We start from the raw sequence: 50,626 nt of genomic DNA, 5'->3' as shown, positions 1-50,626 counted from the left end.
CTGCTATGCCGTTCGTACGAAGACGAATAAGTTATTTGTCCGTTTGGTGGCTTTTCTAAGATCTTCGTTACAAACAAAACTTACGGATATTTTGTTCGTGCAAAATCGCTTTGTACGAAGACTTTTTTGTAGTAGCCTACGTCATAATTTTTAAATAATTTCGCAGAAAGGGTAGGCTACTTTTTGTGGATTTTATTAATATAGAGTCTCTGTTTTTAATATAAGAGTCTCAAGACGATTCGTAATTTTCACAAGGAAATGTAGCCTAAGTTCAGCTACAGGGGTCACCAACCTTTTTTGCATGCGCGCCAGTTTGGCACTAAGGAGAGCTTTGTCGGGCCGCACTATTAAAATTTTAGGTAGGTTGACTCTTATGCTATAAAAGAACGCATTTCGTACCCAGTATCCAGCGTTACATGTTGTTCATATTTATGTTAGAATACCGCAGCAACAAAATTAATCGAACAACGCTACTGCCAGGCCAAGCTCCTTTTACAACACTTTTGACTTTTTTAACAATACTTAATAAACGAGGCCACTTGTTTTGCGCACTTATAGCGAGGCGAGCGGTTTCATCAGAATATTCATCGCCAAGCAAGAGTGGTATTGTCACTTCGCTTCACAAAAGATATCTTGCAATTAACAATTTCAGTAAACAAGGAAATGTTTGACACATCGCAATACAGGCAACAATAGTGACCTGCAAACATATCAGCGAAAAATAGGCTCCAATAACAGGGTAAAAGAAACCAGGCACCATGAAACAAACGCTTGCGGAAATCATCGAAAAATCGTAATTCATGAACAGTGTTCCCTCTAAAAATATAATTTTATTTATTTATTTGCAATCAGACTCAAAGTCCATAGAAGTTGGTTTTTCATCCTTTTTGTGAGAGTCTATAAAGCCGTCTTTCTTTTATTATAGACAACTGTCACTTGCGGTGCTTATCAACGTGGCAAGAATTTGTTGATTAACAACATTTTGCAATACTTGCTTCAGCAGTACATATGCTAAAATTGGAGCGATACAGAGAAGATTAGTACGGCCCCTGCGCAAGGATGACACGCAAAGTCGTGAAGCGTTCCATATTTCTTTAAAAACAAAATTTGCAGTACTAAGCTGAATATTTTCATTATACAATCAGAAAAAGTCTTTAAATTTATATATAATATTTTGCCAATTTATTATAAATTCAGTTGGCACACCGACCTATTTTGCCAACAAAAACTTGCATAAAGAGAACACTGCTCGAGAAACACAATAGGCTAACGGTGAAACACACACTAGTGTTCACATGACATTTGCAAACTTAAAATAAGCAACCCTATGCTCACAGACAATTTCGAAAACAGACGTTTTAATCAACCACTGGGACGGTGTGGCTGGACATCGCATTGGAATAACTTTAAGCAACCCCCACCTAGAACTATAATCTGATTGGTCGGTCGGTGGAATCGCATGCAAAGCAAAAATATGCTTCCCAGAAAGTATTTTTTGCCTTCGTGCTTTTTAACTCCTCAAGAAAAGTATTTTTGGTTATACTTGTACGCTGATACCTTTCGCGGGCCGCAGCGATACAGCGTGGCGGGCCGCATGCGGCCCGCCAGTTGGTGACCCCTGAGCTAGACCTAAGCAGGAAAAATGTGAGCATATTTGTAATGGCTTTTCATTACTTTTTTTCTTGGTGAAATATGTGTGTGTGTAGGCCAGGGCTACTCAACTGGCGGACCGCGGTCCGAATCCGGACCTTCTGGGTGTTGAAAGTGGACCCCGGGCTTCTGGAAGAATAACCTCACTGCCACACTTTAGGGTCTCTTTAAACAGATTTCCATTGGGGAAAAGCATTTTTTGTGATTATCCAAGGAGCTGGAGGCTTCGCCCTCAGACGCTTTACCGTCTTCTCTGATGTGCAATCCACACAGCTACACTACAAAGAAACACAAAACATTTTTTCTTTTTTTATTTCTTTGTTTGTGTCAGACAAAAATCCAAGTCGTGTTACATACTACCTGAAAAGTGTTTCGGTGCTCGTAGGCTACTGGTTGTTTAATTTTCGTGGTTGCATATGATGATATGAAATATTCACCGGACCGCAAAAATATTCAACTTCTCAAAATGGACCTTTGCTAACATTAGTTGAGTAGCCCTAGTGTAGGCTATTAGTTTGTTTTTGTGATGATTGTTGGGTTCAGTCCAGTGGTGCCACTCCTAGTGTTTTTCCACTAGATCAAGTGTTCTAGTGTTTTTTTTTTGCTATCTAGTGTGTTTTTAGCGATTTACCGCTATGTTAGTGTGCATAAGTTTGGACAGTGTTCAAAGTAGCCCCACCTATTTTTGTTTGGCTGCATCAAAGTGTTTGTAGTGCTATTCAAAGTGGACTCGATTTTTTTGTCTAGTTACACCCAGTGATGACCAAATTTGAGATATTTAGCATAAATACTTTAAAAAATACACACAAATGACTGTGAAAAGTGTTCAAAGCAGACTAAAGTAGGCTAGGTAGCGTAGTCTACCATAGGGCTTGCATTTCGTCGGCTTACATTTGATGAGTGTGGAGTTCTTAGACTACACTACCTCAGAGATGATTGTGAGTAATATTGCGTTTTTGACAATATATTTGCAAAGGCCAAATTTGGGGAAAATTTGGGAAAATTTTGTTCGCCCCCCCTCCCCCCCAAAATGTTTTACTCTCCTACGGCTATGACTTCAGGGCTCTCACTTTCAAGGAAATTCAGTTCTACTTTGAAATTTTAAGGACTTTTAACACTCACTATAACGCCATTGGCTGTCATTTTTACACATTATGCATGTAAATGATCGTGTATTTATGAATAGGCTACTTGTGTTTTTTTTGTGAATCTAGTGTTTTTTTTTCAGTCAAATCTAGTAAGTTACTTTTCCATGACAAGAGGGTGGCAACAGTGGTTCAGCCGTGTTCTCATTGCTTTAAGAATTGGCGCTCCAGTTGTTTCAGGAACGAGGAGGCGACTGATTCTTAACTACCGTAATTCATCTAAGGCACCTGCAGCTAATAAGGCCCGCTAATTTTCAAACCTCAATATTTTTCTAAATACTGCATAATTTTGAACGAAACTTGGAATGAGGATACTTTGGGTCTATCCAGGGCTGCGATTTTTGCCTTTTTCGGTGACGAGGTCACTCGACACGCGCCATCACTATTCGACAAACGCCGTGCCTTACGAAAAAAAAAAAAAACGAAAAAACAAAATAAAAAGGAAAAAAAAAACTGAGAGAGGACTAAACGTCGTCAGGTCGAGGAACAATCGGGGGGGGGGGCATCACGTGATGCAATCATAAGAGTGCTGATTTATGTAAACTTTCTTGCGCCAGGTACTTCAAAGCAAGGTCTAAAAGCGACGCTTCACACGAGAAACTCCCAAGGCGTCAGCGCCGCCATTTTGAACACTGCGAGAGAATGCTTTGATCGAAGTTCCAACGCCTGGCATCAAACATGTCGCCACACACGTTTTGTGCTATTCGACACAACGGTTTTTTTTTATAGATAAAATAACCGAAATAGGCTACTTTAATTGTCAACGTATTTGCAAGTTTGGATTTATGTCTGACTTATGCACTTGTTGAACTCCAAGATTGCAGAAATGTTTTGCAATGTGAATAAAGAATAGTAGACAGATAAACACGGTTGCAACTTGACTTCCATCCACTAAAAGGGTTTCTGTGATTACGTAATGGGCGATTTTGCATTCACAAAAGCACACAACCCAGCTCGCAAAACCCGTCGTTTTTACATTGAAAAAACGAGAACCGAAAAATATACTAGAGTAGTCTATCTGATGTTTGATTTGTAGTGATGTAATAATACCAAAAGTAGCGATACGCACGCTATTACGTTAAATAACTCAGGGGGAAAGTAAGTTAATTTTGGGTTGATTCAACGCTTGAGTCAGCACAAATCTATTTAATTTTCCTGGCGGGTTACATTGCGTACCCAGACAGCAAAAATCATCATTTTTACATTGATTCAACGTCTACAGACGTGAAGTCAATGCAAAAATAACGAATTTTGCTGCCTGCGTAACAATTCCCAAGAAGAAATTTACGTTTGTTTTACATTCATTTGACATCTAGCGACTTTGAATTATCATAAAATAACGTTATATTATTGTTCAACCAGGTACTGGTAACAAATTAATATCTCACTGCGAGATGATTGCCTCGATTTACGTTTACACTAACATAATTTCGGCACAATTGAGATACTGCGAGCAAACACGAGTCTGTTTGATAAAGAACTAGCTGTCAGAATCGGAATCATGAGACGCTGTATGGGAGGATGAAGCTGTCGCATCGTCACTGGAATACTTGAAGACGCAAAACTGCCCGTTCATGAACGCGCAATGCCATATGATCAGAAGCATTATTTTTCTTTTCTGCCGAAGAACCGTTTATCCAATTTTGTACTACTTTTTTAACTTGACCCCGTAGCTTTTCTAATTCCGATTTGTTTCCGTCATAAAATTCTTTACAAATATTGCAAAATACCACACTAACTTTTCCTTCTGTTTGATAATCTATAGCAGGTAAATTCCACTTTTTAACTGTATCTTCTTTCACGATGATTTATATTCGCAACGACACCGGTAAACAATAAGCATTCGATGAAACAATAACTTTTGCGTAACAATAAGCCGGTATTTATAAGGTTGCAAACTTTTTACAGTTCACAAGAGCATTGTCAGCGCATAAAATAGCTTGCGTGATGCTCTGAGCTACCGCCGTGTGACACGCGATGAAGAAGCGCATAAAATTTCGTTTGATTAAACACTAAAGCATACGGCAATTGCCGCAGCAATCCAAGGTGTGTTGATTTGGCGACGGCAATGTTTTTGCCGTCGTAGATGGAATCACTCAACCAGCGTGTGATTAAAAACTTAAAGTAAGTAACTCTGACACCACACAACTTGTGCGGTAACTCGCGGCCAAACGCTTATAATCTGATTCTTGTGACGTCATATTACTATTCGACAAACAAGCGTAGAATTTTTGGTCGTTCGACAAGAAAGAAAAAATCGCAGCCCTGGGTCTATCTAAACAACATATCTATGAAACAAGTTTCTAAGTAAAAGGGGTTGTAAAATATTAAAAAAATAAAAAAAATCTCAAGCGGGCCTTATTAGATGTACGTGTTGTGAATAAGGCCCAGTTTGAATTAGCACCAAAAGTGATGGAAAAGGTGTATTTTTACTATAACCACACCACAAAACAAATTCTAATCGACAACACAGGCACATAACTAATAATTAAATACACAGAGACAACTATTCCCTCCCCCGCCCCATGCTCTATTTTTTAAAAGGCGACATGGTGTTTTTAGATATGGTAGGGACGATAAAGTATTTTGATTCTGAAATTATGATTGGTAGGGACGATAAAGTATTTTGATTCTGAAATTATGATATTTCCATTGCAATAACAAATTGGATTAATGGTGTAACAAGAATTGTTTAGGTCACTCAAGTCTTTAACCCCCACTTTCTTAACCAGGGGTGCACAATAGGGTGGAGTGAAAAAACTTTTATAAAATTTTTATTAGCTTGGGGTTGGAAAACTTGCCAATTACTACTAAAACTAGTTGAGCAAAATTAGAATGTAATCTGACAAGAGCTTGATCTGCCACCAGCCACTTGAAAATTTACCATTGGGCCATTCGGTGTGAATTCACACAGTCAAGAAATTCAACCTCTTCAATTTTACACACCTTTTCATTATCTTATATGAAGAACACCCGCAAAATTTGAGTGAAATTTATTGAGAAACACGAGAGTTATAAAGCATTTAGTTTGGGGGGGTCTGCCGAGGGGGCAGAATTTTTTTTAATTTTTGGCCTTGTTTGAGGTCCTATTACTGCTTAAGTAAATTAGGTAAGAACCTAATTTTTTTACAGGTGATAGTACTGCTGACAAGTATTGAAAACACAACACCGTTCACATTGTCACTCTAAAAGGTCAGACGTCAAAGACATCCAAATGTGGCCCTTTCCAGCTCTCGGCTAAAATTTTCCAAAATGTTAAAACCGTGCCAAGACCCTATTTTTGATTAGTTTTGGCTGACATTTAGTAGAAATGTTGTTTACAGGATTCTCTATGAACTGAGAAAATTTCAGTACAAACTATTAAAGGGGTTGGGAGGTATTTAATGTGAAACATTGGTCAAAATTACAAAAAGCAAAAAAGAGGTCCTTTTAATATCCCGATTACCCATGACCCCAGTAAAAATTTACTCTGAAATTTCATAGAGAATCTTGTAAACAACATTTCTACTAAATTTCAGCCAAAACCAATCAAAAATAGGGTCTTAGCAAGGTTTTGAAATTTTGGAAAATTTTAACCGAGAGCTGGAAACGGCCACATTTGGATGTCTATGACCTTTGACCTTTTAAAGTGGGAATGTGAACGGTGTTGTTTTTTCAATATTTGGCAGAATTATTATCACCTGTAAAAAAATTAGGTTCTTGCCTAATTTACTTAAGCAGTAATAGGACCTCAAACATGGCCAAAAATAAAAAAATTGTGCCCCCTCGGCAGACCCCCCAAACTAAATGCTTTATAACTCTCGTGTTTCTCAATAAATTTCACTCAAATTTTGCAGGTGTTCATCATATAAGATAGTGAAAAGGTGTGTAAAATTTAAGAAAAATTGAAGAGGTTGAATTTCTTGACTGTGTGAATTGACACGGAATGGCCCAATAGTAAATTTTCAAGTGGCTGGTGGCAGATCAAACTCTCGTCAGATTACATTTTAATTTTGCACAATTAGTTTTAGTAGTAATTTGCAAGTTTTCCAACCCCGAGCTAATAAAAATTTTATAAAAAGTTTTTTTTCACTCCACCCTAGTGCACAACGTTACCCCAGGGGCCCATGGGCCTCATTACCAAAATTAGCCTAGTCTGATCATCATTATCAGTCTTGCTTTAATTAGAAAAAAAGTTCAAATTTATTGGTTTTACTGCATCAGCATGCACATATCTTTCACATAAAATGCAAAAAAACGGAAGTCAAAGCGGTTTGTTAACTGCAGAGCAGTCTAAAATATGTGAAAATTAATAAAACCACTCATTTTCAGTCCCCCCAAACTTCAACTTTCCATAACTCAAAAAGTTCTCAACTTTAGGCTGTGAAACTTTACCAGTTAGTCTCAATTCACCATAGCAGCAATCAGAGCTTCCAATTTTGTTTAAAAGATTTGTAACAACGGAGATCCAGGAGGTGGGCCTTATTACTGGCCGGGCCTTATTAGCTGCATATGCCTTACTTGTTTTAAAGTGGATGGAATAATTCCCCGACAACAAGCCTTCAACAATCGGAAGCTTCACTCTGTCAATCTCGGTGACCGGGCCTGCGTCAGTGATTCAAAGCCTCTACAAGTATGCGAAACTGCCAGGATTAATCTCTCCAAGAAGCTTTCCCAGTCCGAGGATAAAGATTCAATCAATCAATCAAGTATCAGGTTTGGTGGCCGTGCTTAACTATATTTATTGATGCATATAGGCTACCGCAATATTAGATCCTTTCATGCACGTCCTAAACCATTATGGTTTTGCCGCCTTTTCCTTTTGTTGGTTTTGTTACTGTATTTCTATTTCACAATATCATTTCTTTTGCATTCTGACAAAAAAAAATAAATTGAATTGAATTGCTACCATGCTGAAGATAGAAACTCAAAATTGTGACCGACAAGATAAATTCGTAGACTACAATAGCCTATATTTAATTTTTCGGAAAGACATTTTTGCTGTTTTCTGCAACTTATTTAATTAGAAGCTGACTGAAAACAACTGCAAAATTGTAGGCTACAATGCGTTTTAGCATGCTTGTTCTTGAGTTGGCTATTTATTACGAATAGTGGTCATTAATTTAAATGTATTGTTATAACTTTTTGTTACTAAACTCATCAACATCCGTTCAGTTGGTTCGGACCAGGGTTGCATTTCTGAAGGGAGCTCGATCAGCCCCCCAAAATAAGAAAAAGGAAGGATGAAGGGAAGGGGAGTGGGAGAGTTCTGAATTGATGAAGGGGAGTTCTGAAAGGCTCATTTAAGCTTTTATTTTTCAGCTCTTCTGACTGAAAACAACTTTTCGATTGAGCAGAGAACAAAACAGTAAAAATTTCACAACAATATAGTTATAGCTACTTTTAATTAACTTGGATATTTGTGAACTTAACTTGATGGCCAAGATTAGGTTTTTGCTTAGTAAGCAATTATGAAATGATTGAGAGAAAATGGTTTCACTGAAGCTTAGCCTGTTTGAAACAAGATTTGATTTCTTTCACGTCTGACGTTGCGTCTTTAACAGTAGCGGATACAGCAAGGGGCGGAAAAAAGATTTATATTATTTTTGATAATTTTTTTACGCCATTTATAAAATAATCTTTAAATAAAATAAGTTTTCGCCTTCTCACGTTGGGGTTTTCAGAGTGGAGCCATTTTCCAAAATTAACAATGAATTTTTTATCTGGCAACACTGAGTCTACACTATTTTTAGGGTAGCCACCATAGACATCTTATTATAACTAGACCGCGCATCGTCACTTCTCTCGTTTACGATTTTTGAAGAAAGCAGGTTCAGACGTCAGCCATTATTAGTGTACCTATTCCGCGCGTTTGCCAATGCTTTTGTAGGGACCCGTAATGAATTTTCATTGTTTTGAATTCAATTCAATTTATTTTTCCTTGTCAGAATGCAAAACAAATGATATTGTGAAAAAGAAATACAGGAACAAAACCAACAAAAGGAAAAGGTGGCAAAACTATTATGGTTTAAGACGTGCATGAACGGATTTAATATTGCGGTATATGAATCGATAAATATACAGTAGTTAAGCACGGCCACCAAACCTGATACTTTAAAACAAGTAGAAGTAGATGAATTAATTAGTTAAGAATCAGTCGCCTCCTCGTTCCTGAAACAACTGGAGCGCCAATTCTTAAAGCAATGAGAACACGACTGAACACAACTTAACTTTCTACAAAATGTAATTCTCCTATAATATTTGCGTTTCTTAAAAAACTCAGTTGTTGTGAACAAATAATTGACAAAACAAATAGTTTTCTATGCAACAACACAACCGCAGCTTTTACCAGGATTCTGTTCAATAGAGATTGATGGCTTTCGATTTTCTCCGTTGTAGCAAAACGTTGCATTATGACGTAAATTCGTGTGATTTCATCAACAATAACTTTTAAAGAAATAGCTTCAGTTTCAAGTTGCTGTGAAATAACAACTAATAAATATCTCCGCAATTCACCTAGTATGACGAAATCTTTATATGATTTCACCTTTGCTGTTCTACAATCGCAAACATATTGTTAGAATTTGTTAATTTATGCTGCCAAAATGTGCGCAAAGATAACGTTATGTGCAAGGTGCCGCTTTGAACTGAGTTCACACACTTTACCTGTTCAACCCAGCTTCTTATCATTTAAAGATAGAAGTGGACTTTTTAAACCTTCTTTCAGTGTTGTATATATTTGTGAAGAAACTGAATTATGCATTAAACGGTTACTAACTACCACAGCTGGGAGATTACCTCTTCATCCAGGCATTGTGGAAGCTATTGCGGTAGCTGTGCTTGGAAATATAAACCATTCCAAGATATTTACTAATCTCACGGATCTTGTGTTTGAATGCACCGTTACCGATAATCACATTTTTACGCTAGTCAAAACTGTGTCCAAATGTTATTTAAAAATTAGGTTTTACCACATTGGTAAGGAAACCTGCAAGCAAATACAAGGCAAATTGGTTCGTAAAACGCTTAACAAAACAGTACTTTTCAAACACCAATAAACTACTTCCTTTCGACATCACATCAGTATTGGTGAATATTTAATTTGTTTTGATTTTGTTGAGCTATAGGCCTACGTTATAGCCGCTATAATATAGCGTATCATTTGCTTAGGTTTGATGTAATACACTGTTTGTTGCTGTTTTTACAATAGGCTAATCATCAGCTCAGCTGTAACGCCAAATTGAATACGGTAAGAGTTCTGCTGAACTGCTGGAAATGATGCATTCAGTGTATCGTATACGTGCTCTCGCATCGCAGTGTTTTTGCTTTATATTATAGACTGTATGTATAATTCTGTACAATTTAACACATGCTTTTATTCATTTCATAGATGAATAAAACCTCTATTACACCAAAGTTCTAAATTATAGTTAACAAGTTAGTTTTCTGCAGAAGCGCAACCAGCTCAGAAATGTTATCGTTAACAGCGCAGCTTTCACGCGAGTTTGAGACACTAACAATGGCCGCCGCCTTTTTTCAATTTCTTCAATCGAAATACGAGAAGCGCAGTCTAGTTATAATAAGATGTCTGTGGTAGCCACTTTAACAAGTCGAAATTCTGCCACTGAAATTGACTAGAATGAAACCGCCAACCAATCATAAGCTACGGTTTAACTGACGTAAAAAATGGCGAAAAGAAGATGATAGAAAGCAAATTAAGTGATGGATTTTTTGTCAGCTGGTTGGCTTAGGGGTTAGGGTTAGGGCTAGAAAGTAGTAATTTCATTGACCCGGGTTCGATTCCCAGTACTGCTATTGCTCTTTTTCTTCTGTAATTACCAAATAAAGTTCAAAACAAGCGTTAACTCTCTGGATGAGTGCTAGAAGGATCACAATTGGACGGTAGCCGCTTATAACATGTTCTGATTGGTTGGCGGTTGCATTGTAGTCATTCGCAGTGGCAGAATTTCGACTTGTTAAAGTGGCTACCTATTTTTAGCATCATCGACACAATTTTTCTGTTTCATGGTTTTCTAGCAATATTGGGCTACGGTAGCCTATATCTGTTTATAATGGGAAAATTTGCAGTGTCATGGTTTGGATTTTTGGTCTTATTTCGATTTTTCACAGTTCCATTTATTAACAGTTCTGTAGTCAAAGTTATCAATAATTAATCAAAACAGAGCAACAGGTAGAGTAGCAGCCGGATTTTGGTAATATTTACCAGCTGGCAAATAAATTGAACTTACAGGGGTAATTATAACTTAATATAACAAGTATCTGCACTTTGGTGAGTTGATAAACATTTTTTTTTGCCTTGTGCAATTTTGTAAAAGTTGGCAAGTTGTCTGTTGCAATTGTAATAATTTGTCATTGTTTTCAATGTCGTCAAGTTATAGCCTATCTATTTTGTGAGTCGTGCAAGGCCTATGGTGCGTTGCGCTTGAAATGGCTTTGCCCGTGGTAGGATTTCTTTGAGGGGTTTTCTTTGCCTGCCTTGCTCTTTTTTGCTATGAGCTAAACGCATCAAGACGTGTTCCCCTTACGACCATCAGCACTCTTGATAACGCACCATGGCCGATCTTCATAGCAACTGTCCATACAAATCTTAAAATATATCAGCTAAAGCTATGTGGGCCAATAAAGCTATAGCCTAAATTTTAATTGTTTTTGTTTTGTAACATTTTCTTTTTTTTTTTCCCTTTATATCTTAAATTTTTTTGAAGGTGTTGCGACCGTGCCAAATTTTTTTTCAACTCAATAACTTACTTCGGTGACAAGCACGTTTTAACGTTCGCGTTTTGTCGCTTCTACCCTTTTCTCGACCTTTGCTATGTTGACGTGTATTGTTTTGATATGATGGTCAGAAATAAAAACAACTGAACTGAACTGTAATAAAAGTTTAAAAATTATTTGGCAGCACTGAATTACTCATTCTTGAAATTTCCAAAAAACGACTTTGTTGGCTAGGCTAAGTGGTTAGTGGTGTAAAGACTAGTGATTTAAATCAGAATGACTTGTATAATTTGCGGTTGAACCTAAAAAACGATATTAAATGAGGTGTTGAGCTTTCTGTAGCAAACAATTTCATGGAATTGAATTGCATGGTCACAATAAATTTTCGAAATACTAAATCAATACAGTAGGTACCGTAATACAGTAGAAGGTTTATTTGAAAGTCAAGATATGGAGTTTCATAGTGTTATAAAAGTAAATAAATTTGGCTGGATTTTGTCCAAGTCATGACTGAAATTGGTAGGTTATTTAGGGCTTGTAGGTTTTACGCCACCCTCGAGTTTATCAGAGAGAAATACAGGAGAGATGTTGCCGACCATGGATGCAACCAAATTCGTACCCTGAAAAAATAAAGAAAAAAATTTTAAAAAGTCAAAATAGCACACGGATCAGAGTTTCCGCTTGACCCTAACTTTAAAATGTTTGCGGAAACTCCAATTAGCGAGTTCGGCTTTGTTGCAATCAGCGACTTCGGCTTTGTGCTATTTTTTCTCTATCTTTTCAGGGTACGAATTAGGTTGCACCCGCCGACCATCAGGCACAAGTGGCCTAAAACCTACAAACGCTGCTTATTTATTGAAGTTTTAGTTTACGTTTTTGCGTAGGGTACAATATTGTCATCACCAGTTATGCTATAGGCCTACGTACTGTTGTTAATTTTTGCTTTTGTGTAGTCTCTGCTTTTTTTAATTTCCTAAAGTTACAGGCCTCGAAACTGAAGGCAGCCATCGCGGCCATGGCCGCGATTAACCTACAAAAACCGACATTTTGTCCGCCGGGTCTCGCCCTTCCGTCGGCCGCATTTGTCCGCCATGAAGTACCTAGAAAATTTTAAGCAAGCGACCTTGTGAATAAAGTACTTTGCCACTTATAATCACAAAGGATTAGAAAGCTCAGTCAAAGTATGTATCCGATAAATCACAATACACCCTGTCTATGCTTGGATTGTTAACATTATTGATTGACCAAGCAGCTGATGTCTGACATCCGCAGGATGCAAGTGACATCACAATACATTTTATTGATGCGATATATTCAGTCTTCGAAATTAGCGTCGGCAAATGGCGCATTAGCGTCGGCAATAAAAATGCCGAAGCCACACGAGCGCTTGTAAGGTTAGGGTTAGACATTCCTCCCAGTCTTTATGGCACAGCCATAGATTTGTTCCTTAGTCAACACCCTAATGGATCTCTAAGAAAAAGAAAGAGGCGTGTGGATTGGTATCAAAGCCTGAAAGCCGCAAAATGTGGACGCTTTATTGCGAACGGCAAAGACGGTGTAGATTAACAGCCAAGCGATGAGTTCTGCCGAAATTATGTTAGTGTATACGACATACGTAAATCGAGGCAATCTTCTCGTAGGGAGCTATTAATTTGTTACCGGTACCTGGTTGAGCAATTGACGTTATTTTATGATAATTCAACGTTGCTAGATGTCGAATTAATGTAAACCAACGTAACTTTCTTATTGGGCATTGTTGTTATGCAATATAACCCGGCGGGAAAATTAAATCGCTTTGTTCTGACTCGAACGTTGAATCAACCCAAAATTAACTTACTTTCCCCCGTGGGTTATTTAACGTGAATTACTGTAACAGCGTACGACGTGAGTATCTTGTAGCTCGCTTTATCGCTACTTTTGGCATTATTACATCACAACAAATCAAACAGTGCGGTCGTGATAGACTACTCTAGTATATTTTTCGCTTCTGCCGAAGTAAAAATGTGCTAATTTCGAAGACTGTATGTTGATGCGTGTCGAAGTTCCGATGGTCGCCATGTGCTTGTGATTGGCCGCCGAACAGCTTGCTTCAGTCGGACACGTTTGGCCGCCGAAAAAAAAAAGTTGTTTCAAGGCCTGAGTTATATAGTAGACCTCCCCCAATCCCCGGACTTTCTTTTGTTTTCTTCTATATTGTGACTTTTCTGCATGGGATTTCAATGCTGATTTCAAAAATATGCATAAAAATTTTTTGCGATCAACGTCTTGGAAGTTATTCGCCGTTGCTTAGCAACAACTTTTCATAAAAATTACAAAAATCCCCTTTAAAACCCCTTTTCTTTTAATCTAGTATGCTGATATCTAGATTATCTGAAAGCACTTCTTCAGCTGAAGAATTAAAAAAAAATTATTAAAATTATACAATCGGTACTAGAGTTATGACCGTTTAAGTACCCAGATTACGCAGTCACGCATGACTGATTTTTGTTAATTTATTGCCAAATGATACTAGAAAAATGGTGAAAGTTGCTGTCAAGGGGTTTTTGGGGGTAAGGAGTTCAAAAAATATATTGAAAAGTGTCTCAGACTCACAGAAAAAAAATTATTAAAAAATTGATACGAACAGTCATGCATGAATGATTTTGTCGCAGTGGCTTCATTCCTGCAACGAGATGTATTCCTTAGACACCACAAACATTAAATGCCTGGAGTCATATACAGTATAACGTGGAACCAAACATCTCAATGTAGCTAACATCTGGGTACCCATTGCACTTGATGTTAGAATATGCATTTCAGGTTTCACTATTGATCAATTAGCATTTTCTACTTGTATCTTGTATGATTATAAACGTATTGTATACACTTCCGTCTAATATTCCGTGTGTATTCATCTATCCATCATGGAGCTGAGGAAGAGTAAAATGAACAATGGTGGTTTGCTTGGTAACTGCAGCCTTTAAAACATTTTAAGGAAGGACAATTTGGACCAACTACTGGAGATGTTCTTCAGAAATACATATATCATCTTCAATTAAATCCTCGTAACCACCAGAGTGGGAAGCTCGCAGCTTGGGATACAGCAGTATGTCTAGCAAAAGTATGGCAGCCTGCTGGCATTCCACTGATGACAAAACAAAAATATCCAAAACAAAATTATTCGTTTGGTTGATGAATACAAGAAATACAAACATGCCAAAAAGGAATCTGCTGCCTTAATTAAATTTCGAGAAACACTGACAACATGATTTCTGATATCTGCTAAGAATGCCGAAAATCTTATTAACAAAAACAAAACATTGCTACTAGAAGATAAAGCAGAAGATAGTCAGTTTCTTAAATTACTTGAAACAAACCAACCAGCATCTCTTGGACCCCTTGATAGAAAGAGGTTGAAACGCTTCACGAATTATGCATTGAAGAATCGAATAAAGTTATGATGTATGTTTGTTCCCAGTATGCTTAACAGCCTAATGATTTTTAAAGTAACATACCTATTATTTTTGATACAGATGCATAAACAAGACACTTTTTATAGATAAATGCAGATTCTCAGCCATCTACCTCAGGACTTAATTTACTCTCCTCGTCATCAGAAGAAACAGAATCTAATACTGATGAAGAATTCATACATACTGCTGCTACCACTACTCATAACAAAACTATAAGTACTAATTTTGTTTTAAATCTTAATAGAGATGGCTGGATAAAAAAACTGATACCACATGCTGACAGAGGGATCCGTATCAAAAATTAATAGGTATGTTACTTTAAAAATCATTAGGCTGTTAAGCATACTGGGAACAAACATACATCATAACTTTATTCGATTCTTCAATGCATAATTCGTGAAGCGTTTCAACCTCTTTCTATCAAGGGGTCCAAAAGATGCTGGTTGGTTTGTTTCAAGTAATTTAAGAAACTGAATATCTTCTGCTTTATCTTCTAGTACCAATGTTTTGTTTTTGTTAATAAGATTTTCGGCATTCTTAGCAGATATCAGAAATCGTGTTGTCAGTGTTTCTCGAAATTTAATTAAGGCAGCAGATTCCTTTTTGGCATGTTTGTATTTCTTGTATTCATCAACCAAACGAATAATTTTGTTTTGGATATTTTTGTTTTGTCATCAGTGGAATGCAAGCAGGCTGCCATACTTTTGCTAGACATACTGCTGTATCCCAAGCTGCGAGCTTCCCACTCTGGTGGTTACGAGGATTTAATTGAAGATGATATATGTATTTCTGAAGAACATCTCCAGTAGTTGGTCCAAATTGTCCTTCCTTAAATTGTTTTAAAGGCTGCAAATTACCAAGCAAACCACCATTGTTCATTTTACTCTTCCTCAGCTCCATGATGGATAAATGAATACACACGGAATATTAGACGGAAGTGTATACAATACGTTTATAATCATACAAGATACAAGTAGAAAATGCTAATTGATCAATAGTGAAACCTGAAATGCATTACAGAAGGTTATCGTAAAGTTCAGCTGACTTAATCCATTTTTTGCCACATGATTTAGATACATAGACTACATTATGCTGGGTGAGATATGCTATTGAAATTGTGGCGGACCGTGACCATCTTGCACTTGATCAGAGCTCTTTCCGAGCAATGAAGCGTGTATTCTAACATCAAGTGCAATGGGTACCCAGATGTTAGCCACATTGAGATGATCGGTTCCACGTTATACTGTACATGACTCTTGGCATTTAACGTTTGTGGTGCCTAAGGAATACATCTTGTTGTAACAATGAAGTGACTGCAACAAAATCATTCATGCATGACTGTTCGTATCAATTTTTTAGTAACTTTTTTTCTGTTGCTCTGAGACACTTTTCAATATATTTTTTGAACTCCTTACCCCCAAAAACCCCTTGACAGCAACTTTCACCATTTTTCTAGTATCATTTGGCAATAAATTAACAAAAATCAGTCATGCGTGACTGCGTAATCTGGGTACTTAAACGGTCATAACTCTGGTACCGATTGTCCAATTTTAATAAATTTTATTTTAAATTCTTCAGCTGAAGAAGTGCTTTCAGATAATCTAGATGTCAGCATACTAGATTAAAAGGAAAGGGGTTTTAAAGGGGATTTTTGTAATTTTTATGAAAAGTTGTTGCTAAGCAACGGCGAATAACTTCCAAGACGTTGATCGAAAAAATTTTTATGCATATTTTTGAAATCAGCATTGAAAACCCATGCAGAAAAGTCACAATATAGATGAAAACAAAAGAAAGTCCGGGGATTGGGGAGGTCTATTATATAGGCTACCTTAATTGGTGGGCTGTAACCTGAGAGGCTATGGAATGGATGCTATATATCCACATCAAAAATTTATTATTATTATTATTATATATGATAACTATAGCGTCGGTCTGTTTTTATCATTGAATTATTATTTGTAATATTGTATACATTAAAATTTGGTAGGCAAAGTTTTAAGTACTGTAAATAGATAAAATTATTTTAAAATAGGGAATGAGATGTAGCCTACAGTAATTCTGCATTGGCTTTTTCAAGAATGGCTGTCTTTTTTGGTTTTAACAAGTCTGGCATTTTAAAGGCAATGGCTGTAAAAGATGTGCCAATCTGAATGCACAACAGTTTCCCATTTGTGAAACCATTGTGGAAGTTGCACCTTTGTAATAGCCACTTCCTAGTTTAAATAAGATTGTCTGAATAATACAGCATTGTAATTTTAATTTGTTGTAAAGTAGAACACTAGTTCAACCACTGTGTAATTGAATTTATTCAAAGAAAACAACAGACTCTATTTCAAGTTTAGTGGCTCGATGGCTTAGTTGTTAGTGTGTCCACCCTCTCATCTGGATCGGTTGGCTTGTGTTCGATGCCCTGACGTTCATACCAAAGATATTTTCAAACTTTTTAATATTTACCAAGGCTTAATTGAGGGTTTTAACCTAGAGTTATGAAAACAGCTGTTTTGAAAAACCGGGTTTGGTGGCTTTACTTAATTATATTCATTAATGTATATATATTACTTTAGAATTAGATTATCGCATGTATAATTACATATCCTCAACTCAACTATCCTCAACTCAACTATCCTCAACTGTTAATCCATTATGGTTTTGCTCTCTTTTTCTTTTGTTGGTTTTGTTGTGTTTTATATTCACAATATCATTTGTTTTGCATTCCAACAAAAAAATATAAAAAATTGAATGTTTACCAACATACGGTAACAATCAACTAGTAAAAAAATAAAAATGTTGTTTGTATCTTTCAGGGTGGAATCCCTGATTCCCATCAAAGCTTAGGGTGATTTTAAATCAGTTATGATATACAGTGTTATATACACTATACAATATTGAGCATTAGAATTGCTTTGGACGGCAAGCCTATATTTGGACGGCAAGCCTATATTTCTTTTTGTACGGTATCATTAAATTTTCGAAGTTGCTATTTTTACCCACATTTTGCTATGGTCACAACAGGGATATGGGTCACAATCAGGTGTTGCCAGAGTTAGGAATAAAGTTAGGAAGGGTTAAGGTAAGGGTTAGAGTTAGGAATAAGGTTAAGGTTTTGATCTTTGCCCAGGACTAAAAAAATTTCCAAAAACAAGTTTTTATTTTCAACAGCGTTAAACTTTTCTCAAGGTAAGGCAAAATTCCTTATCTGGCAACGCTATTAAATATAGTTACCGCCTTAAATTTTTGGGAGCTGGTGCAAGTCTCATCCCTAATCATAAATGCAATGACTTGAATGTACGTGAAAGATTGGAGTCGATCTCACCATGTATTTTTGGTCTATTCCAACGTATGACATTTAGGTGTTTTGACCATGGCGGAGCCTTGTGTACCAGCTCCAAATTTTGTAACAACTATTTTTTTTCTTAGTCTGTAATGATTTTACAACAAAGTCTAACCAAAATCTTTTTCAACAATGTCTTAATAATAATAATGGTGTTGCAAGCACAGCAGTGCTTTTTCACCTTCATAACTTACGTAGCAATATTAAATAAATAAAAAAACGAAATAGAATACCAACAAGGAAGTCATAAACAAGAGACAAAACACCAAGAAAAACGAGTCAATACTACCTAGAGCAGGGTTTCCCAAACTTTTTTGGGCCACGGACCACTATTTGTGAATCTGTTTATTAGCGGACCCCAATTCCAATACAAAGGTAAAAATGAATAAAACCAAGTTTTGTTTATTTAAAAAGTGATAAAATCAGTGGGATGGATGGGATTGTTTCTTATTGCATAAGTCAGAGGTGTGCAAGCTGCGGCCAAATGCGGCCCGCGAAGATGTGCCAATTTTGAATTGTGTCTTTGGAAAGCTCACATACAGACAGGAAATCTTTTTCACTTTCCAACTTTGAGAGACTATGGAATGCATCCTGAGAAGAAAACTGAATTTGCAGACCAACTTGAAAAATTGTATGAATTTTTGTCTCGTTTCAAGAACTTCAAATCTCATGAACATTTGTTTGGTATTCTCTTCGCTATTCAACACAGACGTTGACAAAGCACAAGATGATATCCAACTTGAACTGATTGATCTTCATGAGAAAACGGATTTGAAAGCAAAGTATTTAGCAATGAATCTTGGCGATTTTTACCGAAAACATCTAAACCAAGATGACTTTTCACATTTGAAAAAATTCATGGCTTCAAAAATGGCTCTTTTTGGCTCAACGTATTTGCGCGAACAATTTTTTTTCTAAAATGGGCGGGCGTCATGAAATCTCCCTATCGAGCGGTTCTGACAGACAAACACTTGGAAAATGGACTTCGAATTGAGAGCACTTCCATTAAAGTAAATTTGGAAAAAATCGTCGGGGAAAAGAAGCCAGCTGCAAATTTCTCACTGAATTCGTTTAAAGTCGGCGTGACAATAAATTTGAATAGCAGTTTTCTTCAGAAATTTATGCGTCTTTAACTTATTATTTCTGCAAGGAGATCTCCCCTAATAATGCCAAAAGAATAACATGAATAACAAAAAAACTACTTTTTTGTGCCTGCTGGAAAGCATATGTATATTAAATAAACGTGCGACCCGCGGTTTCACCCAGTTATTTATATCTGGCCGTCCTGTAATAAAGGTTGCACACCCCTGGCATAAGTCATCAATTCTGAGAGTTAATTGTGAAAGGCAAAACTCGTAAGTCAGGGTCCACGGAAAGTCTGGACCTGTATTTTGTCTTCATGTTGGTAAGAGCTGAAAATGCTGTCTCACACATGTAGGTCGTGGCAAAAGGCAATAAAATTTTAGTTGCTTTTTGCGATAGTAATGGGTATTCCTCCACAAAACTCAACCAGAAAGATGCAATAGCTGTTTGATTGAAACTAAGCATTAAAGTTCGATCAGATGATAATTCGGCTAATTCTTCTTTATCGCGTCCTGACAGGTCAGTTTTTGTAACAACAAAAGGGTTTAAAATCCAGTCAAAATTCTCATATGTCTCTTAAAAAGTAGGCCTACTTCTTGAAATGTGCAGAAAGCAATTCCAAATGTTGTGTAACGTCAGAGAAAATCAACTCTGTATTAATTAAGAACTGCGGCAATTATCTGTAACAGGGTATGTACTGTACAACGTATAAGTGTGACTTTTTAATTTCTTGTTGTATCGCCACGGACCACCAGTGGTCCGCGGACCACAGTTTGGGAAACCCTGACCTAGAGCATACATATCTTATTAAAGGCACAGCATAACACTAAAATCAAACAAAAAACACCTGGGGCTGGAGACACCATATAAGATAGAATATAACTGTCAGTAGAGATAGGTGTACAAAAATTACCAAAATCTTTTTTTACAAAAATTACAAAAACCAAAATCCTACCAAAATCTTTTACAACAACGTCTTACCAAAATCTTTTACAACAATGTCTTACCACAATCTTTTACAACATTTTTTTCTCAAAAAAATTGGCAGAAGCTTTATTGCAACTAATTTGCTTGAAAGGTATACGGAATTATTTATAATTGAATAAAATAGTGCAACGTGTGGACTGTGGGATAATACGTGAGTATGGTGAGGATCACTATCTGGCGGAATAATTCTAGGCTTGCCCTCTAGAAGTCAGCATGGAGAATTCTGAAGTGGGAATTAAAATTCCTGTCAGCTGTCAGGATTAGTTGGCATTAAGCAGTACCTTTTAGATATTTATATTTTTTACTTTTCTACTACATTTTACTTGAAATTGTTTTGCTTGGCTAGACTTATAGGCTAGACTATATATATATATAGTTAATTTGACTGATTAATAGTAATTAAGTATGAGATTTTATTCAACCTTTTGAATTAAAAGAAAAGCATTTGTTGCACAACACCAGCAAAAAGAAGTCAATTACTTTATTATGTCTGGATTTACTGGATCTGTAGTAGTTCAAGTTATAGAAGCAAAAGACTTAAAGCCAACTGCTTTTACTAAACGTTTGCCTGGCATTAACGTATCCACCTTGAATACGTATGTTGAAGTCAGCATAAACAATCACATACTTGGAAAAACATCAATAAAAGCAAGAAGTTTATCTCCTGTCTGGAAAGAAGACTTTGGTGATGAAGTGAGTTATTAAACCTGAATCATAAACATTAGATTTCTATGAACATTTTACTCCAATCGATCAACTAAAACAAATATAAAATGATTTTATTGCTTCTAGTTGGTGTGTGCAAACTTGTGGTAGCCTGCTATTGGACCAAGTGCGTGAGAAATGCATTATCATTATGGTACCTTACGTTGATTGTGTTGAATTTTTATCATTATGGAATAATACCCACACAGTTACCTACCAGCCATTCAGCCAGTAGCCTCCTTTGCAGCCAATATAGTTTTAAAAAAACAATGTGTTTAACCACTTCTTGATTTTTTGTATTACGGCACTGAAAAAATGTGTACCTGACATTTTTAAAGAATGCTGGTTCGGGTTTACAATACATTTTGACGTATCGATAGTATTTATGTGATGATGTCATAAATAGGTCTAATTTTATTCCTAATTTTTGTTTGATCTCACACCACTTTGGTGTTGGCACCATTGTCAAACTTCTTAATAAGAAATTAGGTTTGAATATTTGAATAAGATACACATGCACTTCATTCATCATGAGCAATTTAGTGATTGTTAATGCTAATTTTCTTTTACAAATGGATGAGTCACACACAACTCCCAGGAGTGGTTCATTTGGCTCACCAGCTGGAGTTTAGCCATCCCTGCTAATGCCTGCATTTGTAAACTGATGTTGGTTATAATATTTTTTACTGTTGTATGTGTCCTGGGTTAAAAAAAGATCATGCAGTATTTTTGTATCAATTTATCTTCATTTGAGCTTTTGGGTCTATCCTTTTACTGCCCCAGATAACAATGTTTCTCTGTGCTACACTGAAAGGCTACTGGCGAGCACTGAGCAGCCATTCTTTGGTTGCGTTATCCCATTCACACAGACCTTCCGTTCAGTTGGGTGGATTGAAGACAATGCAATCATTGACGATCTGTGATGTTGAGCAGAAAAGCCCAACGCTATGCGAAGATGATCATGTCAGTAGGTCAGGCCAATAGAAGGGGTGTCGGCATCGGAAATGAAAGAAAAGGGTCTGCTGGTATTTGACTTGATGATATTTGACTAGATGATCTGTTCTGATTTATAGTCTTTGATCAGCCCAAGAAGCCTCAACGATGTTTCGTTTGTTGGGTTCAACTAATAATGTTTAACAATTTTATTTTTGAAGAATGGCACTTTGTAGTCTATAATGAACCTTAAACAATAAATCTATTCAAGGTTCGTAATGGAGAAACCATTGGATTACGTGTATTTCATGCAGCATCAGTTGAAGATGATTTTGTAGCAGATTGCCAACTTAATTTTCATCAACTTGTAGATAAAGAGAAGAAACAGTTTCATGAATTTTGGGTAAGATCTTTTGTTTCTTTATGAAAGTATTAAATAATGGCTTACTTTTGTCCAACCCCTGAGAAAGAAACGTTGGTGTGATTTTGTAGGAATTTGAAAAAAATTTAACTTCCAATTTTGGAAAAACTTTATTATATTATAGTTTGTTATTTTCATCCTAAGAAAAAGTAAAATATGCACCTTTTCTACAAAAATGTCATTTGTATACTTTAGATAGATATTTAGTTAGAAGATGTCCATATTCCATAAGGCCCATCTTCTAAATTTTTGTGATTTAAGTCAAAATAAATGCACAAAGTCAATGAGAAGTACTTTTGCTGGGTGTCAAATTGCGTGTCTCAACAAGTTGCTCATGTTTTGTTTTTTCATTTGCTTGGCTGTAAGTTAGCTGCATCCACTAAGACTCTTATATATATCATTCATGACACAATCTAACAGATCTTCAAAAAAATCTTTCTTTTTTTTTCTTTGAAAGTTGTGTGGTGAGGATGTACCGTACCGGTATTGTGATGTGGTAATTAAAGTACTGTATCCATTAGGCTATCCAATGTATATAATATTGTTGTATGGTACAGATATCTTTTAGTACATGTTTGTAACCTGCTTAAAGTAAATTGTTCAATAAATTTCTTTTTACCTTATTTAAAGATGTGATTCTTGCAGTTGCTCTTTAATTCTATTGTATAGGTTACATGTTTGGAAATTTAAGATAAAATTAACTAAGTTCATGCATCTACTGATTTTATGTCGTTTTTTATATTCTTTTTGAATTTTCAAGTACAAGTGACTTTTTTGAGTTCTTTGACACATAATCACGCCAATTTGATTGTTTTGTGTTTTTTTAACTGGGTAGATTGCAGCATATTGTTATTATTATAAAACAATTGTTTTTCGAGTCATAACATGACATCATTTTCGATGGTTATGTATAAAATCTTGGCTGGAAAGCAACTCCATGATAACAATGAAGTGAAAGCACAATTGTGCAACATGAAAGGAATGTGTGGATACAGACCAACAAATCACATGATCCTTTATTTAGGCTTTATCTTACAAGCTCAATTCCGCCTTTTTGTGTGTGGCACTGTGGCAGTCATTCTTTTGCAATCTTTTACTTTGTATTTTTAGCGATTTTAAAATTTCCTCTGCTGTCACACTACAGTAGGTATGAATGCAAAGCTTTTATTTTTATAGTTAAGAATATTTGTGCCAACCAAGCAAACTGGCAAAGTCGGTTGTCCACTCGAAATAATTTAGGCTGTTATATCAACCTGAACTCTTCCCAAAATTAACAAGTTTCGATTTGTTTCTTTTGATCAAATTGACATAGTACGAGCATGCCCTTTAAAGTTTAAATCATTCTGTTAATTATTACCGCTTGCGGGTTGATGTAAAAATTGTAAAATACAATTGTCACCGAACGTTCTACAGCACTATCAAGTATAACCAATGTCAACGATGTCATGCCTGCAACTGTGCACACACTTATACATACGGTACAAATGACTTTATACATGACTTTGAAATCGACTTTTAAAAATATTAAGCGCTTCTTGCAGTTTCTTTCCGAATCGATCTGTAGTAATGATTTTTATTATTAAACTACATCAATCTTTATCTTCGTTAAATTTTTATTGGATCTATAGGCTATACCCATACAGTATATGTAATGAGGCTTTGTCCATGTCTGCTCTAAACCATTATGAAGTCACTCACTTTTTAATGTGCATTTTCTTGTTTTATACCTGCACAGAGTGCCTGCATAGTGCATATGTATAAGTTTCTAAACAGGTTTGTTTCATTACCCGTTTCTAGATTGCAGCACTTTTTTGCATCTGTATATTGTTTTAGTGCACCGAGATATATGAATTATTTTTTCGCATTTATGTTGATAAAACTTTGCCAACTCCATGCTTTTGCTTACAGATTGACCTGGAACCTACTGGGAAAATAAAAGTAGCCGTAAAGTTAACCCCAGGTAGAGTACTTTACTGCTACAACGGAGGAACGAAGACACGTTTTAGTCTGACTCTTGAAACCACCTTTGTATTTATGTTGTTGACATTAATTGTTCAGTAAAGATAGTAAACATTCTCAGGCATGCATTAAGCAATATGTTTTCTTATTAATTTATGGTAAAGTATTTTGCATTATTGTTCTGTGTAAGGAAAGGCTTGTAGCTCAGCACGTCCTAACACTAGCAATTTTGAGGGTGTTTGCTGTTTAGTTTTCGAGCTGTTGAAGGTAATAATGCTATTCTGGTTTTGCTGAATTAAGTTAAAGTAATGCAAAAAAAAAAACAATTTGAATGCAACGGATGAAAATTGAATGAGGTTGCTCACCAGGCATTTTGTTCAATAACATGATGCGTTTTACTGGTGCAAAGTAAGCTAAACTATCACAAGATGTATAAAGTGGCAATCTGCTTTTATTCCGACGTTTCGTCAATCAGACACGACTGACTTTTTCAGGGAGCTAGACTAGAGCTTGGTCCAACTCCCTGAAGAAGTCAGTCGTGTGTGATTAACGAAACGTTGGAATAAAAGCAGATTGCCACTTTATATATATATACATCTCGTGATAGTTTAGCTTACTTTGCACCAGTAGAACGCATTATGTTATAATTGACTGCAACGGATATTATATTAGCTTAAATGTTGATTTTAATTCTAAATCGCCAATTTTAATGAGAGAGACATATGTTTTGTTTATTCGGTAGCGCTCCTGCCTGTTTACGTTCTTTAATAACGTGATTAATATTTGACCAGTAGTTGGAAATCATCAATTTCAAACGAAAGAGCGGAAACGCGGCCGAAGAAATGCAGTTCGTCGCCGCATTCACAGGGTCAGTGGTCACAAATTCCTCGCCACCTACTTGAGACAACCCACTTTCTGTTCCCACTGTAAAGACTTTATCTGGTAATAGTCTTGGTGTTGCTTATCCCGCTTAATAGATTAATGCCTTTTTTGCATTAATTAAACGCATGCAGACTTTGAAACAATGTAAAAAGGGAATATTTTGCTAGATATGATATAGTAGTGTGAAAAGGTCATACCTTGGTTAGATAATTTCTTTGCTGGATCTTTGCTCCCTTAAAATTAAATTTTGTTCTGACGATTCATTGAAGTGTTAGTCGATCGATCTTGATAAAAATGCTCCAGAAAAAGATGATTTTCACCTTTTTTAAGAATTGTTTCCTCATCACATGTTCAATACAAACTTTAATTTAATTGCATAAACATTCCGTTCATGCTTTAACAATGAAGATTTTGAACGATTTTTTTATAGCAAACTATCAAAATGACACGAATAAACATATTTCCAGTCATACTTCACGATGTTTGCTGAATCACTTTAAATTTAACATAGTAGGCTGCTTTTGCGTTGACAAAGAGCACACTAGTTTGGTGCATTTTTTAATTTTTTGCAACATTCGCATTTCTCTGAATGAGTATGACTTATTGCAAACGAAATAATCTGAATAAATTTAAATAAAAATAATAAACTTATTTCAAACAAAACAAATGATATTTCTTTAATGAGCCGTGCTCAACGGTTATTTTTGTGATATTGTGGTAAGAGTTCACTGACAGTGGAGTTTTCATGGGCACATTAGCATCTAGCCTACAAGTCTGAAAAACAAGAGGATCATAGGTATGCGTATCGTCATTCGACCTTGGAGAAATACAAGGGGTATACGGGGCTGTTTTAGCCCATCCCAGCTCGCAAAATTTGTCTTTTTCACATGGATTCAACATCTGCATTGAATCAATCTAAAAAGAATGACTTTTGCCAGCTGAGATTTGGGCCTTGCCTTGACCGTCAACCGCCGGTTTTAGCAGTTAACTGCATTTCCTTTGTGAAGAAAACAACAGCTGACAAACTTAGTTTACTATTTGGTGTTCTTCCTCGCTATCAACACAAGGCTGAGTGCTTGCAGCAGTCTACCAGTGAGCGATGCGTATCGCTCACTAATGAAAACAAAACCTTAGGTCTTTATATTGTTGCCAGGCGCGAACATAGACTGTATTGCATGGGTTCTTGCAAACTCTTCTGTTGACATATGCCCGGTTTACTGTTGTAACGATCCATTTAAATCTAATATACAATAAACTGTGCCTCTTTTGGTTGTTAATTGTATAATCAACGAGATCTGAAGAGAGCAGAGCCAATCAACGAAACGTTGTAAATTTGTATCTAGTTAAATACCCGATTTTCGCGCTACCCGGTTGTAATGTAAGCTTTCTGTTGTGATGTTATGATCACCTCACATCTGAAAACCGATCAAATGTCAAGCATACATATTGATAGGCAACATATTATACTTTGCGTTTGGCCTCTATGCAAATTCATTTGATCCAGCTTATTGAAGGTCATATCGGATCGGCCTTTTTATAGCATTTTTGTCATTGATTTTTCATTTACGAAAATGTTAGCTCTCTACTAACTCAACAAGAGCAATTAAAGCACTTTCGTAAAGTTTATGTTTTTTCATGTATGCTTCTACGTCTGATCTGCTGCTGTGACTAACCTTGTGTCATGTGCATCACACGTATCCTTCGAAACTCCGGTGTTTGCAAACAAAAATATGGCTAAACACCTTTGGATAACAATACAGTTTATTGAGAGTACAATGGCTGAGCTTCTTGTTCACCTGTGAATCGACTTCACAAGATTTTAAACGTCTAGTTGACCGTTTTGATGCCTGCAATTGCGCATTTTCTTTAACTTCATGAATAATGAAAAACAATTTTACTTTTGTTTGTAAATGATGATTATTATTTAATTGTTTAGACGATTTGTGGTAAACACGGTTTGGGTAAACACAAAAAATATGAAACTCATCTGGAAACGAAAATGTTGTAGGCCCTACTTCTGTCAGAATTCAAAAACTAGGCATGCCGGTGTAGCGGTCCAAGAGTTACTGCATGCCAAAAGTTACAAGAGTTGCCAAATATTTCATTTAAATTTTATTTAATTTTGTTTTGAAAAATAATTGAATTTTTAACCTCTCAAAAGGTCAGATTAATAATTATAAGTATTTTGTAATGTTAACTGAAAAGCTTGCATTAGATTGAGAGCAATGAATTCATTACACTTAGTTGAAACAATTTTCGCTTTTCTATCGATTGTGAAAACGCCGGGCAGCGCTGGTAACTTTTGGACTGACAGTAACTTCCAGACTGCAACGCCGCAGAAGCAGTCCAAAAGTTACTGCTATTGTAAGTGGGTGTGCTTTTTCGAAATTCTTTTGGGAAAACTTGTAAATGGTCTGAAACTTCACTTGGTCAGTAGATTAAACCCTCTGCAAGTATGCGAAAGATGAATCCCAAGGATAAATATTCTTACCACGAAACCATAATTCTAGACTTTAAGTTTCGTACCACGTGTTTTCGATGGGAGTCCAACGGAAATTCATTGGAATCTCAAAGTGTTCAACACTTTCGTAAAAGCTAAAGCCTTCCCCTCGTGTGAGGTTGTGATAGCCTACTCACTGAACGTTGATTGCGTTTTGACTACCGGTTGGCCTACATTTAGCCTAAGTTACTTTATATTTCTTCAAAACGGTAGCTATGAAAAACCAGACCAAAAATAGGCTCAGTGCTTCATTCACTGGAAAACTTTGGTTTTAACTTTCATGAAATAGGCCTACATAAAATATAGTCAAAGACTATGTTCGTCAACTACAACTCAAGACCAGCGGCTAACAAGTCAGCCTTCAAATGCAAACTTTGCACGATATATTAAGGCCTGTATAGCTTATTAAATGCCACCGATTCACGTATAGCCACGATTTAAACTTTGAAATGTTTGCAGCGATGATCAATTAAATTATTTGTTTCAACAGAGCCATAGCCTACAACGAGTCAATAAAACACTCATAATACTACATTGTGAATCGTAGGTTGCATTATAGCACAATCAGGATGACAGCAAAAGACTATAGGCTATCATCTAGTCAATCACCTCCCCATGCAAATTTAGCCTATTTGCCAACTCACGTAAGGCACGGACACAACTTCAAATGGTATAATACAAACAAATCAGGTTAAAATGATAGCCTACGTAAATTGTTAGGTTACAAATTCAAATTTCATTCCAAAACAGCAACAACTTCTGGTACAAAACTCATCTTTTAACTTTCATCTTATTTTCGCTTCATTCCCAATTACGTTTCTGCTGTAAATCATGTTGTTAAGATGCGATGGTGGATAAGTCTTGAAGTTCAACATGTTTCCAATGTTGAAATCATTTATACAAATCTGCTGCAAGCGTCAAATCTGAAAACTCTGTTTTAGTAACTTCTGGACTGGCAGTAACTTTCAGACTGCGTATACGCGGTCCAGAAGTTAAGGTAACTTTCAGACCGCAGTAACTCCTGGACCGTTACACCGGCACTTGTGTTTTGTTACAGATGCAACAACTTATACAAGAGCTTGTGATTTGTGAACTATTTGCAGGCTGAGAAGGTCTAACCCAGACAGCAAAACCCGTCATTTTTACATTGATTTTACGTCTGCAGACGTTGATTTTACTGTTTGGAGAACTTTCTAAATCTAATCTTAAATGTGTATTTAGGGGGTTGGTCGGCAAGCAAGGATACCAATGCCAAGGTAAGTCAAATTTTGCCTTAGAGTTTTTTATTATTCCTTCAGCTAGCAATTCATGCATTAAGTTGTTGGTATTGTGATCGCCTTGCTTTACACACACGCGTTTTATCCACTAGTCGGACAACTCGGCATGCGACAACTCAACAAGTGCTTCAACTCAGAAATTGCATTTCAGCTACTGTCAAGTCAGCAAATGAGATTTACGTGCTCACGTCGGACGTGCTTGGTCATCGCTTGTCAAACTCATTTTGCTGACTTGTGACATTCCAAGTTATGACTCAATTTCATCATTTACCATCTTCAACCACCTGCTGAAATGTTGCTAGCTCAATTGTCACTTGCTCAGTTCACAACTGCTGACTTGTAGGAAACTCGTTTTGTCCCCTTCCAATATTCCCGGGTACAAGTGTTACTTTGGAGCCGATAGGATTTTAGCTAAACCCTGAATTATTGTAGCGCGGATTGGGGTGAATTCGGCCCCGATTTAATTTATGGAACTTTTTTCTGTTAACCATGGGTTGATACATTTTCCACTGCATCAGACATCTTTGTATGAGTAGACAACAGACATCTTTGGTAATTACATACTTAAGTATATATAATAGTTTGCGAGTTTATTTTCATACTAAGATTGTAAAAATCTCACGTTATATTTACAACAACACAAAACATCGCTTTTTCTGTTTTTTTCTTTCAACTGTCCAGTTTGTGTAATGTGTATGGACTGTCATGTTTTTTTTTTTGTTCCTTAAATTGTAATTTCAACTAAAACTATGCTTACGAGGCATTGCCATCGTGTTTGTATGCCATACTTGCGTATTGTAATAGCTTCTGTGTATACTTTTAACTCATACTGGTTTTCCTGGGAAGGTTCACATACTGTTTGCATCAGCTAATGTTTAACATTTCCAAAAACAAGTCTCCCAGCTGACATGAGTTGCCTTTTGATGGCTGTGCTTCCATTCAGCACGAGCTTAAGCTTAGCTTATTGCGATTTATAATTCCTATTTTCTGTGTTACGCTACCCGTTGATAAAGGTTAACCCCAAAAGGTCGCACGTAGTTTTATCCGAAAATAAAGTGATCAAATCTATTTTTCATGTAAAATGCTAACCTGACGTTGTTAATGTGAGCAAAATCCCATGGTTAATTTAGTTAGTTATAAATAATTTAAGCAACCCAGACAGCCAAATCCGTCATTTTTGCATTGATTCAACGTCTGCAGACGTTGAATCAATGCAAAAATGACGGATTTTGCTACCTGGAAGCTTGACGCTTCAGCACAGACCTGGATGATTTGCGACGAGTAATAATTAGCTTTCCTTGTGTCGTTTAGTTTCTACCCTTTCATTTGCTGGACGTTTTGTTTACTATACTACAGTATAAACCAGTCACCAGTTGTATTCACGCGGGCTTGTAGACAAACTCAACCAGCTCAAACGAAAGATTTCTATCCCATGACAATCTTTGAAGAATTGCTCAAATTTACTTTTTTTACAACTTGCACGATATTTCGAGTCAAAATGTCAATGGGTTTAGAGAAAATGATAGGCTATTAAATATATATAATATGTACAATATAGTAGACTGGCAATAGATGTTATTTAAAAACCCAGTTCGTGATGCGGCTATTGCATCAAGTGAAATGTAGCATCGACACAGAGGCTATTCTTGGTTATTGCTTCATACATGTCGCATGGAAAATATTAATTATATTGCCAAATCGCACATTGAAACCCAATATTCAAGTAAAACTTGTTTTTGTTACTGTAGAATGTAGATTGAAGCCTTACCCGCAATTTCTATTTCTTTAAGTGTAAGTTTAAAAAGCGCTGCTTGTGTTATAAAACTTTAAAATCGTTTGTATGTAACGTGAAATCATGGCGTCATACACAGACAACAAAATCCGTCATTTTTGCGTTAATTAAACGTCTGCAGACGTTGAATCAATGTCTGTATATAGATCGCTATGTGTGAAATGAACCCATCGTTTTTTTTCGTTTTTTTTTTTGAAGTCTCATTACGCCTAAGATCAGAAGTTGAATGTTTCCACGATCATTAATAAACGTCGTTAGATGTTGAAGCTTTGTTGAATGTTAATTAGGTAGTGATAGTGAGAGGTATATAATCTTAATCCACATACATTTTACATACCATGAAAAATATCCACTTAAATGTTAGAAGAAAAAAATTAAGTTTAACTTTAGACACAAAGAAAATTTTTGTGTTTTAGTAGTTTTTCCCGTTGTGGAAAAATCCCGCAACCACAGAAAATGTATGAGTGAGTTTATAAGCTTTTTAAAATTATGTTGGTTGCACGTATTACTTACATTCCAATACTTCTTTCTCGTAGCGTAGTTTCAGCTTGTTTTTTTTTTGTTTTTTCTACAATTTTTTTCCAAGAACAGTGAGTAATTTGCAGTGAGTAATCCAAACTTACAACATATATTTGTTCTGAAGACGATGACTGTTAGGCCATTTGCTCAAGTAACGTAATCCCATTTCAATTTTAACTCTCCTTTTTACTTTCCAGCTTGCACTTGCGTCGTCCATAAAAGGTGTCACTCTTTAGTGCTAAAAAAATGTCCGGGTTGTAAGACCAAAGATATACCGGTATGAAGGATCTTGTATTTCTTTTCCAAATGTAACAAAATGCATTAAAATTAATGTAAAAAAAGTCTAACTTTTTTGCAGGTCGAAGTTACATACATTGAATAAATAGATGTTTTAGCTTTGCCCTGCATTGCACACTGTTGTTTTTGGATATGCACTGTTTTGTTATAACATTTGTACCATGAGTCAGATGCAATAATATGTAAGTGTGAAATACGTTCCGTCATCCCTCCAAAGCTGTTTTTTCATGAAGTTAGAGCTAATCAAGACTACCTGCTGAGTTCACAAAACACGGAACCATATGTACGAAACATAATGTTTTTCTTTAGCAAACAATTCTAACATGAATCGTTGTATTTGTTTGATGGTTTGCAGGAAGACCCTGCTTTAGGTCGCATCAACTTCAATGTCCCACATCAGTTCAAGACTCACAACTATCAATTTTTCACTTTTTGTGACCATTGTGGATCCTTACTGTATGGTCTATATTCCCAGGGCATGCAATGCAAAGGTGAGTCGGTTCAGCTTAGCCAAAAACACTGATTGATTAATTGATATTTATTGAAAGGTTTCATGAACTCAAATGAAAGCGATGGCTGGTTGTTTAAGTAAAAATTGACAAAGTTTTTTCATCACATCAACTGTATGTTACAGGAAGTATATTTTACACTGTGTTACATGGTAACATTCTCACACAGCATCAAATCAGCGCAAAAGTCGCATAATTTCAACAAGAGTGTATCCATTTGTATCCGTTTTCCTCGACGAAGCAATATTTTTCTGCATTTCCATATAAAATGATCGCCACGTGTAATGTCCGGTGATGGACTACGGATTAGCAACCTACTCATTCCCCGCAGCAATCGATCGATTGTTTCCAGTTTCCTTTCATTTAGCTTCTATGCCAGCTTTTCTATTCTTTGCACTCACTGTGGATTTTTGAAAACTCACTATCACCACGCTCACTTTTGTTTGTTCAAAACCAAATACTTTTCTTTTATCAAAAATAAATGGGTTAAATTCTCAGTGAATGTGAAAGCAACAGATACGCTACATTTCCTGTAATAAAGGTGCAGTGCAACAAAACAGCCAAGAACTATGATCTAAATCACGAAAGGAAAGAATGTTGAACAAAGAATCGACCATGGTGGCGACATTATCGACGATCCAACGCTACTCCTCACTGGTTTTTCGACATGCAACAGAAAGGAAGGGATCAGCTACGATGGAAATTTATTCGGTCATTCCCAAACTGCTCCCACTTTTCATCGATGTGGCTATCAAAACATACCAATTTGTCCAAGTTGCGAGAAAGTCAGGCAAACTGTTGATCGTTTGATTTTAGACTATGCATGGTCTACGCTGCCCGGTGGTTGCAGAACAGCTCATGAGCTCACCAATGCGGAAATACATTTAAAAACTGGTACAAATACAACGAGCTTCACGTATGAAAGTGTCATACGATACTACTAGTGCCTCAGCCTGACAATTAGTTTTTTTACGTTGAATCGTCGTCTGCAGACGTTGAATCTAAAAAGCGACTGATATGCTGGTCGAGGTGTGTCAGGTCAGATAAAGGTTTTTCGATACTCCCAAAATGGCACCCAAAATTATAGATAGATTAATTGCAAAATCTATCAGCGTGACCTGTCTTGTATTATTGTTCGTTTAATTCGCATTTCTATTCTGTCTTGCGATATCAGCACACAATTTTATATTTCTGCTTAATTCGCCATCTCCGTTTCATTCTTTGGAGCCGAGGGTCTAAGTCGGCAAAGGTATCTTGGAGCCTACAGACCATCTGCAGACGTTGAATCAATGCAAAAATCGGTTGATTTGTTGTCTGGGTAGGGAAGAGTGTTAGTTTGATTGACACTTCCTTTTCATACCTTGCTAGTTTTGGTTATATTCAACCTCATTTCTACTAATCCAAGTACCGAAATCCATTTTAACGGATAGCCAGGCTAGTCTGCTTCTGTGACAATCGTCTCAATATTTGCAAGAGTTCTATCAACGAATCTCCACAACTGTTTTGTTTGGTTGTGCTGTCCTGTCCCAGACAGCAAAACCTGTCATTTTGTACACTGATTTAATGTCTGTAGACGTTGAACCAATGTAAAAATGACGTATTTCGCTCTCTGGGGTTTCACCCTCGCTGTACGTTATATGACGAAACACTGTTGAATCATAAGCATTGGCCTATTCACCCCAATATAACGTCACATGCCGGCTGGTTTACTGTATGTACCACAGCATGGAAGGTACATTGAAAAAGTTTTTTTCCATTGCTGTGCTGTTTACACATATGTATAAAATTATATGAGCTAAACGCCGCACATACACTTTAGTTTCGCAACCTGTTTAAGTGTTTAAGCTTAACCTATCACAGATATATCCTACACTATTATGTCTCCATTTACATTTTAACCACTTTTCGTAGTCACTTTCACAAAATCTTGATCTGGCAATGAGTGAGACATCATTTTTGTGGTTGCTTGCAGCATGCAAACTCAACGTTCACAAACGCTGCGCTGCCAACATCGCAAACTCATGCGGCATAGACGAAAAACAACTTGCCGACATGCTCAAGAAGCTTGGCAAATTGGGCGGCGACGACAGTTCCAAAAAGGTACCTGCCATGCAGTTTATAAGCGTAATTTTCAGTTTTAACTTTTGATCAAGCGCGGCTTGGAGCATTCCCAGACAGCAAAATCTGTCTTCAGACGTTCAATCAATGTAAAATTGATAAATTTTTCTGTCTGGGATTGATGGGTTTTTTTATAAAGCAAGTTGCTGCGAAAGTGTTTACTTTGGGGATTTAAATGACGTAAAGCGGGGCTAACATGTGCAACCGGTGAAGCGGAAGCGAAAGGGATGAAAAATACGATGCGGATAGGGTCGGCTGAGTTGACTAAGCGGCATGTTTTTCAGGCCGTGACGTCCACGTACATGCCACTCGCATCTAACCAACCACGAGTTATTGAACAAAACAAATCGTTCTTGTAATTTTACTCATTCTCAAAACGGTTCAACTACAGTGTGCCTAGGATGGGTCAATTAACTCTTCACGTCGCTTATATTTCTCTCAAGTCATTAACAATTTTGAAGTTTCTAAAAATCATAATTGTGAATGTATTATCAAGATGACATAATTCATTGAGCTTGAGAAAAGCTTTCTCTGCTCATGAATTTAGCATAGGCATGGTCGAAATAAAAAAACAGGTTAAAGACAATTCAGTAACAATTAAATCAACTATCTCGACTTCTCTCTTAAAACACATGAAAGAACTACCGATTGTTAGACCTTACCTACAATCTACTACGGTAGCTTGGACTCACAAGAGCAAGTTTCGGTATTCTAGCGATTCTTCATGGCGGCCTTCCACGCTTAATCCAAGTCCTAACCATTGCAAAACTAGTTGGTCTTGGCCTGTTTTTTTTTTACAATTATTTTCTTAAGTGCCACCAATGACAGTTTTTTCAATTGTTTTGCTTCGGAAGCTTGTACAAGTATTGCTTTTCAAAGAATGTTGTTTGTGTAACTCAGCCGTTGTCGTAAACATTAAGTTAGATTAATTTCATACATTCATCAAAGGTTCTCAAACAAATTGTAAATTATTGATGCCAACTTCACTTGCACAAGATTTGGATGGAATAAGAATTTTTTTTATGTTTAGCCCAACGCTCCAGTTGAAGCAAGACTTTCTTCAGGTAAGTCAAATAGAGCTCAATTTGTTTTCGTGCTTTGATTACGTTGCTCCAACATGGCTTTTCAACCTCTGCATCAGTTTTGTCGCGATTTTTCATTGTTAATTTTGTTAGAAACAGACCGGATGTTTCCGATACAGCTGCAATAAAGGTGCCATTTTTGTGAATGCGTGGGCTTTTGCTACTCAATTTTTCGCACCCAAACGTAAACCAACGCAAATGCAACTCTAAGAAATTGCTGTGTGGACGCAACACTCCTTGATTTGCGTGCTGAAGCCCTGGTGAAATGTCAAGGGACCACTTACTTTCTTGACATGCAGTATTACAGCTGTGGTTGTCTGTAAAAAATATTACGTTAGGGGAATCTTTGTTTGCCGAAAAGAAACGTAAACTAAAAGGTCTCAATAAAACTTCTATTGACATTTTGGTTGTTACTTTCTCTTAGGTTTGACAAGACACTTGTGTTGTTGCATTTAAAAAAAAAACTTATTGCTGTGCAAGGTCTCTGCTATTCTATTGAGGTCTTTCTTAGCTAACAAATTATTTTTTTTTGCATTATTTATAAATGCTTGTGTATTATACATAAACGTTTAATCAATGCAAAAAAGGACTGATTTGTTGTGCGGGTTGTAATTATGTGATAAGAAAATATACCATCAACGTTCTAAAGTTGATCATTGCCATCGTAAAATTCATTGAAGAACTGATTGATTTTTTGCTTTTTGATTGTTCTGTGCGAAGTATTCCAGCAACCATCTTTTACCAGTTTAATTATCGTAACATCAGTTTGTCATCTCGTGACATATATTTATGAAAAACATGCCTGATTAGTGAACCCAGACGTTGAATCAATGAACTTTGAGTGAACTGCAGACGTTAAGTCAATGTAAAAAGCGACTGATTTATTGCCTTGGTAAGAGTTCCTTGATAACAGTGACAAACGAAATTTTGCTTCTAATGCAATAATCTGATATTGTTATAAATAGCGTGAATTCAGTTGCGTGTTGATTTCTTATTTTGAAAGGAACGTGAGGACTCTGCAAAAGGCTTTGTTTTAGAAACAAGCAATGCAGCATCTACGTTCAGCACGATTTGTAATTAAAGCCTGCTTTTGTTTATTTGCATTGTATCAACATTATTATCATTTCCTTTTATTGCATCCGACGCGACAGCTTTCTACGTACATCAAGTCTGACGTCTCAAATCTTATTACGTTTACACGCAGTGCAGTCCCTGCTTGCAAAATCCGTCCATTTTCCATGAATCCAACTCCTATACACGTTGAATCAATGTAAAAAAACGAACTTTGCTAGCAGAACGGAGGCAAAGCATTGCTTCGTGTTTATTTGCATTTTCTTAAGCTTCTGTGAAGTATAAAGGTTATCAATGGCATGACTAAATTCCTTGGTTTTACAAGTTTCTCGCCCCTTAACATTTGAACTTTTGTACTTTCATTCCTGGAATTATTACGCTCGTTTGACTGCTCCGGTTGCATGAGGGCAATTAGGTTATCTGTTTCAACACGGTTTATGGTTTGTTGTTTGCAAATTGCAACTCATTTTTCCTCTCGCATTGTTAACTTTAGTTTTGTAAGCTAGGTAGCTCACAAATTGAACTGGTGGTGTAAGATGACGTCACACTTTAACAGCGTCGACACGTAGCGGATGTGGCTTCCGCACGGAAACGTGGGAATGTCACCTCTTGCGTTTACTATGAGAGATCTTTAGTTGTTGTTTTTTAACAGTCAAACCACTTTCTTGGAGCTTGGTTGGTGAGGAATTGTCAAAAACCGACTTCTGTTTTATTGTCACAAATATTCGATTTTGTCTTGACTGGTGTAAATTGTCGGGAAAGAAAAGTTGTTAAAAAAGTAAAAGTGAAACAACGCGGACCACACTTTACAACTAATCATCACGTAACATACAGGCGGGACGGGATTCTATGTTGAGAATGCAAATGCTAGAAATTGGCTAAAAAAAGACTTGTAATTACGCCTGAGTATATTTAAAGTAAATCCACTTTTTAAATAGCCAGGGATGTAAATAGAATACAAGCCGCTATTATTATACGGTCTTTTATCTTTGCCCAGGCAGTAAAATCCGTCATTTTTACATTGATTCAACGTCTGCAGACGTTGACTCAATGTAAAAATGACGGATTTTGCTGTCTGGGTGTAGCGTATAACTGCAACTTAAATTCGATATTACAAACCACATTCATCTAAACTAAATTAAGATACTTTGGCTAAGTTGTAATCTACAGACTGGAACAATTCAATAAAACCAGCAGTGTTTTGCCATAAAGCCATCACCACTGCACCGCCGCAACTGTTTTTTATTGTGCTTGCTTCAGTCAATGCTTAGTTAGTTTTCAATCCAACCCAGCCCATGCTGGGGGTGTTGTCTTCTATTTTTGGCTGATGAGGAAAATGTTATATCCACCTCCAAAGACGCCGATTCAATGTAAAAAAACAACAAGCCTTCTTGTCAACACTACTAATTTGTTCAGTAATGACACTGCTAAAAGACTTAGGCTTTTGAACTGTTTGAAACGCCACACCTTACTATATGAAGTGTTTCAATGATAACTGTGAAGATCAGCTTTTTCTATCTTGCATTGTTGAATCTGGTCAAGGAGAATGGCCATTATGACTTCATTTGATTAGGAGTTGGGACGTTTAAAATACGTTGTCATTGCTGAAAGTTGCAAGTTGACATTGTGGTTAAATGAATATATTTTCGTTTATTGGATTGTTTGTGTCAATATTAGGCAGTTTAACGTCTTGAGTTCAGTGCATCACGTCACCGGATGATGTGAAAGAATTGATATTTCATCATATGCATTTGTGTGCATTGTTTTGAACTTAAAAATCTCATGAATCATAGAAATCACGTGAAAGCTTCGTGACCTCGCTTGCAAGGGATGCGATGCTTTAAAATATTACATTGCAGATAATTCATAATTCAGTGCAGATCACTTGTTTTGATGTGTTTTCAACGTCTAACCGTATGTTTCTGTTAAAATCCTACCCAACTGGTAAAAGTTGTTATTTTATATCATTACAACGTTGAAACGATGTAGAAAACACAGTTTTGCTTTCTTGGTGTTTTGCGGTTGGATGGGTAAAAAAAAATTATAATCTGTATTTTTAGATCGATTCGACGTTTTCAGACGATTTATCAACTATCACATAAGACCATGTATTCTTTAGCATTCTTCTCCTTTTCAGATTCTCTCAACCAAAGCAACGGAACTGTCTCTAAGAAGATTGCATCCAGTGAGAAAGGAAAGGTCAAGCTTGCTGACTTCCACTTTATTAAAGTCCTCGGCAAAGGAAGTTTCGGAAAAGTACGCTTGCTTTATTGGTTAAAAATTTCAAAATAGGATTTGCTGCCGTTTTTTCCAACGTTACAAAATTGTCAAAATAAACGTAAATTCGACGTCGTTTAAAAAAGTGCTAGTTCCCAGACAGCAAAACCCGTCATGTTGGTACGTTTCTGATGCGGCCTAGCAGATTATTGTCGACAGGGCTTCTTAAAAGAGTTGAAGATTTGGTTTTATGTGATTCTTTATTGCTTTATTGCTAATTTTGTAAAAAAAAAAAAGTGTTAAGTCCTCTTTAAAATCTTAAAAAGTGATAAGTCCTCTCTTAAACCCATTATCGCTATGTACAGTTGTACACCCTGTTTCTTGAACAATTTTATCCTTTACTCCAAAATTCAAGGAATAAAGAAAATTCCATCGTGTTAACAACGCCATGGACGTCAGAAATAAGAGCTTTCTACATATTTTAACACATTACCTCGTAAACTACAGATATCTTCATCCGGGAGTTTTCAATCTGTGACCGTTTTTATGATAGAAACATCCCACTGTTGTGTTTTAAATGTTTCATATTTTTTAACTTATGTTTTCAAAACAAAGTTGTATTCAAATGATCTGCTTTTTGTAACCAGTCATAACAGGTTCAAGTTTATCTCATTTTATTTTTAGGTTCTTCTCGCTGAGCATCGCGTTTCAAAGAAAGTATTTGCCGTCAAAGTCTTAAAGAAAGACGTCATTAGTGCTGATGATGATGTTGAGTGCACGCTCACTGAGAAAAGGGTTCTTGCGCTTGAGCATCCTTTCTTGACTTCACTTCATTCGGCTTTTCAAACGAAAGTGAGTGCAGCAAAGTTTACAACCTAGCCAGCAAAAGTTAGTCTTTTTACATCGTCAAGTCCTGGGACGTCTGCCGGTTGGAAGCTCTGCAGTTTGTCTCTTAGGCTCATCATAGACATAGATTGTCAAGCACAAGGGTAGCTATAAATATTTTTGTTGTGACATTACGAGTTTCTTGCCACAGGGAACCGAAGCAATCCTCCTCGCTGTCATACACCATTACATACTTTTTTCGTACTTTATGAAAACTAGCTGTAAAATGTGTTGTTCAACACGCCATACTCTATTATCTGCGAAAAAATAAGTTTTTCGTAGATAATTGGGTATAGCGTGCTGAAGCGTTCCTTGCGTTTTCTACCTTAAACAGCAACTCATTTGCATATAGTATTCCCCATATAGAACTTTGTTTTTTTGGAAGCCGAAGTTTCTCAAACCTTTAGTCACGTACCGTTTCGATAAATCTACTTTATATGACTGTGTGACGTACTCTTGAAAAAAAAATATATAAAACAAAATGCACGCGATCATAGTTAGTTAGTTCACGGTTACCCGTCCTTTGTTCCCCGTATTGCGAGGGTTGGACGTCACTAAATATCGACCCTACTTGATGGCGGCTTTCTACACACTTCTATTTTGAACGTTCCCCTACACAAGGTTTCCCTTTCGGAGGTCGCTCCGCACGCTCTCGCAATTCGCAACACCTCTTTTTTAGTTGTCCACGTGGATTACGCCTTTCCACCTCCAGCAGCTGAACTCTATCACGCCAGGAGTCTTCCATTCGTTGCACGTGGCTGTGCCAGCGGAGTCTCCTCCACTGCATGATCTATTCTACTTGGTGGATGCCAAGCCTTCCCAATTCTTCACTTGATATTCGCCAGTCGCTTTGAGCATATCCACCTTCCCATAGCGTTGTCATTATGGCTCACATGGTTTATAAAAAAAAAACATAAGATATTTTTTAACCGTTTCAATCATCCTTTCATTCATTTAACAATCGATGGATTAAGTTGGTGCTGCTCCAAAAGTAGATCAATTCTTGGAAGTGTTTGAGAAAGACACAAGAGGAAGTCATGTCCCACTGAAGAGAAACAGTATTTGTTTTCCACCACACACATAGTTGAGAAACGTTACCCACAGCAGTCAGTAGATGGAAAGAGCAATAAACTTTACATACATTTTTTTGACACCAACGGATATGACTTCACCATGGACAACCAAAACTTCTGCAAGGATGAGAATTCGAAAGTATCTTTGTCTGTTGAATCATTTAAAAGTTTAACAAATCATTTTGCAAACTAGAAGAATTTTCGGATCAACTCCAAAAGGCTTGCGGATCAGTTTTCAGTCAAAATCGTTCAAATCAGAAAAATTCTTCTACAACTGACAATGTTACGACAGCGAATGATTTTGCATTAACTCTCCAGACAGAATCCATCGTTTTTTTACACTTACGTTTGCAGACGTTGAATTAATGTAAAAGGTGGTTGATTTGCTGCCTCGGTTGCTGATGTCAGTGATTTTGTCTTTTTACAGTATCGCAAAGCTGTCGCTCGTTGTAGTTGCGTAGACTACCCTCATACTTTTCTTCTTGTCCATTGGGGGTACGCGTACCCTAGTTTGAGAACCTCTTCTATGAGCCTTCCTAACGATATTTGTTCTCAGAACACAAGATATTATCCTGTTTCATTGATTATATGCTTTAACAACTTTCACGACCCAAGGAGATTTCACGTTAGTGAAACATTACTTCATGAATATTTTGCACGTCAGAGTAATGAAAGGTTTATAGGCTTAGGTATGGTCATCAATAAATAAAGCCGCAATCTCAGAGGAGTTTGTGACATACGGACTTCAAGTGACCTTGAATTAACTTCTACTGGATTTACATCAGATCATTTAACGTTGATTTAAACATCTGATATGAATAGAACGTGCGATTGCGTTGAATCAACGCGAATAAATGCGATTTTGTGTAAAGTCTCAACGCATATTGGATTTCTTTTTGTGCTCTCAATTTTAATAAAGGTGATCTATCAAGAGATGGAACTCAAATCCAGGTTGACCAAGCGTTCCAACTTCGAAGCATTTATGCTTCTGACATTGTGAAAAATAAATTGATTCACTGGCTGGGTATTTTGTTGCGTACCCAACTGCAAAAAATGCTTTTTTGCACCGTTTCAAAGTTGAGGGGACGTTGAATTAATGCAAAAATGACCATTTGCTGACTAGGCAAATTTCAGGAGAACCTGATATCTCAATTGTCTTGCTGTTCCCTGTCTATTTCAAATCATCTTAACGTTTTGCTTATTGTACCATTTAGCAGTGTGGAAACAGCTATTTCGTTGAAAACCCCGTTCCAGTATTGATTCTTTAAAAGTGAAATGGTCGTCTTAGAATGACATCACATTGAAGCTGCGTTGCCTTCTCGGCTGTTTAGACAACTTCTACGCTCGCTCTACGACAAAATCATAAAACTTTTCCTGTGTATTACAAAAACAACTCATGAATTATTAATTAAATCTATGTTGCCTGTTCTTTTTATTCATTCGGACTTAAAATCAGCTTCTTTTTTGTCGTTTTAACGTTAGAATGTGTTAGATTGATAAAAACTTGGGATTTTTTTTGCTATATCTTTCAGTGTGCAAGTCTCTGCAAGGCAATTGTGTAATGTGGGATGGGACGTTTTTTCCCATTTAGATGGAGATGAAATTCAATTAATTATTCCATTCATTTGCCATGGGAATGGGGACCTTCTAAATTACTTTTACGTGTATGTAAACTATTTACATAGGCATACTGGTTTTAACCAGCAATAACCAGTTTTAATTATGTTGTTTTGCTTTCATAATCACTTTTTATATGATGCTATACACTACAACCATTGTTTAACATCTTCACTTGTACAATGAAAACTTTATTGACACATTACACACGTCTACGAAGAAAATCTTTCTGCTATTTAAACTTTAAGAAATAATTTAGGGTAATTCGGTGGTGCTGAATCCGAATCTGATCTCAGATTTCTTCTATCATATCAGATTTTTGAGATGATAATAAAAAATACTTTATTTTTGCCAAAAGTGGAAGATTTAACGTTGCGTTTCCCACCTATACAGGTAGTGTCATAACGAATGGTTAGTGTTAGACAGGTCAAAATAGCTTATAAGGTTACTAGACAGCCATTGCCATAGGTTTGCTTCAATCTTTTGTGATTTAATGCAGAACATTGGCAGAGGGTGCTCACTTGAACTTTTAGCTTCCCCTTATGGTTCTCATTACTTATTTTGTTAATAATTTTGCGTCAAAACAAGTTGGTATTGTACTTTGTGGGTGTATTTTTGCTGTTTATGCACCCCATGGCACGGATTAACAAATAAAGCATAGTGTGCTTGTGTAATACATGTAATGTCAAATCTTTCACTTTTGGAAAAGTCGCATTTTGTTATATCTCAAAAACCTGACCTGAAGTTTAAGTTCATATTCAGCACCCCAGGATTACTTTGAACCAATTTTCAAAGTTTATACAGCAAAACTCATGTTGACCAGTGTTATCAAAGAAGCACTTGCTAACAAAACCCGTCCCCTTTTACATTAACTGTCTGCAGAGCAGATGTTGAATCAAGGCAAAGAGGAAGGGTTTTACTTGCTGGGAAAACTTAACATTTTTATGATTTAAGTTATTTTGGCAGCCGATTGTAGCATCGAATAGACAGCGATAGACACGTGTTTCGCCCATGAGGCTGGGCTCATCAGTATCGCACCGTATTCTTGCCACTTGAGTAATCGACCGTTTCTTGAGTTTCTTCACATTTTTATGATTTTTAGTTTTTTTGCTTAATTTTTAGAAATTGTGACATTTTAACATCTCTGTTCTTTTCCATCATTCTAGTTCCTTGATGAGATGGTGATTCTAACACTGTTTTGTGGATGTTGCATTTTAGGAGCGCTTATTTTTCATCATGGAGTGCGTGAATGGAGGAGATCTGATGTTCCAGATCCAAAGATCCCGGAAGTTCTCGGAGGAGAGATCGAAATTTTATTCAGCGGAAGTCATCCTTGCCTTGATGTTCCTCCACAAGAACGGGGTAGTCTACAGGTGAGTTGTCGTCAAACATCATATCAATTCGTTTGTTTAAGGTAGCTGTGATCTTGATGTTTGCAGAAGAGATGGTGAACCACAGTTCAGGCCACCCACGCCACAAAAACATTACTGCAGCCACTACATAAGAACAAGGCTGCCTTTACTTTTTTTTTAAAAACAATCGAAAAATAAGGAATATGCTGACAAATCATAACCCAACAAAGACCAATATTGTAAGCATGAATAAAGGAAGCAAAAGTTTCCAAACCTTCAACCATAAGAATGCATCGTCACCGCAAAAACAATCGAAGCCACTTTCGATCGAGATTGGCAAACAAACGAGAGTCAATCAAGGCATTTTAACTTGGTATTTGGTTTATGGGCTCAGTTTGTTGATTTTAATAAAATTAAAGAAACCTCGCATTCCTAGACAACATACTCTGTTGCTATTTGCCTCTGTCAATACGTCGCCGTACTTTCATCCTAATGTTGGTACTGCGTATGTTATGGTAGTGTATAACATGGGAATTATTATTTAAATGTTGCTTTTGGTAGGTAGCTGATTTCTGTAGCCAGCGCTTCTGCGAAGCTTTTGCATTGGCCAACTTCCTTAATATCGCCAGCGGTTTATAAAACTTTGTTCCTCATTACAAATGCTATACATCGATGAAGTGGTTACGTATCATTATGGTTGTTTTTTGAGCCGTTTCAAAACCCAAACTTTAATACAAGAAATTTTAGCAAACACACCGGAGTGTGAAAACACTTTTCACTCTTTGAAGAATCCCAGTGACCGCAGTGGTTCAATCTGCAGACGTTGAATCAATGTAAAAATGAAGGATGTTGCTGTCTGGGATAAAAAGAATTGCCATTGAGGCATCCTTGACTGATTCCGAAAAATTAAATTGACGAAAAGACAGTTAACACTTTACGCCAAAGACTTATTCAAGTAATGGGAGCGGCGTCAAAATGTCATTGACGTCACACGTCACACGATATCAAAACGACGCATTTCCACGATCTCAAACCACTCTTCTATCTCAGAGACATAAAACTGGACAACATTCTTCTCGACGAAGAAGGCCATTGCAAGTTAGCCGACTTCGGGATGTGCAGAGAAGGCGTCAAAGATGGGAACCTCGCGACCACTTTCTGTGGAACTCCAGACTACATCGCTCCTGAGGTGACATTTCCCCGATTTTCATTGTCAAGGCTGTGCCAATAAAGCATGTGATGGAATGTCACTAGCGTCTGTTTCCTGTTACATTTCATGTGTATTTTTAGTTAAGTTATGATTTTGTTAACGAAAAAGTTGTTTTTGTTGCATATGTTGAACTGAGCTCATTTTTGTGGCAAGCATGAACATATGGTTAATTGGTTAATGCCATCGCTTTATATCCTGCCAATTCCTCAACTAACTAGCAGTGACTGTGCCAATGAGATTTAGACCTGGCTTTAGTGACTATCGAAATGTAGCATCATTCAACGACTTAAATGGCTATCCAGGCAGCAATCAACTGGGTTTTTTTCAAGAGCTTTAATCAATCTTCTCCTGGTAGTTTAATTCACTTTTGTTGTCTTTGTGTTCAGATCAAAATGTAAACTTTTAAATTGCAATCGACTGGAAATAATGCGAGCCCGCTGTTTAAAAAGATACGATTTCCTCTTTGCCCTCCCCAGCCAACATGTTCAACAACTACTCGATTGTACTCAACTTCTCCATTCACGACATTTCAGATACTGCAGGAGCTTGACTATGGCGTGTCTGTTGATTGGTGGGCGCTCGGCGTTCTCATGTACGAGATGTTGTCAGGGCAACCGCCCTTCGAAGCCGACAACGAAGACGACTTGTTTGAGTCTATAATGAACGATGACGTCTTGTATCCTGTATGGCTGTCCAAGAATGCGGTTAATGTGTTGGAGATGGTAGGTTGTGGTTGTAATATCCCATCTATCAAAATCCGTTCTTTTACATCGATTCAACGTCTGTAGACGAGATTTTTGTGGCTGGGAGAACTTAGCATAATCTGTTCCCAAGCAAGAACGTTGATTTTGCGTCATCTAACGCTTTACTAACATAAAACAAACGTATTTATTTTGACATTATTATTTGCAGTTTATGACAAAGAACCCGGCCAAGAGGCTTGGATGTGGAGTAGGAGGAGAAAAGGCCATCCTTGAACATCCATTTTTTGCTTCTATGGATTGGGTTGCTCTGGAGAAGAAGCAGATTACTCCTCCTTTCAAACCGAATGTGGTAAGTGGTCCTCATCACATTTGACAAATGCATTAAATGGGAAGAATATTCAAGGTGACAACCAAAGAAACAGTTCCAAACAGCAAAATCCGTCATTTTACATTGATTTAACGTCTGCAGACGTTGAATCAATGTAAAAAATGAATGATTTGCTGTCTGAAATTTTCATTACTAAATCAATGGCCGTTCAGCAATTTGTTACAGTCAGCGACATCATTGCGCGGCTTCTCTCCATTGATACAGTTTTTCCGCTACCAGATTCACATGCAGAGAGCAGCCACAGCATCCCAGCTAGAAAAGTTCATTCTTGTTAAATTGATACAACGTTTTACTGACTTCAAACCAATGTGACAAGAACGGATTTTGGCTTGCTGGAAATCGGTTCTTGTTTGACAACATGTTTCCATTTAATTGCCCTTGCTGATCGAATGTGTTATTCCACAGATGACTTTAAACGTTCGTGTGGTCTGCAATAATGCGAAATATTCGATTTTGTCATCGTTTCGACGTCGACAAACCTCATTTTTTGATACAAATAAAGATTTGACCACGTCCAGACGCCACCAGCAGTGATGTGTAAAAAATCTATTCCGTTTATTGATTTTGATGTGCAACCTTGGTAATGGAATTCTTATTCGGTTCCAACAACCCGACTCAATTATGATCGATTCGTTTCTCGCTTCTGTGTGTTTTACGGCACTGCAACCTGTCGTTGAACCATACAACGAGAGGATTACTGTTACGTTGTTTCAACGTAAAAAGAGATCAAATTGCTGTTAATAAGAAAACTACCACGTGTTTGTAAGCGTTTTTATTTGACGATATGATTAAGTCTTTTTCGTGTAAATATGCTTCTATCTCATACAGCAAAATCCGTCATTTTTGGCCATCTCACCGCTGTTGTAAATATACGTCGGCTGTTAGAACCCTGTTTAATATAAGGAAACATCTTGAGATCTGATTAAATATTTGCCGAGTTCATTTTTATCTGCTTACCTTCGCTTACTTGATTGCAGAAAAGCCCTTATGACACCACCAACTTCGATTCCGATTTCACCCGAATGTCTCCGAAGTTCACCCCTGTAGGTCACCAAGCTCTCGCCACCATCAACCAAGCGGATTTCAAAGGGTTTTCCTTCCAGAATGGCAACTATTGTCAATTTGCGAAAAAGGAAGAAGAAACCCCGCCAGCCAATCTTAACAAAGAACCCGCCATCAATCCCTCTGCTTCTCAGGAAACAATAGCAACCAACTTATGATCTTAATCTTTCTAAATTTTGTTAGATTAGTTGTATTCATAACAAATAGGCTTTCTGGCCAGGTCTACAGCAATTATACATTTCTGTAGGTTGAGTTTATAGTGAAGAGAAATGCAAGAAAAGAAATTTTGGTAGAAAGTTTTAACTCAAACAAGAAAAAAACTTCGATGAATCGTTTATTTAGTTCGTATTTTTTTCTTTGTAATTATTGCATTACGTAAAATATTAATTTCTGTTGTCATTAAAGAGTGTAAATCATGTTCATTTCAGACTCCAAAATTTATAATGGTTAGCGTTGTTGTAATGTTGAGCGATGGCCATCTTGCCCAGTTTTTACTATGTTTTAATTTACAGTAAAAAGTATTTCAGGCCCTTTAGGCTTGGTAATAGCATAACCATGGCAGGGGAGCCACTGTTACAGAGCATTGACTCCGGCTACAGAGCTTTAAAATTTGCTTTGTAGCATTTACCGCAGTAGGACAAAACGGTTATTATAAAATTCTGTGCAAAAATATAAGCTCACAAGTTAATTAGTATTGCAAGAAGTTATTAAAGTTTGCTCCTGCCCTCCCAACAAAATATTTGTATGCTCCAGCTCCGGAAAAAATGTTAGGTTCCCCAGCCCTGGACGACACTTTAAATACTTTCAGATCCACTAACTCTACTGTTTCATCTATCGATCCAAAAACCGTCGGTGTTTTTTAACTTGCAATGTTGATAAATTAGGAATTGAAATCGTATTTTCTGCCATCTTGTAATTACATGATTCTGCATGTCGTCATTCCTGTCATCGTAACCGTGCAGCTTTTTCAATCAATGATGTCACTGCCCTGGGTTGGTTTGTGCAACATAACTTGATTGGTGAATGTTATTTGAGTGACAGTTGTAATAGGCTCCACCTATTTTTAAAAACAATCGTTCGTCGACATTCAATGCATTTATTCTTCAATTGGCTGAATTTATGAAACGGAGACTTTTGGAAATAATACAGTCTATGATAACCGTTTGAACATGTTGCTTTTGTGCAAAAAGGAATTAAATCAATTTGTTTTGTAACTTATTCTAAACAGATCAACTTTGACCGTTGTACTTTTTTACATCTATTCAATTTTGTCTGATGTTGATTCAATGTGAAATAGTTCTGTAGTATCCACTTTCGTATTGATACCCTGGTTACTCTATCTGACATTCAGTCAACATACTTTTACTTGTTTTGTGTGCCGAAGTTTTAATCAAATGACATCAAATTTGCGTCTTCCTGCGATGATTCAACATTTTTTAAAAGTCTTGTTTGAAAATCCAGCAGTGAATCTTTGGTTTCTGACGCGACAAATTCACCAAGAGCAACGCACCACCGCGCGCTAACTGTCAGTCAAACCACCTTAGAAAATTTGCACGGAGAATAGATGGGTCTCAAATTGTGAAAACTGCCCCTTAGAATTTAATTACAGTGAAGCCTCAATTTTTGTGTTGTTGCTATCCCAGACGACAAAATCCGTCATTTTTTTTCTTGACGGATTTTGCTGTCTGGGTGTTGATCGAATTTCATCGAGGTCCATCAATGTCACTTTTGTTGTAATCATCGCATTTATGTCAAAGTCTATATATTGTGTTGTAACTGAATTGCCGACAGTATTTCCAGGTTTCATTCGTTAAACCAAGTGTTGACAGTTTCAAAACATCTAATGTTGTGACTTCATTCTCAATCAGCAAATCAGCCCCTTTATACATTGATTCAGTCTGCACTCTGCAGACGTTGAATCAATGTAAAAAGGGGCTGATCTTTTTATTGGGTTGTCCCGACAAGTGAATCTAAGCAATAATTGCTTCGAAGGATTCTATGAAAACTTCGAACCCGATCTCATAGTCAATCGATTCAGAGCGGTATACTCAATTTCTTTCTCCATGTGTTATTCTCTCCTTACTATTTTTTATATGAACATGGTGAGTTGGTTGTGTACTGTATTTGCCCGTCTAAATCATATTAACTATGTTTGTTCAATATTGTAGTGATAGATGAAGAAAAAGTATCGTTTTCACATTGATTAAACCTTTATTGACGGTAAAGTAAATGTAAAAACAATGAAATTAAGAGCCTTGTTTATTAATGTTACGTGTAATTTCGCCTTTGATTAACGTTTTCGTGACAAAACAAAGTTTAAATTTGCTTGCGGGACTTTTCTTTTAAGGCGTTATGATTCTCGCCTCGAGAGCTGATTGTTATGGTTTCAAATGTACTGTATTTAGCTCCGCATTGTTATGGAAGGTGTTTTCGACCTTTGCGACAACCGCATCAAGAAACGTTTAATTATCGTCCAAATGCGTCTTTTCATCAGCAAAATAACAATTGAACTCAATTTTTTTACCCAATGAAAGTTCCTGACAGAAATCATGTGTTTTGCACTTGCTGTTATTACCCAGTCGGCAAATCAGTCCTTACTTACTTCACATAGCTATGTTAAGTACATTGGTTGCATTAATTAAAGCAGTTGCGTCTACTGACGTTGAATCTATGTAAAAAGGGCCGATTTTCTGCCTGGGTACGTAGATTACATTGTCCATCGAGATTATGTAAACTTTTTCTTAGGTTATTTCTAAAGTTTACCCGTAAAAATATCAACATACTGTATTTATTACTCCCCAGTCAGCAAATCAGTCCTTTTTTGCAGACGTTGAATCAATGTAAAAAAAAGACTGATTTACTGACTGGGGTCGTAGTTTCGTGTGTATTTATGTTTTGCATAAGATTTTTGTTTGAGCATACCATGACAAAGTGTTGCACCTTTAGAATAACGGACACGTTTATTTGGTTGGGCGCCAAAGACATTATAATGTTATTGACCAAAATTTGTTGCTGAAAATCGTGTCTTTTTTCGTTTTATCTGCTTTTGTAGAAGACGATCAATAGAATTATCTCATGCCCCCTAATTTATAGGCACTCCCTTACTAGACCGTCCCAAAATATCCAGTTTTTGGTATGAAATGTATGGATGGTTGCTCCACATTGCTAGCGAATAAAGTACTGCCCTTGTAACGTTGAATTTACATCTTAAAATGTTGAATCAATGTTAAAATGGATGATTTTACCCACATTACTTTTGTTGTGTGTGACGTTGACTAGTTGTATTTTAGTTATTAAATCGTAACCAAGCATCGAATGTTTGCTTATTGACACTTCGGAACAATGCAAACTAGCCAGATAAGTTCATCATTTTACATTGATTTTTACTTATTTCTTCAATCAACGTAAAAGGACCATTTTTGCGAGCCGGAAACAGGAAATCAGGCTAACAGCTTACTGCTTATTATGACATCAAATTATTCGTATTCATATTTTGTAGCCTAACTAGCAAAACCGATCAGTAATATTTTGTAAAAAGGTCCAATTTTATGGACATTGATCTGGCCAAGTGTGAGTATCAACACATGTGCACAAGTGGCTGTGGTGTGGATACTTCTCTTAACAAATTTTAATTCCTAGACAATTCTTGTCTGTTCAACAACAACAAATTGCCGTTACAAAAGCTATCCT

At 36.7% G+C, this 50,626-nt stretch overlaps 1 protein-coding gene and 1 non-coding gene across 3 annotated transcripts; both read left to right on the top strand.

Moving 5' to 3' along the window:
* The first annotated feature begins 987 nt into the window (after positions 1–987).
* LOC145773062 (U6 spliceosomal RNA) lies at positions 988–1,094 on the top strand. Its single transcript, XR_014289480.1, has one exon. It is a non-coding gene; the product is annotated as a U6 spliceosomal RNA (small nuclear RNA).
* A 19,624-nt stretch (positions 1,095–20,718) lies between these two features.
* On the top strand, positions 20,719–50,241 carry LOC145771495 (calcium-independent protein kinase C-like). Of its 2 annotated transcripts, none has more exons than XM_082583190.1 (16): positions 20,719–21,056; positions 22,273–22,404; positions 24,331–24,382; positions 25,176–25,323; positions 28,985–29,019; positions 31,549–31,628; positions 32,004–32,139; positions 34,130–34,257; positions 35,306–35,339; positions 38,566–38,684; positions 39,330–39,497; positions 43,439–43,593; positions 44,623–44,761; positions 45,316–45,504; positions 45,695–45,835; positions 46,852–50,241. In XM_082583190.1, the coding sequence occupies exons 1-16, from the start codon at positions 20,850–20,852 to the stop codon at positions 47,092–47,094; spliced, it is 2,106 nt and encodes a 701-aa protein (XP_082439316.1). In that variant the 5' UTR covers positions 20,719–20,849; the 3' UTR covers positions 47,095–50,241. The 2 variants fall into 2 exon arrangements, with proteins under 2 accessions (XP_082439316.1, XP_082439315.1); XM_082583189.1 differs by having other exon boundaries at positions 25,173–25,323.
* Positions 50,242–50,626: the final 385 nt, after the last annotated feature.

Source organism: Aplidium turbinatum, chromosome 6 (genome assembly GCF_918807975.1).
Source record: "Aplidium turbinatum chromosome 6, kaAplTurb1.1, whole genome shotgun sequence".
Lineage (NCBI taxonomy): Eukaryota > Metazoa > Chordata > Ascidiacea > Aplousobranchia > Polyclinidae > Aplidium > Aplidium turbinatum.
Note: the sequence above shows the minus strand (reverse complement) of the source record. Positions and strands in the feature narration are given on the sequence as shown.

What these genes read in the sequence shown, in the direction of transcription:
- LOC145771495 (XM_082583189.1), top strand. Translation starts at nt 20,850, where the DNA reads ATGTCTGGATTTACTGGATCTGTAGTAGTTCAAGTTATAGAAGCAAAA. An exon ending in TGAAGCAAGACTTTCTTCAG is followed by an intron (nt 35,340 to 38,565) that starts GTAAGTCAAATA and finishes TCTCCTTTTCAG; the next exon opens with ATTCTCTCAACCAAAGCAAC. An exon ending in ATTCGGCTTTTCAAACGAAA is followed by an intron (nt 39,498 to 43,438) that starts GTGAGTGCAGCA and finishes GTTGCATTTTAG; the next exon opens with GAGCGCTTATTTTTCATCAT.